The 71,385-nt window shown below is 36.5% G+C and overlaps 8 protein-coding genes across 11 annotated transcripts in view; 5 read left to right on the forward strand and 3 right to left on the reverse strand.

Annotated features, from left to right (window-relative positions):
* Positions 1 to 3,687: 3,687 nt before the first annotated feature.
* LOC110113054 lies at positions 3,688 to 10,895 on the reverse strand. 2 transcript variants are annotated; one of them, XM_020845474.2, is made up of 6 exons: positions 10,788 to 10,895; positions 10,410 to 10,590; positions 10,076 to 10,300; positions 9,883 to 9,973; positions 9,479 to 9,659; positions 3,688 to 4,517 (listed from the first exon to the last, which is right to left on the reverse strand). In XM_020845474.2, exons 2-6 carry the CDS (start codon positions 10,428 to 10,430, stop codon positions 4,436 to 4,438), a joined length of 600 nt encoding a protein of 199 aa, XP_020701133.1. In that variant the 5' UTR covers positions 10,431 to 10,590; positions 10,788 to 10,895; the 3' UTR covers positions 3,688 to 4,435. The 2 variants fall into 2 exon arrangements, with proteins under 2 accessions (XP_020701133.1, XP_028549598.1); XM_028693765.1 differs by having other exon boundaries at positions 10,410 to 10,863.
* A 10,843-nt stretch (positions 10,896 to 21,738) lies between these two features.
* Positions 21,739 to 23,911, forward strand: LOC110113062 (peroxidase 1-like). The gene is made up of 4 exons (XM_020845482.2): positions 21,739 to 21,945; positions 22,281 to 22,469; positions 23,154 to 23,319; positions 23,505 to 23,911. Exons 1-4 carry the CDS (start codon positions 21,739 to 21,741, stop codon positions 23,909 to 23,911), a joined length of 969 nt encoding a protein of 322 aa, XP_020701141.1.
* Positions 23,912 to 29,795: 5,884 nt separating this feature from the next.
* LOC110113061 (peroxidase 57-like) lies at positions 29,796 to 33,819 on the reverse strand. Its single transcript, XM_028693771.1, has 4 exons — positions 33,663 to 33,819; positions 32,386 to 32,576; positions 31,954 to 32,302; positions 29,796 to 30,256 (listed from the first exon to the last, which is right to left on the reverse strand). The coding sequence occupies exons 1-4, from the start codon at positions 33,817 to 33,819 to the stop codon at positions 29,796 to 29,798; spliced, it is 1,158 nt and encodes a 385-aa protein (XP_028549604.1).
* Positions 33,820 to 39,575: 5,756 nt separating this feature from the next.
* Positions 39,576 to 42,685, forward strand: LOC110113063 (aspartic proteinase nepenthesin-1-like). Its single transcript, XM_020845484.2, has 2 exons — positions 39,576 to 40,029; positions 41,886 to 42,685. Exons 1-2 carry the CDS (start codon positions 39,581 to 39,583, stop codon positions 42,676 to 42,678), a joined length of 1,242 nt encoding a protein of 413 aa, XP_020701143.1. The 5' UTR covers positions 39,576 to 39,580; the 3' UTR covers positions 42,679 to 42,685.
* Positions 42,686 to 47,470: 4,785 nt separating this feature from the next.
* LOC110113057 (cysteine-rich repeat secretory protein 38-like) lies at positions 47,471 to 48,068 on the forward strand. Its single transcript, XM_020845477.2, has one exon. It carries the CDS (start codon positions 47,498 to 47,500, stop codon positions 47,915 to 47,917), a length of 420 nt encoding a protein of 139 aa, XP_020701136.1. The 5' UTR covers positions 47,471 to 47,497; the 3' UTR covers positions 47,918 to 48,068.
* The window catches only part of LOC110113055 (pentatricopeptide repeat-containing protein At3g22670, mitochondrial-like), a 27,853-nt gene continuing 4,491 nt past the window's right edge, over positions 48,024 to 71,385 (reverse strand). Inside the window, exon 2 of one of the 2 annotated variants that reach the window (XR_003700326.1) lies at positions 48,024 to 48,152. The gene's annotated coding sequence lies outside the window, so the exon portion shown is untranslated. Of the gene's footprint in view, positions 48,153 to 70,368 lie in introns of those variants that run through there. The other variant, XM_020845475.2, reaches the window with a different exon arrangement.
* On the forward strand, positions 48,117 to 58,614 carry LOC114579386 (cysteine-rich receptor-like protein kinase 6). Its single transcript, XM_028693768.1, has 5 exons — positions 48,117 to 48,336; positions 57,132 to 57,248; positions 57,660 to 57,790; positions 57,917 to 58,127; positions 58,336 to 58,614. Exons 1-5 carry the CDS (start codon positions 48,117 to 48,119, stop codon positions 58,575 to 58,577), a joined length of 921 nt encoding a protein of 306 aa, XP_028549601.1. The 3' UTR covers positions 58,578 to 58,614.
* On the forward strand, positions 58,639 to 59,253 carry LOC114579385 (cysteine-rich receptor-like protein kinase 7). Of its 2 annotated transcripts, none has more exons than XM_028693766.1 (2): positions 58,639 to 58,806; positions 58,907 to 59,253. In XM_028693766.1, the coding sequence occupies exons 1-2, from the start codon at positions 58,663 to 58,665 to the stop codon at positions 59,231 to 59,233; spliced, it is 471 nt and encodes a 156-aa protein (XP_028549599.1). In that variant the 5' UTR covers positions 58,639 to 58,662; the 3' UTR covers positions 59,234 to 59,253. The 2 variants fall into 2 exon arrangements, with proteins under 2 accessions (XP_028549599.1, XP_028549600.1); XM_028693767.1 differs by having other exon boundaries at positions 58,662 to 58,801.

Here is a 71,385-nt window from a genome sequence, read left to right on the forward strand (position 1 = left end):
TCGCCCTCGAAAGCGAGGCAGCCCACCATAACCTACTTAAGTTTTAGTGGAATCATTTTGAACTAGTTCAGGCCCCATGATTTTCCCATTTTCAGGATTTTTCACATAAAAAATCTTGTGTTCTCTATGTGTGAGCTGGATATTCATACTACACTAAGATGTAAGACAACAACTATATTGCTGCGTATATTCTAGCCCATAATAAAAGTAATAAAAAATAGTGATAAAAGTTTTTCACTAAAAAGCTGAAATTTATTTTTTTGAGATTTAGGCTTCGTTTGGGACGGCTTTCTTACTACTTCTTAAAGCAGCTTCTTAGTATAAAAATTTTAATTTTTGTACTAAAAAGCTGCTTCAGGAAGCAAGAAGAAAGCCGTCCCAAACGAAGCCTTAGGCTTCATTTGGGACGGCTTTTTTATTGCTTTATCCGTTTTAGTACAAAAATAAAAAAAATTTGAACTAAAATTCCGTTTTAAAAGCAATAAAAAAGCCATCCCAAATAAAGCTTTAGAACGTTGATGTTTTATCAGCATGGTAAGTTAAACATTAACTGATGAGTTGGCTGGATAATTTGTAAGAGGACATCATAATCATTAACTGCTCTATACGTAGCATTTTCTTTCTTTTCTAAATCGATTTCTTAAGTTGAGAATTGTTGTATTTTGGTCTAGTTTTAGGACTAGTGTGTTTCGCAAGACACCACATTCATCTCTAGTCTATAAATAGTGTATATGTTGATGTACGGATACACTCATGGATGAGAATATAAATATCTAAAGATCTCCCTCAATTTCCCTGCCTCTTTATCTTCCAAGAAGCTCAAGAAGTTCTCTTCCTCTTCCAAGAATTTCAAATAAGTGATATTATAGTCTGGTGGAGGTGATCTCAAGGAATATCAAGAAGGTGAGGAGGCAGTCGAGAGGTCTCACGCACAGTGGGGCTAGGCACTGGAAAGGGTTCTCAGGCGGGAGAACCTTCAAATCACAGGCGGCGTGCAGAGTATTATGGCCGCTTTTAGGAATGTTGGCGGGCTGACGTCCATGCGGACAGTTCGCATTCGGGGTGTGGATGGTGTGAGGAATGGCGAAGGGTGTGGATGGTGTGAGGAATGGCGAAGGGCAGACACGTGCGAGGCACTATGAGAGCGATAGGCACGCTAGCGTTGGTTTCCATGTGGGCGGGCCAAAGCATGTATGGCGTGGGAGAAGGATCGAGCAGGTCTCATTGAAGTCGAGGGAGGAAGAAATGCGCTGAAGTTCATGCGGGATCGAATCATAGTCGAAAGTTGTGTCCGCATGCAGAGGGTTTGGTGGAAGGCTCATGCAGATGGATTTGGCTGAACACAATGGGTCTCACTGGAGGCACTGGTCAGGTCACTCAGGGAGGCGTCGACGAGTTGGTCACAGAAGATACACGGGCGCAAGTGAAACGTGCAAGAATAAGCATACGAGCTCATGAGCAAAGGCCATAGTGGAGTGCTCGGTGTGGGCGCAAAATCGGAGCTGCAAGTCTACTATCGGGCATAGGGCACAAATTAAGCATCAATATCGGGCATGGGACCGGTTGGAATGGGGATTTGTCTGTTATTGTTTTAAGACCTGTTTAGATCTTTTGAGTGGAGCCTCTGGGCCGGAACGCGGGCAAATCAACAAGCACATTCATCGGATTTTATATCATGGGGTAGTGGATTAAGAACCTTGGGGAAGCAGGATCAAGAACCTCAAAGTAGATCCGTGGGAGGCAGCCATGCATGAGTCCACAAGAAGCTGGAACTGGACTCGGGATTGGACATGTGTCTAAAGCGAAGTTGCAGGTTGGAGAACACATGGGTACATAGGGAAGATGGGCGAGCCAGAGAGCGTGGGCATGCCGCACAAGAGTTAAAGCTGCACACGCCACGAGCATGCAGATCACAAGAGGAATAGCGACGACAAAAGGTGCGCGTGAGTTAGAACGCGCGTAAGGCGCAAGCTGGAGTTGTCGATTTTAATGCACAATGGAGGTCAAACTCGAGCGGGCTTGGGCTCAGCTCAACTGTAATATCAAAAATCTGCTCCAGGATCGTCCAGGACGATTTGGATCGTCCTGGGACGATCAGTGGAAAGTTTGCGGGTCGTGACATCAACTCATTTGCTCATGGAGTTAGCGCAGGGAGCATGTCATATTGCATTAGGTGCGGGTTCTTCTGAATAAGTGGTTCTTTGATATTCATTGCAAAATATTGTCTAAGGTAGACTGGTAGAGATTATTGTATTTTGGTCCAATTTTAAAATTAGTGTTGTTGCGCAAGACACCACATTTATCTCTATTATATAAATAGTGTATAGGTTGATGTTGGATACACCCCTAGATGAAAATATGAATCAATAAAGCTCTCCCACCCTTTCCCTGCCTCTCTCTCTTCCATGAAGCTCAAGAAGCTCTCTTCCTCTTGTAAGAATTTCTAACAAGAATATAACATACTGACTAAATTAAATAACAAACATTAATGGGAAGCATGCTGCATTTAAAGAAGAGATCTATCAAACCTTATATTTCACTTTCATAAGTTTGATTAAATATTTTTATGAAGAAATCAATAAAATAGTCTCTACTGATATGTTTAAGACCTTTATTCTATCTGATATATTTTTGGTCTATTTGTCCAATTTATCGTTCACATGGAAGACTGAAAATAGACAAATAGGTGACGATTCCTATCAGAGATCTTCTTTCAGCTGTGTAATTATGCAATTGTGGTGTTTGGTTTCTCACTGCGTCTTACAGTGGAGCTTTTATTATTTCACTTCAGTCTTCAGTTGATACAGCAAGTATCAACAGAATGGACTTTAAAGTTCTCTGTCACAGTTTTCCTGATTCTAGTTAGCTTCTATGCTGTTTACTTTTTGTCAGTAGTGTATTTCTGCTTGCATTCTTGCAACTTACTGGTGCACAACTGAGCGTTTGAGGTTTTTTTTTTCCCTCACTTCAGTAATCTTTTTGTTCCCTTCTCCATATATTAGGCCGAGCTCTCACCAGATTTAGAGCTAGCACAAGAACAGAGCAAGATAGATGATTTTGCTTAGCAATTGATGATTCTTTTCTAGAGCAGAACCATCCCCACTTCCATCACTGCAGTTGGAATTCTTTTCATGTTTAAAGGCAGCGAACTATCTAAGATCAAGCAAAGAATTTTCCACTTATCAAATGTGCAATTGATGCTGCAAAGTTAGACGCACGAATCTACTTACAAATTTCAGAGTTGGAGGAGGCTCAAATTTAGTTTGATGGCTTGCTGAACTTGATTCGAGTCTTTTATCAAATAGAACAAACATCAACAATGGCTGAGCTAAAGCATCTCCAACCGAAAATCCCATTTTTCACTCCAAAATGCAGAGAAACTCAAAATTGCCGTGATTCATCTCCAATCGAACTCCATTTTGGGCGCTTCTGTGAAGGTAACCTTCTTTCACCTCTTTCGCGCGTTTCTTCGACAAATCGGGTTGAGACAGAAAAATCGCATAGGTAAATAGTGCAACATCAATATTGGCGTCGCACTATTCACCCGCAAGCAAAAAGCGAAAAATTTGGCGTTTGGCAGGAGCGACTGAACGACGCCATATGCATGTTAGGCGTTCGGTTGGAGATGCTATAAGGATTTAAGTGAAAAGGGGGAGAAATAGTAAAGCTTAAATAATATACATAATCTCCATATAATTTTATGGTTAAAATTTCATAATATACATAAGTGTATGAGATTTATCTCAAATTTAAAGGGGCCGAGAACCATCCACAACTCTTCCTTGATTCCACCACTAAACATCACCTTGAGTAAGTTACAGTTCAGTTCCTTAGATTAGATAGGGCTTGCGAAAAGCTGGAATCTTTTACTAAAAAATCAGCAATGTTCATTTAGACATCTAGTAACTCATGACCATAAAATGCCCTCGAAGCCCATATCTTCACTAATAATCTGGTTCTCACCTAAGTTACAGAGAAAAAAAGAAAAAAACAGTGGGCTTTCTTGAGTTTCCCCACAATGCAGAGGCTCGGCCCTTATCATCTCAAAGCAAAATACTTGCTATGTGGTTGGATGAATTATTCTATGCGGACATCGAATGTCATTCAAAGTCCAATAAAAATGTACCACGTCACTCCTATTCGATAAATTGTGTCCGGTATCTGCACAGAATAATCTCTCATGTAGTTGACAAAAGGAAAAAAAAGGGCCTGGCAGGCCGGGCCCCTCCTCTGCATTGCAAAAGAAAGCTCTCTTCACATACTACTCACGCTAGAAGATAAATAAAGGCAAGAACTAAAGCCTTCAAAAACTGAAGGTGGGAAAGGCATTGGAATTCATGAGGATCGGTTGGAGATTAAAGTAACTGTCACTACCACAAGGTAAATACGCCAACACTGAGATGCTTCTTTTTCCCTTGTGCTATATATACATAGATCATCGAGCATTGGTGTTGCTGCCTGGCATTTTCCCAAGCGAGAGTGTAAAATATAGTAGAATTAGGGTTCCCATGCTGGACCTGCACCAAATATAAAAAAAAAATGAGCACATTTGCTAACAAAAGAAATTCAAACTTGAAAACATTTTAGTCGTGTTTGGATCAAATGAACTGAAGAGAATGAAAAAGAAAGCAATTGTTTATACTCTGCAATCAAACTTTCAATGAGTTTTTCTTTTCATTTCACAGAAGCCTTACCTTCAAATTACAGAATTTGTTATCATAATTTACAATTGTTAATAATTTTCTTTTCATTTTTCATTTTATTTATCATAATTTACAATGTATCACCTAAAAAATAATGTTAGCTCTAAAAAAAATAGATAGACCTCCATGATTCTTCTATAGAAGATTGAAGTATAATGTTTTACGTTGATGGTCAAATGCTATAAAATTATGGAAGAATTCATATTATTTTGTAGTAATTAGTTCAGAAATAGATCTAGAAAATGGGAGTATGCATCCAATAAATTTTAATGTTCTTTACAATGTCTTATATGAGGTAGTGTTAAAAAAATATATTAATCTTAAAATAAATTCAAAATTTTCAAATTTTTAATCAAATGTTCTTTAGCATATTCTATACTAGTTTTTTTTATTTTAATTTTATTATCACTAACAGTTTTAAATGAATAAAAATAACTTATATTGCATCCTCTCTCTGTCTCTCTCTCTCCCTCTCACCTTCCCCCTCTCCTCACATTTGGTCATACTATTTAGGATTAGAGACTCCTGGTCATTTCTTGATCAAAACTAAAATTCCTAGCCAACCAAAGATCTAACCACTCTACTACAACATAGACCTAGCTCATTACACACCATAGACTCTCTCATCCTTGATGCCGGTACTCACACGGACTTTAACTTGCTAACCAAAGCCCCATAATCTACATCTCCCTAGTCAAATTGTCGAGCTTTTGTTGGGAACATGTGAAATTTAGCTCTATATCTTAATTTGATCCATTGACTTTGACATTATCATTCTCACCTAATTTTATCTTTGAACATTTTTTCATTCTTTTTCTCTTGAGACACCTATACCTTTGTAAATTTACATATTATTAATATAATATTGCTATATGAATATGCAGAACAAACTCTCTCAAATGGCAAGGTACTAACAACAACACTTCTAGAGAATCAAGTACTCGTAGTATTCCTAATGTTTCTATTATTTGGTAGCCTACTAGCTTTACCAAAGATAATCCTCCATTTTATCTTTAAGAAAACTATTGTTGTTATACCATTTTGTCAACTTCAAATGAGTCTTATACCAATCATGAGGCTTTTTTGGATCCCTATTGACAATAAGCTAAGCAGAAAGAATTTTATGCCTAGGATTTAGTTAATTTATCTATAAAGATAGAATTATTGTTAATAACAAATAAATATATAAAATTAAAACTTTCTCATTTGAGTTTGTTGAGCATCATAAAGCCCACCTTATTACCAAAGGGTACAAACATCAGTATCATTTTGATTTTAGCAAGACATTCACTCATGATGCTTATCTTATGCGTTAGGAATTGGTTTAGATTTTAGTTAATTTTTTTTCGTTATACTATCTTTATGTTTTTGTGTAGCTTTGTTTTGTCATTGATGCTATAAATAGTTGCAATAGGATGTATAGGGATTCTCTAAGCCAAGGGAATAATTTTTTTTTTTTTTTGATTTGCTCTCTCCCTCCCTCCACCCCCCTCTCCCTCATCCAAAAAAGCTTTCTTCCTCTCAAGAAATTCCAACAAATTGGTATCAGAGTATCGTGGAGATGATTGAGGGGAAGGAGGAGGAAGTTGCTTCTTGTATTCACGAAAGAAAGAGGGGAGGTTTCACGACGGGCTCAGTGAGATCACGAGCGATGGAATCGGGCAAGGGCATCGAGCTGGTGTCATGCTTGCCAGTGGATCAAGAATCTCAAGGAGGCAGCCAGCACGGGAGGTCAGGCCGAAGCGGTTTGGTCTCGCACATAGCGCAGGCGGGTGAGAGATCGGGATTGAGCAGGTGAAGCGCTTGGAACAGGCGATTGGACGCACGAATGCTCGTGGTAACCATGCGTGTGGAATGGAGGAGGGCTTGGGCATGCAGGCATTAGGCTAGCAGACTACGAAAATATGCTAGAATGCACGGGAAGCAACTGGTTGCAGAAGCACGAAGGCAGTCACTGAGCTCGAGCTCGAGAAAATGACAGATCGAGTATGAAAGCTGTGCGAGCAGGCGAGCGAAACTAGCGTTGTGTGGACGCTAGCCTTGGGCACAGTCATATGCACGCAGGGTGTAGGGTGGACTCAGGGCATAGTTGAAGCCTGGGCGCATAATAACGGAGAAAGGAAGACAAGACTACAGTTGGGTTTCCTTCATGCAAGATTCAGTGGAATAGGAGCCGGATGAGAGGTGGTTGATTCGGATGTGTTGGCCTTGGGTTTTTATCGTTGGATTCGAGCAATCGGTCTGACGGAGACTCGCGCTTGGACAGGCACGCGGGCAACTACCTGAGTCGTAAGAGCAGACTACGGGGCCATGGTTCAGAACTCACATTAGAGCCTGTTAGATTGCATCAAACAGGGGTTCTTACAAGTAGGTGGAAGAGAGCAAACAGGTGGAGGAGATCCAATTGATCATGGACTGTTCTTGTGAATAGTAGATTGTAAAATTTGGACTAAGGCAGAGATGGTTAGAAATTGGTCAAGATTTTAGTTAGTTTTTTTTCATTGTACTTTCTTTAGGTTCTTGTGTAGCTTTATTTTGCTATTGATGTATTTTTTTTAATAAATAAGGAATAAAATTTCTTTTGTTCTAATTTTCTCTCTCCCCCTCTCCCTCATCCAAGAAAGCTTCCTTACTATCAAGAAATCCCAACATGATGTCTATACACTCACTCATAGCTATTGCTACTCTTTGTTGCTAGTCTTATTTTATATGCCCACCACCTAGTCTTGATGTCTATTGGGCAAGATTTATTGACTCTATCAAGCCTTTTATGGACTCAAGCAAGCTCTTCTTTCATGGTTTGAAAAGTTGAAAAAAAAAAATGCATGGTTTTAAAAGTTTAGCCACACTATGTATGACCTAAGGCACTCTTCCAAGTTCCAACCGGCCTCATGGCTTACTCTATGCATCCACACACACAAAAAGCATGATATTACTGATTTATATCAACATGAGTATCACTAATAATGAAAATGATGGTATATATGCTCTTAAAAGGTAATTCCAACAATTCTTTGAAATGAAAGATCTAAGTTACCTACATTATTTTCTAGGTCTTAAAATCTCTTCAAATTGGAGGATTGTTTTATCTCATTATTACTCACTACATTGTAAGTGTTATATACTATTTTTTTACAACACAACTCACATTAGTCTGTTGGTTGGGAGCTTAGACTACCAACAAAGAGATCTTGGGTTCAAGTCTTGTGTATGTAATGTGTGTGTAAGTTTGTCCTTAATTGTCCTAAATGTCAAAAAAAAAAACTATTGGTTGAATAAAAAATTTAAAAGGGTTGCTCTTTCCAATGCAAAAGCTAAATATTGAGCCATTACATATGATGGGGGGTAGGCTTTGATGAGTTCTCACCAATAAGTATATTATTATCGATGGTCCCTCTAAAAATGTAATTTTCAGTGCTTAAAATATTATTTATCATAAGCTCACCAAGCTTAGACAATAATTTTAAATTCTTGATTCAATTTGACTTAACCTGATTGCTTAATGTCTAAGTCTAATCAGTTGGCCACAAAAACCTTCCAAGTACATTAAAATAATCAAAGGGAGGCAATCAGGCAACCTTATTAATGCTTCGGCACAGCAATCTCGCACAGAAAAGTCTACCTTTCAGTTTCATTATTTTTTTATTTAACCAATTAAAATCCCAATCGGGTCCAGCTCAATAGAAGATGTGCCAAACTATAGAAATTATTATGGGCGGAATTCTGAGGAATTATTACGGGCAGAGTCCAGATGTAGAATTATGTACGAACTCTAATGAAATTGTGATACGTGAGTTTGTATATATTGTGTACAAATTTGTACATACTGTACATCAAATTTGTATAGTGTATACAAGTTTGTACAATGTGTACAAATCCACATGTTTCATTTTCTTTAGAGTTCGAACGTAGAACTACGTTTATACTCTGCAAGTAATAATTTCTCATCAAACACAAACAGAGTGAGATGTGACAGTGATGACGGTCGACGGAAAAGCACAAGCTTTAAGTACAATCCTTTATTATTTTACATGAATAATTAAAATCTTTAAAACTTTATATATATATTTAACAATATTTGGCTTAACTTCACGCAAGTTTAAAGTAGGACCGGGTGAGGTTGGCCAATTGGCTTCCACGCTGTTTTTGAAATGTTCTGATGTCTATTAGGAAGCAAACCAACTTAACCCGTACCTGCAGTCCAATAGGACCACTATCATATTTTTATACTATGGACCTGTCATCATGGTCCCACACTCCCACCTTTTTTTTTTTTTTTGGAATTTCCCACCCAAATATGACTAACCTAAAAAAATGTGCCTCCTAAATTTTTTAATAAATATATATTAATATGTCAATAATATTTAATATCTCTTCTTAAATGAACTCGTAAATAATATTTAATATCACTTCTTAAATGAATTTGTATAGTGATATAAATAAAACAAAAATAAAATATCTCATACAATTCATCTTAATTTGTTGATTGAGAATTTTGACTAATAACAAATAAATTTTTTATTAAAATTTTACATATATAATATTTTTGTGAATTTATATTTAATTAAAATGCCCGCTACACTCCCTCACACTTGCCAATAAAATTTTAAAAGTAAAATTTTAATTTTTTTTAAACTTTAGTTGAGTAAGCATTACTCTAATTCAAGTAACCGTCTTATATAAAATTTTCCTCAATTCTCAAACGGCGTGAAATGCCCGCTACAGACTATCATAAACATTCAATTCATAAACAAGTATTTGAGCAGCAGACTTACAAGGTGGCGAACAGCACGACGACTCGTCGGGGATCGAGCCGCGGGACCTGCCGCCGACCGGCGATGCGCCTACTGCGGCCGCCAGCTCCGACGAATGCTAATGTCGGGGTCTTTGCAGGAGGCAGCGCAGCGGCTTCTCCATCGGTTGCCACGTGTATAAGAATCGACAAACTTTCCCTATCTGACCATCAAAAGTTCAAAACCATCGCAGCAGTTAAAACAACGAATAATTGACCAAAGAAAAACAACCCCAAACGACAAAATTCCACTTCAGAATTTTTATCGGAAGGGTTGCCCCTAATAAAAACAAATTACTTCTCACTTTCCAGCGATCAAAATTCGAACTTTTATAACGTGAGATTCGCTATTGACTTTCCAACATAACTAATAGGCCAGAAACTAACCGGTAGCGGCGGCAGAGGCGGCGGCGACGCAATCCGCCGTCCTTCTCTCTCCACCGCGCTGCGAGCCTTTTTTAGATAAAGTCTTCTTGAGCTAAAACACAAGAAATATATGGATAAAAAGAATTGGTTAGTGGTTAACTAATTATGGTAAGATAGATTAATGGAAACAAAAGAGGGAACGTAAAGAGGTTACTGGAGTTTGGTTTCCGGCGATCGAATCTTTTTCGCAAGTTTCGAGTATCGGAGATGAGGCCGAGGCCGCGGCGAGGAGCGCGAGACTCTCGATGTCGAGTACGACGAAGCCATCAGATGGCTCCGGCTTTCCCTTCACTTCTTCGAAAGCCACGCCGATTCCGCCGGATTTTGCTTCTCCGGCGAAACCTTTATTTTCAGGGATGCTCCTAGAAGGTTCAAAATCCTAGAAACGAACGAGAACGAGAACAACATATATGAATATAGAATGAAACAGTTAAGGAAGTTAGATAAGAAGAAAAAAAATTTAAATTGGCAGTGAAAGCAGACAAAACCCGGTTTCCGATTTCCATCATCGATTCGCCGGATTCTTGAATCTTCGCCAGTTTGATACGAAGCAAATCAGAGGAAGTTTACGACTACGAGTTCCCCCTACCAGCGTCAAAAGATAACAAGGTGTATCTAACAGTCGTCGGAAGAAGAAGCCATTGAGAAGCTTAATTCAGTTTTCGTTTTCTGGAGCAAGCAAGGAATTTTATCAAACAGCAGCTGGGAAAAAAAAAATGAGAAGACGGGAATATAGGGGCAATTTCTTCGGCGTGAAGAGTAAGAAATTCCGAAGAATTGTTCCAGGGGATAGAATGGAAATTGGATGATTCTTTGGCAATGTTGTGAATGGACTTTGAATTGGTAAATAAATTTGTTCTCGTAACTTCCAATTTGAAATGGACACGCCCTTCGAACTCCCAGCCTGTTGTCTAATTTTCGGGTTTTCTCGCTGCAATAAATTCATTTCTTCCTACAGTGGGATATCAAAACTAGGAATGATCTTTCAATCGATGCTTTGAAAATCGGATCAAACAATAAATCGGAAGAAGGAGAAGTTAACAGTTCGATGGTTCAACGAGGTTCGAACTAGATGACATAATAAATACTTTTTATACTTAAACATTATAATAATGACATAATTATTTATAAATAAAATATATAATAAAAATCAAACATAATTATAATATAAAGCATAAAAACTTAATATTATATAAAGTAAATATGAAAAACATAATACGGAAATGACTGTCGGAGATAAGACTCCAAATTAGAAGGAAAAGGCCATAAACGGGATGCCGAAGAACAAACACGACTATGCGAGGCAATTCGTCCGAATGAAATAAGGGTTTTTTTTGGCTTCTTATAGGCTTAACCAATTCGCCTTCGCATAATACGATTTGCGCGCCTCGCCTTCGCATCTCATCTCATCCATCAGATATGCACTGTAGCTGAATCGGTCGGTTATAGGAAATCAAAATTGGTTTGGCGCCGGTTTGACCTATTAATTACTGGTTTTCGAGACGGGTGAGTAGACTTGGATCCTATGTCAGTTCTTTAATGATACTGAAAGAGAATAAATTTGACAACTCAATTAAGTTCAACTTGACCAGAAAGTTCAACTAACCTTCTGGTCAATTTGAACTTGAACTCGGCCTATTGAGGTGGGCTGAGTTGCATTCAAATTAGCATATTTGAGGGGGATATTTAATTCTCTAATTATATTGTATCTTCAAGGAAGTTTGTAAGAGAATAAGAATATACCCTATTGTGATGGGTTATGTAAATTTAATGACTTTTGTACAAGCCAACATCAAGATGAATTTTAAGTATCCTAACTTTTTTCGGAAGACTTATTTTGTACTCTATCATGCAATTTTTTAAAATGCTGCAGGAAAAAAACAGTGAGTGAGAGAGACACATGAGTATGGATGAGTACCTTTCAGCTCCTTAATTTAAAAAAAAAATAAAAATTTTTTGAGGGAGCAAAAGAGAGAAACAAGAGTGAAATCATTATCGAGATGCCCTCTCTGAGAAACTTTTATTTTATCCAGTGAACGTACGCAGAGGAAGGTTCGGTTTTAGGCAAAAAAGCGCCTGTTTCAAAAAACTCGGTACAGGTGCGAAAAACTCAGTACATGTACTTTTTTGCCTAAAACCGAACCTTCCTCTGCGTATGTTCACTGGATAGAATAAAAGTTCCTCTCTGAGTGATATTCTTCAAATAAATCTCCTGACAAAAAATATTAGTTATGATTATACTTCAGTGAGCTCATCTTGAATGAAAATAATAAATAAACTTTTATGGAAGGGGTGTTGTGCAAACACAACGAAAACAATACAAATTACATAATCAACATAAAGAACGTGACAATTTACGTGGTTCGGTATATATGTCTATGTCTATGAGAATGGGATAATGATTTCACTATATTGAAGAAGAATAAGATTACAATTATTCTCTAGCTCTCTCTTACACACAACAATCCTCAAACCCTCAATTTATAAATTTGAGGCAAAACAAATAAGGAAAAAATTCATAATTAAATCCTCAATCAAATCACCTATCTAGGAAAATAATTAGCTCCATGATCAATTACAATAATGAGCCATTAAAACTTTCCAAAATAAAACTTTTTTTAGATTTGAAAATAATTTCAAATCAATAATTTCAAATCAATAATTTCTACCTCATCTTTCACCTTAGAAAGTAGAATATGACAAGCCAAGCTCCAATATTAGAATGACTGCACCAAGATGACTGCCTACATACCCCCCTCCCAAGGATTCAAGCCAAGTGTAGTTCTTAGTTATGAGTTCTGCACCACTCTCATGGTGACTGCCTCTCAAATATCAAGCTTTTATCAGTTGTACCATTAAGGATACTCTTCACAGCTTGCAAATGACTCTTTTATAGATCATGTGTGAACCTACTCACTACGACAACCTCTTGTGCAATGTCTCGATCGAGCTGCTCCAAAATCAGACTATAGTGTGCTACAAGTGCCAAGTGATTACAGGTCGAGGGATGCTTAATCAATGGGGAGAACACCTCATCATAAGCAATCCCTTCCCATTGCACAAAGCCTTTCTTCACCCTCCTAGCCTTGTATCGAACATTAGCTCCATGATATCCATCCTTCTTTACACACACCCATTTGCACCAAATTAAATGACTTTCCTTCCTTGAGGAAGCTTCACCAACCTCTAAGTAATATTTTCTTAAAAAATTTATATATATAATATATTCATTCATAGCCCTCTTCTATAAATCACTACCAAGATTGTCCACTGCTTCCTTATATTTGATTAAGAACTAAAACCTTTGTGGCTGAAAGTGCAAGTGTAATATGATCCCTCGACTAAATTAGTTTTGGGACATTCTAATGCTTGGACTTATTCCTTGCAATATATTTCTGAGCTAGAATCTCATTCTCAACATCATTTTCTACCTCTTGATCTGCAGCTAAATCTGATACCTGGGTAGAAGTGATCTGTCTCTGTGGAACAAATGAAGTTGCATCAAACTCCAACTTATGCAGTATATTTGTGGTTATAATAGAACTCTCTACCTACTTAGAGTCTCGAGGTTTCAACATGCTCACCTCGTCAAATACAACATATCTGCTAATGACAATCTTTTTTTCTATTAGATTAAAGATTTTGAAGCCCTTGACTCAACGCTTAAAGCCAATAAAGATCATCCTTTTGCCCATCGTTCAAATTTATCATTTTGAACATGCTTGTAAGTTGGACATCCAAATACTCTCAAGTGCTTATAATCTATAGTAGAATCCCCGAACAACATTTTCTTTGAGGTCTTCTTCCCAGTAACTACAAAAAGGCAGATGGTTCACTAAGCGACAGGCATAGTCTATCGCCTCAGTCTAACTCTCTATCCAACCTAGTATTGGATAAGATAAACCTAACTTTCTCAACTAAAGTTTGATTCTTTCTCTTTGTCACCTCGTTCTTTTGTGATGTCTCTCTAACAGTGAAGTGGCGCTCTATCCCAAATAACTTAAAGTAGTGATATATAATAACTTAAAATTTTATGAGTAAATAATAGTCGATGTGTAGAATGGTTGAAATGCTATTTGTATAGGAATATGAACATATAAAGAATATTTTAATCTGAATTGTCATTCTTAATAAAATAAATAAGAGATATATTTCTCTTATTATAGTTATTATACATAATATAAAATCAAAATTTTATATTCATATATATATTATTTTTCTTAAATCCCTAAAAAATTCGTTCGTGATAAATACCAACAAAATTTCAGCAATAATACACATTCCAATAGCCCTTTTGTGTCCAAAACATAATTTTCAATTAAAATAAGTTTTTAAAAGAAATTATGACATAAATAACCCATCACCTAATCCAAATAAAATCCAATTAATTTCCTTGTTCCTACTCACACGATTCTTTTTAAAGAATTTCTTGCGTGGGCAACTGGACAACGCCACTTGGAAGGTAGCTTATTATTGTTTTTCTCGCCTTATCTACTTGAATTGGTTTTTTTTTTATAAATAATTCTGTGAAAAATACTGTCATTTGAAACCGTTATACGTTGATCAGACGGTGAAAAGAGTGGGATCCATGTTAAGCAACAATTGATCGCTGGGAACAACACTCAACTAATACATATATGACGTTAGGAGGCAAATCATAACGTGTCACTTCACCTATTTGTTGTGTATAGCGGCTAGGTAATGCTGTGTACCGGGTGAAGTGGCTTGTTCTAATTTACCTCCTGACAGCCCCGGTGTCTGCACAGAATAATTTCTCCAGTTTATGCGTTTCATATTCGACTTAAGGAGGCCAATGAAAGCGTGACCAAATAGGCTTGTTTTCTAAGATGAAAAATTTCTGCTGATCAAGATTATAAAGAAGCTTCGCTTTGCATTGGTTTGATAATTTCGAGTTAATTCTTAGATGGCGCAAATTTTTTTTTTCCTTAATAAAACTCATGGTAAGGTGTGGGTAGTCTGATAGGACTTGTTTATTTATGGACCTTTTATGTTAATAGCTTGGTTCTTCGTGATAGGAATGCATAGAACAAGCAAAAAGTCATATGTGGGGTTAGTAGATCATATCTATACATTTTTTTGGGCTTTCGGCCGAGCTGTGACCTCAACTTCATCCTTATGTATTCTCCAAGTGTATCTCTTGCACTTTACTCATTATCCTTTGTTTCCATTGACCAAGAGATCGACCTTTGACCTCTTTTTCATCATTCTTTCTCCATAAATTGTTTACTTGCCCATCTTGTTTTGACGATTGCCAAACGTAGGATTGCAACTCATTCTGGTAAGACTCACAAATTGGGCGAGTCTTATCTTGTTGATTTGCAACAGATGAACTCCGAGATCTAAGTTTTCAAAATTACTGAAAATTTTCATCTTATTTTAACTTTAAACAAACAATAATTATAGAGCTATTAAGAACATCTAGTGTACTGAGAATTAGGGTGTCAATTTTTGACACGACCCAAAACACGACCCGAATCCGACATGGAAAAATCTAGATTAGGGTCAACCCGGACTCGAAACGGGTCGGGTTCGGGATCAACAAATCAACCCGTTTTAAAAATCGGGCCGGGTTCAGGTTGACCCAGCAACCCGAAAATGTCTCGAAACTAACACGAAAACGCCTATTTGACCCGGAAACCCGAGATTGACCCGTTTTTCACCCGAAAATCAAAGATTGACCAGATTTTTGACCCAAAACTAGCAATTTTAGGTCAACTTAGAGTCATTCGTGTCGGGTCGGGTTGACCCTGACCCGTATTGGGTCGGGTTTGGGTCCATAAACCTGACCCGTTTTTAAAAACGGATCGAGTTCCGGTTGACCCGAATAGTGCCGGGTCAGTTCCAGATTCGACCCGAACCCGACCCGTTGACCCGAATTGACAACCCTATTGAGAATAAGCTTATCCATAAAATTCTATTTTCATTTATCATCAAAATATATATACAAGTACAATGCATTATTACATACTGAGCTATTGAATAGAACAATAAAATTAATTAGCCATGATCAGAGGCAGAACCAACCTTTCATTTTAGGGGGGGGGGCAAAATTTTCATATAAATAGACTAATATTTTAAAAAAATAAAATAAAGATATAATTCAAAGCAAAATCTTATATTTCATTTCGAAGCTTATCTTAATCATTTACTAATAGCAAACTGCACAATGTGCAAACAAAATAAAATCTTAAATAATTTTAATTAAGTGTTACACTTCATTTTTAGCCAAGCTTCAGCCTTCAGTATCACAGCAGAATTGCATATACATGGATAAACTAACCCAATATATATGAATATAAATTATTCGACGGTGAATCGATAGGTTTGCTCTTCGTGGAAATGCTATCGGACCCCATGGTGTCCAAATGCAAGTTCTGCAAGGTCGATTCGGCTTCCCAGGATGAGATTGTCTCTAAGGATTTTTAGGGGAGGTATGACAGAGCCTATCTCTTTGAAAAATGGGCAAATTTTAACATGTTGGATGGACAATTTACTAAATGGTCCTAGCTCTAAGGTTGGGACTGTGTTGATGCCGCAAGATATTTCTTCTATATCATTGAGGTATCATCAAAATTTACATTATCATGACTTGAGGAATGAGCAACTTCACATAATGTTGATACAGAAAATTGAAACTTTCTTTGAATCTTCGTTGATACATTAGCAGACACACTCATTATAGTGGTCCATTCCCTAAACTACACTCAAAACCTACACAAACATTAATGGAGTGTTGTCTACAAGATAATAGTGGTGGGATATTGATAGTTATGTTCAACTTCCTTTTATTCTATTTTTCTTCTTTTATTTTGTTTCATCTCATTCTTCTCTTCTACCTCATTGGGCCATCCGGATATCTCCATTATACAAGAGCATGATGACATAACAGAAGCTGCTTTGGAATAGGTTTCGTGCACTTACCTAAAATTTTGTTCAAATAAGTTTTATGGTAGCTAGTGATTTAGGCTTTATTTGGACGACTTTCTTATTGTTTCTACAAGTAGCTTTTTAGTACACAAATTTTCTTTTTATTTTTTACAAGAAAGCTGATTTAAAAAACAACAAAAAAGTTGTCCCAAACGGAACCTTAATCTTCATTGTTCCTATGCACAATCTGACTGCAAATTCGTGCTTGAAAATAGCTAATCGATTTTCTTTTGAATGTTAGAAAACAAATTATTTTAAGCGTACAACCATATTTCGTTTCATAGTTAAAATAAAATATTAGTAGGACTTATACAAAGCAAAGCGTCATTATATTTGAACAATTTCATTAAAAGATTAAAGTTTCATTTGTAACAGTTTTCTCATTATTTTTTAAAATAATTTTTTAGTACAAAATCTTTTGAATTAAATTTTTTTGTACTAAAAAGCTGCTTTAGAAAACAATCAAAAAGTTTGTTCCAAACTGAGCCTATGACTTTGGCTTCGTTTGGGACAGCTTTCTTAATTACTGCTTTTCAATTCAATTTTTTAATACAAAAAATTGTTAAACTAAAAATTTTTGTACTAAAAAATAGCTTTAGAAAGAAATAAGAAAGTTGTCCCAAAAAGAGCCTTTGTTTGAGACATTTTTCTTCCTATTTTGCAAAATAGCTCTGGAGAGTAATTTTTTAAAATTATTGTACAAAGTAATTTTCTAGTACATATTAATTTTTTTAAAAGCAACGGAACAAAGATGGTCAAATAGAAATTACAATTGTAATATTAAAAGTAAAGCAGAAAAAAACTATCCTAAACAAAACCTAAAATTATATAATCAATAGAGTTATGTTAAAAAGCATTGCACCAACTACCTTAGACTTATTTCTTTGATGACAAATGGAGCCAATGGTTTTGCTCTTACAATTTCGCATGCTTCTTTATTCCAAAAGTCAAGCTCATTTAAAATATTTGCTACCAATCCGAATATAGCTTTGAAACATTCCTAAATTTCTACTGATCCATAACATATAATTTTGTTATATCATCATGATAATTATCATCATTTAATAATGAATAAATATATACAAATCTAATTCTATGTGATATATTTATCATAATTAAAAATAGACTCTAAATGGCCAGCTTTTAAATATGAATAAATTTAAAAATATATTTTAATTTTGTATTTAAAATAAAAAATTTGTCTTGAAATATATTCTGAAAAATAAATAGGAGTGTTGTTTGCATATGGATCTATAAAATATATTTCTTTATTTTATATTTTTATTGATCTCTTCATGATCAAATCCATAATTTAAACATTATTTTATTTCCATTAATCAACTTGCATATAAATAAGTATGTGCAAATAGTTCTATTTATTTTGTAGTTCATTGTTCTTATGATATTTTATTTACATTAAACACAAAAATTAAGTAAAATTTATTTAATATTTTTTAATTTTAATTACGTCTACAAATTAACATATTTTTAAGAATTTAATAATTTAATAACTAAATTTATTTAATAATTTGTTTGTAATAACTTAGCATGAAATTACCATAATTACAACTAGTAAGATTAAATTATTGATTTACGCAAAGTAAAATAAGAAATTTATGTAAAATTCATATAAATTTAATATTTTCTTGATTACAAATCTATAATATTCTTTTATGCTAATAGTCTATGCATTTCATATTAATAAAAAAAATCTATTAGGTTATTCTTTAGAATTTTAAGTCAAGATGTTGTCAATATTATTACATGTGTGCATTTTTTTTTTCTTTTTGCATTTTTCGGGACTTTTGAGCAAGTTAAATCAAACTCACATGCACATCAGATACTCAAGCAGTAAAGCTATGAACTCAAAACCTCTTGTTATGTAGCTAAAGCTATGAACCAACAGATTAATATTAGCGGCATGTGTTCTAGTTATGCATTTAAACTATTTGATTAAATAGTTAAGATCTTACCAAACTGTTAGATATTACCATAGGGCAAAACTCTGCTTTAATCCAATGGTTACAAACGACAATCTCAAAGAATGTAATCGTTATGAACTTCTTCATAATTTCAAATAAAATATAATGCTACATGTATCTCTTCCTCTGATTGATCACACATGTAATGCTACATACTGCTGTAGACATGTGTCACTCTCACTGATTGACTAAGGAGAGATGAGACTGATCATTTGTCTATGGGCTAGTTCGATGGTGCCGAGTGTGTATTGGACGAGTTAAGCTTGGAGCGAGTTCGTTGCCCCGAGGGAGTTTCGCATGCTAGTGCAGAGCATGGGTAACTTGGTTTTTTTTTTTTTTTGACCCGACCCGCATATCCTTTTTTGTAGTTGAGGTGTTGAGCTACGAGCGAACTGTTAGAGAGAAATTATTCCAAATGAGTGGAAGAGGATAAAACAAGAGGAACTTCTATTATTAAATTTTCTCTCTTACATCCATATGACAAGACTCAATGCATATTTATACTAGTACAATGACATTTCTAGAAACATATTCTAGATATTTCTATAATAAAGACTCAACAACCAACCACCAAGAGTTATTGCATTTTCTAGATTTTGCTTCCATACAATTTACTAGATACACAAAAAACTTAAACATTAATTTTGGTTTATATTTCCAACAACTTGGTCATTAATTTTGGTTTATATTTCCAACAACTTGGTCATTAATTTTGGTTTATATTTCCAACACGAACTTACGGCGAGCTCCCTTTGGTCGTCGTTGTCGTTACTTCCAATCCAACTGCAAAATGGATGGCGAACTCCATCCTGTCGTCGTCGTTGCTTCCGATCCAACTACAAAAGCAAAACGGAGAGCTCCTTGCCGTCGGTTCATTGGCGTCATTGCTTATGATCTACAGATGAACGGCAAGGTCGTCCCGTCGTTGTCATTGCTTCCGATCCAACTGCAGATGAACGACGGCCACTTGTCGGCCAACTGAAAGGCTGCCATATATTTTGGCGACTGAAACTAACGGCCAATTCTCATTTCTTTTTTGTTATTTGCACTTCTACCATTGTAATGTTATTTTTACAAATTTCTTGTGATTCTCCTTGACCATGCTCTTCTCCTATCCTTCTGGCTACAAACCTAATCTCCTATCCAATTCATAATTCTCATTAAGCCAAATGAAGAATAACATGCAACAATAGGAGGGAGAAATTCCAATGAGTCATATAATTTTCAAATTTAGAGCTGAATTATGCACAAACATCTAAAATTTTCTTCACCAAAAAATACAAGCTACACACATCCTAATCATATATCCTTAAGGATTTAAATTAATTGTGAGACACATTATAATTAATAACCCCTAGAGCTCAAAGTGATTCTACATTGAATTCCTTGAGGATCCCTTTTGGTATCTCCAATCTCCATGGTCTAATTAATCATTTACATCAAGATCTATGCAAACTCTAAAGCCTAAATCACCTAGTCTATATATTAGAATTTCAAACATCTATTTATTAATATCGAAATTGAGCTTGCAAACTCCATGAACCCATCAAGCTCACAACCACAATCATATTATGTGGGCACTTGGTCTGTATTTCTTTGATGTTTAATAATCATAATAGATCATAGCTTATATAATAATATTCATCTATGTATATTGAATTTCCAAGTTATGATACTTTCACTATGTTCAACATTATAGTTCACTAGTGTTTTTCTTTTGTAAGTTAAGTTAGAGATCTAATGTGCTTGTGCTAATCAAGTGAAACATTTATCAAATTTCTTAGTGAATATTTTCTTAAATTATCATAACCATCCCTCTCCACTCACTTACATTATGTGTTCAAATGATTATACTTGTAAATTTCATGATTACAAGCCAAGCGACAATATATATTTTATGCTTATAATTTACTCTACCTTCTCTTATCTTATACAGTTCTTATACACCTACACTTTTTATATTTCATGCGAGATTAAGGTTTCATTTGGGACAGCTTTCTTACTGTTTTATGAAGCAATTTTTTAGTATAAAAATTATTTGAATATGAAATTTTTGTACTAGAAAACTGCTTCAAAGATCAATAGAAAAGCTGTCCCAAACGAAGCCTATAAGGACTCTCATGTGCATTATCGAGCTTTACACGCTATTTTATCAATGTAAGGAATGCTTTTGGTTTTGATGTAACTTTTTTTTCTTATTTTCTTCTTTTGACTTCTTTTGCAATATAGAGAAAAATTCAAGTGGTTAAACCTAATAATGCACTTACAATTATTTTATCAACTACATTATCATTTTTATTTTTGGATGAGTGGATTAGTTAACAAATTACAATATCTTTAGGCAAATTTCTGCAAGTGAATTGAATAGTGTCCCTTCTTGGCTTCATAACTTTAATTAGATGAAGTTAATTAAATTTTACAATAATTTAACTCCAGACTTTACTGATTGAGATGCCAATATTATTTCATTTAATTCATTGGAAGATGTCCAATTTGCTGATTCTAACATGTACCAACTACCATACTTATTTCCGAATAGTTACATCAAGCATTTCATTACTTCCAAGGCAAAATTTCCGCTGTGTTATACACATCTCTATAAATTTAGAAGAAGTAATTCCCTCCATGCGGTGCTTAGCAAGGGTCCAGCTAGCAAACAAGCTAAATAAATATTCTCAAGTCAACTTTTAAAGATCAGTTCGTTATGACTGCATCTCCTTGCTTATGAATATATAAACGATCCATGCGACATAACAATCATAAAGAATCCTATCAATCCAAGTTTATTAATTCCACTTTCGAAGCAGTCTCCCATGGACGCCTTCAAAGGCTAGCTAGCATTAATTATAAATATAGGAGCTATGACAGAACTAAGTAGTTATGTAAAATGGCTTCCTTAACACTACTGCTCTCGTTTGCTCTTGCAGCCCTTCTGTTTGGCTTCAGCAATGCACAAGTGATGTTTGGCTTTTACAATTTTGTGTGCCCTAATGCTGAAGCTATTGTTAATGAGGAAATGAAGCATATCATGGCAGTGGCTCCAAGCCTTGCCGGGCCTTTGCTGCGTATGCATTATCATGATTGTTTCGTTAAGGTAATTAACTATAATGCTCCATCAGAGGTTTTGTTTGGGATGGCTTTCTTATTGCTTCTTAAAGCTGCTTTCTAGTTAAAATATTTTTTAATTTTTTAACTAGAAAGTTGCTTTAAGAAGTAATAAAAAAGCCGTCCCTAATGAAGCCTATTTTTGCGTAAGGAAATTGCTTTGTACAGTGCTTTAAAAATGATCATGAATTATAGTTGTTTATTCTTGCATCCCGAGGGGATTAGTCCTTATGAAGAAGCTATTGTTATGAAGTGCAAAAAATTTAGCTCTCTCTCTCTCTAACAAATATTAAAACATTATTAATCAAATAATTATGCGCCCAGGGATGTGATGCTTCAATCCTTGTGAATCCTTCTGCAAAAAAAGCTACAGAGAAAGTTGCGCCACCAAATCTAAGCATTAGAGGCTTCGAAGTGATTGATCGAATTAAGGAGAAATTAGAAGCAGCTTGCCCTGGGATTGTCTCCTGTGCAGATATCATAGCTCTGGTCGCAAGGGATGCAGTGGCCCTGGTACGTGTAATTATGTTTAAATGTATAGATTTACTTCGAATGGATCAGTAAATTCTTGAATGTTCTTATTAAGTTTGCAAAATTTTTTGCACTACGCGCAATTTTTTGTTCCTTTTTTTTTTTCTTACAAGTATTTTAATCCCACGTAACGAAATAAAAGAGGTTGTGAGACAGTTGGACTTGTATGATAAGACAAATTATGCGATAACCCGATCTAATGGGGGATACATACCTCCAGTGCTTACCTTAGATTTGCCCACTGAAAATAGCTTAGATTTCTTAGGCAGGAATGCTCTTAAGTAAGAAGAATTATTCTATGCGGATGTCGAACGCCGTCCAGAGGCCAATACAAATACGCCACATCACCCCCTACTCAGTACCGAGCTCGGTACTGCTTGGTACCAAGCTCAGTATTGCTCGGCACCAAGCTCCGTACTGTTCGATACTGAACTCGATAATGCTCGGTATTAGATGACATGGGGCTGCACCTGATTCACCTCTGGACGGTAAACTGTGTCAGTGTCCGCACAGATTAATCTCTCCTTACGTACATAAAACAATTTCTTATAAGAACGCTCTTACTACTTTGGCAGGCTTTGTTGCCAAGTGGCACAATGTTACTATTAAAACTTTTGGTTTTTTAAGATATTACAAAATAACATATAATTATAATCTTATTTTCAGACCCATGGACCGTGCTACCAGGTAGAAACCGGCAGAAGAGATGGGACCAGATCAGTAGCCCAAGACGTGATCGGTAACCTCGTCCCACCAACTTCCAACATAACTGCTCTCAAAGCCGTCTTCCTTCAAAAAGGCCTTACCTTGAAGGATCTTGTTGTTCTGTCAGGTCATATACACATCAAATATAAATAAATAAATAAATAAAACTTCTATACATATATATAATTTCATGAACTTTATTAATTTTAAAATAAATTTAAAGACTCTTAAGTTCATTTTGACTCTTAGTTTTATCTTTTACATAGAAAATTAACTTCTATTTTCATTTTCTTTGCATGCTAATTGATATAGGAGCTCACACTATTGGAACTTCTCATTGCTCATCATTCTCAAGTAGACTGTACAATGCGACTGGTAAGGGCGACACAGATCCGACGCTAGATAAGAACTATGTGCCCAGGCTGAAGAGCAAATGCAAGCCCAACGATCAAAAAACTCTGGTGGAAATGGACCCTGGCAGTTTTAAGACATTTGATGTTGGCTACTTCAAACAAGTTTCGAAGAGAAGATCCCTTTTCCTCTCAGATGAAGCTCTCTTGCACGACAGTGAGACGAGGAGCTATGTGGAGCGCCAGGCCATGGCAAGCCCTGATGAGTTCTTCAGAGATTTTGCTGCGTCTATGGTCAAAATGGGAAGGCTAGAGGTTCTCACAAATGAGAAAGGTGAAATCAGGAAGAGGTGTGGGTTTGTTAATTAATTAATATGAATGGTTGAAATAATATTGTGTTGTCATCACTTGTTATTGTTTGTGAGAAGATAGAGAACGAGAATGATTTTTCTAATGATTATTTAAGCTGTTATGAGTAAGATTATGAATGTCTTACTGATAATTTATGCATTGAAGAAAAGTGGGATTTTGAATAATATTTGATTACTGATTATTTATACCAAGCACGAGCATGCTTGATAGCATATGCCTAGCTGGGTGAATACGATCGATGGAGATTGGGCTGTGCAAATTGGTTCATACGAGTGTTTGTTTGAAGTCGCCGTGCTCGCGCTAGCGTATCAGAGGTTCATTGCAAATATTATATGAAAAAGAAATTGATTTCTTACAATTTTTAAATTAATTGACACCCTTGTTGAGTCAAAATTACTTATTTATGATATTTAGAAAAAAAAAAAACTATTGAATGAAAATCAGTTTTGGAAAGAGGATGTTGAATTAAGGTGAACTTTGAAGTGTGTGTTGTTTGGATATTCAGCAGACAAACAGAAAAGATATAAAACATAAGGTTTTTTACGTGAAAAGCTCTGGAAAGGGAAAAATTATGGGGCCATATCCAGTTGAAAGAATTTCACTAATATTTTCTTGAGTTTTAAGAGGTTGACTCATCCTTAAAATTTAGGACGATTAAATTACAATAATCAACTACCAAGTTGAAATTCAGTTGCACACGGATATCAAAATGATGGTATCAAAAAATTGGTGTTCGTTGTTTGTCGGAGAGAGTTCTAATGTTGCTTGGAGGTCAGACGGAACTTCGGTATCACTTGAAAGTCGGGCGAAATTCCGGCGTCACTTAAAAGTCGAGAGAAACTTCAGTTTCACTTGGTCGGACGGAACTCCAGCGACATTTGGAAGTCGGGTGGAACTCCGACATCACTTGAAAGTCAGGTGAAACTCTGACGGTGGTCGAGGAGGAGCTTCTTCCCTCCTCTTCTTCTCTTTTCTTCTTCTTACTTGGATCCTCTCTTAAGAGAAATGATGAGCTATTTATAGTTTTCAGAGAGTGGCATGAACCGTAAATAGGAGGATTAAGGGCAAATTAGGAGTGATTTGGATGGACGATCGTGGACCGTTCGTCAAACATTTAAAGGTCTTAATAATTTTGGAATTCATCGAACATAGGCTCGTTGGATTCGTCTCGTCGATCCGTTCGATTCGACTATAAGCATGTCATGTTTGGAAATCATTTAGTAATCCAAATTGTTGGTTGAACCTTCCAACAGCGCTTTATGTCTTCTATTTAGACTCATTTGGGCTCGGATTGAGTTGAATTTGGTGTCGTTCAGTTTGTATTTTCGAGACTCATAGTTCGACTGTAAGTTTGCTGAAATCGGAGTTCAGATAGTCCCAGATTTAATTTTTGAATCTTCCAACCTGATTTTGCTCAGGATTTGTGCCTTATCAAGATAATTTTTTGATGATAAGGTAGAAGGTCCTTAAAGAGACATCCAACCCTCTACTGCTCAAAAAAGCTAAAAAAAAGTCCAAAAAAAAAACATTTGAGAGGCACGGAGAGGCCGGGGAGCACAATCAATGAAATTTTCGGAGCCCACAGGATTGCATACTAAATTGACACTTTTAAAACTCTTATATATGCGTGGTGGAAATTTTATTTTTAAAAAGATTTCGTGCAACATTGAAAAAATTACGAAGCAAGAGTTTTGTTTTATGAAATTTTAACGACACATGTAATTACTCAGAGGTTGAAGGAAAATAAAGCCAAATTCAGCCTGCTTGCAGTCGGTTTGGTCGCGTCTGGCGGGCTGGGGCCTGTGGTGGAGCGCGCATTAAGGAGGCAGCTGCAGCTGTTGTGCAATTGATTTTTTTTTTTTGCATAAAATTTCCGGCGTATAAAAATTTCGACGAAAATATTTTTCCAGTGGAAATTTCATCGGAAATGCGTCGGAAATATTTCCGACGCATTATTTTGCGCCGGAAGTCCTTTTACGACGCGCGTGAAACCGGCGCAAAAATTTTCGCCGGAAATCCGCCGGAAATGCTATTTTCTGACGGATTTTGGCCATTTTTCCTACGAAAATGTTCGTCGGAAAATGACGTTTTTCCTGTAGTGTTACATTATTCTATTTTGTGATTATCAGTTCAGTGAATTATTTAAACTACAAGTAACTGTTTTTAACTCTTCAGTAAAATATTTGATATAAAATAATATTTGGAAATTTAGATTGGTTTGTGTGACTTGCTGAGCTGTTATAGCTCACGTGGTTTTATTCATGGTTTTCAGGATCTGGAAAAGGGAAAGAGGTTGTGGACTAGCTAAGGATCTGATTTGAAGTTATAGGTATATTGCTATTTTGATTTTAGTACAGTCATGACTAGTTTATTTTCAGTTCTGTAACCCCTGATTGTAGCTATGGACTATAGTGTATATGATTATTTTGATGAATGTAAGAAACTTTATGGATGAGTTTTTCAGTATTTGAATATTTTAGTAGCTCTGTGGATCACCATTATTTTAATGAATATCGACAAAAAATCTGAAACAATTCCAAAATTAGATCATAGGGTTAGCCTATCACGGCTCAACATGATAGGCCTATCCAGATCGGGTTGGGTTATGACATGCATGACCCGTAAATAGGAGGATCAAGGGCAAATTGGGAGTGATTTGGATGGACGGCCAATATTGAATCCCTTGATCGTGGACCGTTCGTCAAACATTTGAAGGTCTTAATGATATTGGAATTCATCAAACATAGGCTCGTTGGATTTGTCTCGTTGATCCGTTCGATTCGACTATAAGCGTGTCATGTTTGGAAATCATTTGGTAATCCAAATTGTGGTTTGAACCTTCCAACAGTGCTTTATGTCTTTGATTTAGACTCATTTGGGCTCAGATTGAGTTGAATTTGGTGTCGTTGGGTTTGTACTTCCGAGACGCTCAATTCGACTGTAAGTTTGCTGAAATCGGAGTTCAAATAGTCCCATATTTAATTTTTGAAGCTTTAACCTGATTTTGCCTCAGGATTCGTGCGTGATCAAGATAATTTTTTGATGATATATCAGCGCTAATATTCAAAAACAGTACAAGGTTCTTAAAGAGACATCCAACCCTTTACTGCTCAAAAGAGCTACAAAAAAAGTGCAAGAAAAACATTTGAGAGTCACGGAGAGGCCGGGGAGCACAATCAATGGAATTTTCAGAGCCCACGGGATTGTATACTAAATTGACACTTTTAAAACTCTTATATGGTGGAAATTTTATTTTTAAAAGGATTTCGTGCAACATTGAAAAATTACGAAGCAAGAGTTTTGTTTTATGAAATTTTAACGAGACACGTAATTACTCAGAGGTTGAAGGAAAATAAAGCCAAATTCAGCCTGACCTACACTCATAAAGAATGAACTCCACTATAGTGAGTTCAATCATTCGTGAGTATCAGCTAACCAGATTTTTTCCAAAGAAAAATGGTCAATACTCTTTCAAGGATATAGACTATAACCATCTTTAGTCTTTTGTTACTCATTGACTTTGTTTTTTATTCATGATAAAGAAGTTCTTACACTAGATACAAACCATTCCAAATTGGCTCTTATGTCCATGCATGAATGCATAGGGAAATAAACGCACACTATAACATGAAAATATTTAGCTCACTTCTCTCTCTCTCTCTCTCTCTCCAAGCTTTAGCATGGTTCCTCCACCGACGATGCTCATCTAAGATAAAGTAGTTGACCTCTTGATGGGGACTATCCTAACCTTCAGAAGCACCAGCACTGTTACATTCTCAACCTCAGTCGTTTTCCTTTCTATTATGCTCGTTTCATGTATTTTCGCCTTTTCCTTTTACTCATTTGAAATAGCAAGTTAGTTAGTAAAGGGAATATATATACCTCAAAGAGATTGAGCTATATGATGATATATGAAAATTACTATTCCATTACTGTTCTATCAGTTTTTTGTGTTTTAAGTTCACTTACAGGCATTTTTATAAACTTTTTGCCTTTTAAAATTTTGAAATAGCTCTTTTTATTTCATATTCGAATAACAAACATTAATTTTTATGTCTATAAAGCATACAACCATGAATATAAATAAAATAAATAAAATAAAAAATACAAGTAGTTCTAACAACGTAATTAATTAAAAAAAAAAAAAAAGATTATTCTTTATTTGTTAAAAATTTTTATTATACTTTGCTACGGCCATCCATGGTAAGATCTTTTTAAATCAAATTATTATTATTATTATTGTTGTGTCCAGGAGTATTCGTGGCGGTAGAGAAATATAAAGTTTAACGTCTTAGCATTGTACAAAAATCCGGCATACAATTAAATAAAAAGAGAGGGTGCATCATCCATTAGAGACACCAAGATTTTTACGTAGAAAACCCCTAAAAAAGGTGGAAAAATCACTGGGCCTAGCCCAGTATGAATGAATCCGCAAGTGTTGTAGTTGATTATAAATGAGGTCCTTCCTCAGAGGAAGGCCTTAGCTTGAGGTACATCTTATAGAGTATATTTCATGGTGAGAATGCAATGCATCACTGTTGAAGTGTTTGCTTGCTCTGAAGGGCTGTAGTCGGCGGGTGACGAATGTAAGAATGATGGTGTCAGGTAGACATCCAGTAATGAACATAAATCTCGCATCAGATAGATGTCCGATGAAAGTCCGACAACAGGCAGAAATCCGACGTGGGGTAGATACTTGGTGACGAGCGAAGGTCCAACGTCAGGTAGAAGTTGAACGTCAGTTGGAGGCTGAGGAGAACTCCAACGTTAGATGGTATTCGGGCAGAACTCCGGCGTCACTTGCAGTTCGGGTGAAACTCCAGTGTCACTTGGAGGTCAGGCGGAATTCCGACGTCACTTGGAGGTAGGGCGGAATTTCGGCGTGGTCGAGGAGGAGTTTCTTCCCTCATATCATTATCTTCTTCTTCTCTTGCTTCTTGCTTGGGGCCCCCTCTCATGAGAAATGAGGAGTCTATTTATAAATTTTCTGGAGTGGCATGGCCCGTAAATAGATGAGAGATCAGGAGGATATATGAAGTGGTTCAGATGAATGACCGATATTGAATCCTTCGATCGTGAACCGTTTATCAGACATTTAAAGGTTTCAATGATGTCGGAATTCGGCGATCTTGGGCTCGTTGGATTCGTCTCGTCGAGCCGCTCGATTTGACTATAAGAATGTCATATTTGAAAACCGTTTGGTAACTCAAATTATGGTTTGAACTTTCCAACAACGCTTCGAGTGCTTGATTTTGACTCATTTGGGCTCGGACTGAGTCAAATTTGATGTCGTTGGGTCGTATTTCCGACATGCTCAGTTTGACTGTAAGTTTGTTGAAATCGGAGTTCAAGTAATCCCGGATTAAATTTTTGAAGCTTCCAGCTTGATTTTGCCTCGAGATTCGTGCCCGATCAAGAGAATTTTTTGAGGATATATCAATTATTATAATAGTTTTTAATTTATTAATTTATATGCAAATGTAACAATCTCAAGACATTTGTACTATGGATTCTATGGTAGAAAAAAAAACTATGGACTCTATAGAATTAAATTTTGCATCTCAATGATCATGCATTGAAGAGTAGACACCATATCAGTTTTTCAATCTTAGAGAAAATTGAATTTTTGTATTTTTCATAATGCAACAACCATTATTTATTCACTGGATATATCAATTATTATAATACTTTTTAATTTATATGCAAATGTAACAATCTCAAGACATTTGTACTATGGATTCTATGGTAGAAAAAAAAACTATGGACTCTATAGAATTAAATTTTGCATCTCAATGATCATGCATTGAAGAGTAGACACCATATCAGTTTTTTAAATCTTAGAGAAAATTAAGATTTTGTGTTTTTCATAATGCGACAACCATTATTTATTCACTCTCCTGCAATTATGCCGGATCTCTCCTTCTTTCCCCGTTAGCACATTTACCTCACCCAATTTTATCATGGACTGTGAAAACTGTTTCCTAAACAACTTTGGTCTGTCGACATATCGGCTTACTATTTTATTTGTAACATTGGTGAATGCTAATTGCTGGTCTAGCTGGAGAATAGCCTTTGCATCGAGCACATTTTTGAAGAATGATTGATCCAGCTTGAAAGGAGTTGAAGTGCCTTCGTTCATGAAAATATTCGGATCTATACTAATATTTTGGAGTGTTGAAGCAGGGCATTTCTGTCTTAACCTGTTGAGCAAGTTACTGTCCATCTCATGATCAGGTAGGCCAGTGCCTTTGAAGTTGTAGAGCCTGTCAATGAAGAAACCACAATGGCAGAAGCCGATGCTATGAGCACCTGAAAGAGAGGCAAATGTAGTACCATGGTATCAATGATTGTAAGTATATAATGTGGTTATGATATCTTTTGTAATGCTTTATTTTAAATATTTAATTAAAATATGATAGGCTATTATCATAAAGAAGAAGCTGGAAGTGATGGTAGGTTAATTTGAGCAACAAAGGATTAGCAGCATATTCAAGTTCTATTTCTATTGAAACATGAATATGTTTATAGTGACATTAATCAATAAATAAATTTTCATATCTTCAACTCATGATTTTTATTAGGCATGTTAATATTTAACACAACCCGAAAATCCGACTCGAACCTGATCCGAAAATTCCGGTTTAGGCTCAACCTAGACATGAAACGGGTCGGGTTCGGGTTCAGCAAATCGACCGGTTTCAAAAACCGGGTCCGGTTTGGGTTGACCCAGAAACCTGAAATTGACCCGCTTTTGACCCGAAAATCCTATTTTGAGCCGGAAACATGAGATTGACCAATTTTTTACCTGCTTTTGACCCAAAAATTGAAATTTGACCCATTTTTTGACCCGAAAATTAGAAATTTTTGGTCCATCCGAGATCATTCGGGTCATGTCGGGTTGACCTAGACCTGAAGCGGGTTGGGTTTGAGTCCCAAAAAAAGATCCGCTTGCAAGAACGGGTTGGGTTCGGGTTGACCCGAATTGTGTTGGGTCAGTTTCGGGTTCAACCCGAACCCAACCCGTGACCCGAAATTAACACCCCTAATTTTTGTGTGTTCCTTCTTATTGTAATAAGGAGATGGATTAATGTGCCTTTGTAGCTACTTTTGATGATTTTCATTAGGATGTTGCTTCCTTTTTTGATCTTCCGTCATCTTTTACAAAGATGGCCATGGAGGATTGTGATAGACTTGCTATGACCTGGTTTTTGTATTTCTTTACTATCCTCAACTAATGATTTTTAACAATCACAAAACATCAAATTTGATTATTTGAGCAAAATGCTAGTGCTCGATCAGAAGCCAAGAAACAATTCATTTTTTTAATGGTTATCTATCAAGTGTGAATTCATAAAGAGTAATGCATCGGCATTTTTTGATCTCCAAGGAGATTAAATTGTAGGCCCGTTCATTATTTAGATATTCTTTTATCAGGCTTATCAAATTTTGTATGGAACTTTTGGCTATTTTGGCTTTGGTAGTTTTGTTTTCATTCATAATTTCATATTTGTCCTATCCTGTTACTGACCTTCACTCAAAATGCCTAATCAATTGAATTTATTTTTCAATATCCCCTCTTAAATAGGTATTTTTCAGATATCCTCCTTAGTTTAAGTATTCTTTACTTTTAACAGTATCTGACTTCTCTTATTTTTACTGAATTTTGTTGATTGATGAATTCTCTGCCGCTTCAATTGCAGCCCACATTTCCATTGGATTTGGATACTCTGCAATCCACGTTGAATTATTGGGGAAGTTTCTAACAGTTTTTTTTTTTTTTTGGGTCAACCTCACCCGATTTTTAAAGAATTAATCCAAATCCCTGCTGTTAACAAATATTTAATATCCATAAAAACAGCATAGTTACGAAATTGAATTTTGCAAGCCTAGTATGAAATAATGTCACCAATGAATGTTTCTTAAGTGAGTTCTAATTTATATATGCACGCAGCCATGGCAATTTAAAAAGCTATGAAGCATTGAAACACTGAATTCCTGCATCAAAAGCTCATACCCTCAAATAAGTATAAGAACTTTACCTAACAACGTAGTGAGATCCACCAAATCAAGCTTGATGCTCTGGAAATCAGCCAAGGCTTGGGAAACGGTGATGGAAGGACTTGGTATGTGAAAATCAGCCATCCTGGAGACGGTCCCATCCCTCCTTCCAGTCCGCAGAGCATAGGAAAAGCCTCCAGAAAAAGCTACACTGTCCCTTGTTGCCAATGCCAGTATGTCAGCACAGGAGACTATTCCCGGGCATACTTTCTCAAGTTCAGTCTTTATATCATCGATCACTTCGAACCCTCTAAGTGAAAAGTTTGGGGGAGCCTCCTTTTCTGCTATGTTATCATCAGTGCTGTCGATGAGTATTGAACCATCACAACCCTGTACGACAGACAACATAGCTCTTTCATTTGCTTTGGATGGAAGAATGATGAAATGTGAAAACAAAGGAGATTGGAGGTTACTGTGGTGAAACAATCATGGAAGTGAAGGCGTAGAAGTCTAGCAGGAATTGATGGGTCTTGTTGAATATGCCTGTGCAGCACAGCTCTGACGATGATCTCAGCTTTGGGGCATGTTTTTCTGTAGAAGTGAAGCTCTAAAGAGAAGGAAAAGGAAACAGAATTGGCTAGAAGGAGAAGAACTATGGTGAGAGCTGCCATTAAAGAGTAGATCTAGTCTCTGTCAATACAGAAGAAGTTGACACTTAAAGAATTGGGTGGCTTCTATGGGAGGAATGCAGTTTATAAATGCCATGAGATTCTTTAGAAGCTGTTAAAGTTGCTAGTATGCGTTCTCCTTACCTTTCCGCTTTCTTAGGATTCAATCTTTCGCTCTGCGACGAGAGTGGTAAGCACATGGAATCTCAGGACTGCTCTATTTTTTTTACTTATTTTGCTGAATTCGGCATGAGCTGAAGCCCACCCAGTTACCATTACTATGTAATATCAATATATTTGACTTAAATTCGACATCATTTTTCAAAATATTTTTGTAAATGGGACTGCTGAGCTATTGTTTATAAGCTTTCGTCGTGCCTTATTCATTAATTTAGGTATTTTTTTTTTGGGACATTTAGGTCATTTAAGGCAAACTCACACACACAACGCATACACATAGACTCGAATCCTGAACCTCTTAGTTGGAAGTCTAAGCTCTCAACCAATAGGCCAATGAGAGTTGTGTTAATTTAGGTATTTGGAATGGCTAAGCTAAGCTAACTATATTGGTGTCAGTGCACATGACATGTGGTTTAATTATCGTGGCGCATTTATGCGTTCAAGAGGGAGAAGGGGAATTGTCAGACGGCTATATATCAAGACTGCTGATTAACATCCGACATATATATTGTGGTATTTTGTTCATGATGGCGTCATGAACCTAAATTCCATCGATTAAATCATGGTTGTTGCAATGTGCTCGCGGATCTAAGATGCCTAGGCAGTTGATAGATTTTAGTTTAGCCTTCTCAATTATAATTTCTATTTCATTAATTTTAGTTAAGGGGCTATTTAATTACCTGCGAAGGGAGTATAAATTTCAAATGCAGGGATTTTTAAAAATATTAGTATTTGATTTGAAGTAAAATAAATACAACATAAAATTTTGATGTATTTGAAATTCATTATTTAATTCAATTTTTGTGTATTTGAAATTACTCCAATTTGGACGAGTTCCAAATACATTGAAAAATCATTGCAATTAGCATCGTTTTCCTCCTCTATGCTTCGTCACCAATCACCGGCCGCCACAGGCAATCGCCGCCACCGATAGTCGCCGACTACAATTGCCGCCACCCGCCATTGCCGACCACCGCTGCCATGCATTGGCCACCCGCCACAAGCTTTCCACCTCCGACCACCACCTTCCATCACAATCGGCTGTCCACAGTCAGCCATCGACCACTACTTCTATGCACTTTACATCACATTTATTTACTTTTAAAAAAAATATCATGCATTCCTTTTACAGCGCTTTACTTTTTCAAGCAACCAAACAACCCCTAAGCCTAGACAGAAACTTGTGAATCATGAGTGTTATTATTTTTTGTTCCTCTTTCATCTGTTATTATTTCTAATTCATTCATGTACTCTAATTATGATTTATGGTAATGAAATAAAATTTTAGTTTATTTTCCTTTATATATATATATATATATATATTCATGTTAACTATGATCAGATTGTCATAGTAGCTTATGACATTAAAATTTTTATTATTATTGGTTTTGAATTATGGCTTTATTTACAATAGCCTATATAATTACACTTCCTCTAAAATTTCAAAGATTATAAAATAAAAAACTCTCTCTCATTTTTATATCTTAGATTGAGGTTATTTTTTAGTTTGGGTGTTAAAGGGATATAGTGAATACATATATTCATGTTTCTTAGAATAGTCCTTACATACTGCAAATTCTATTTGGCTCTTATTGCATCCTTAGAAATGGTTGCTCATGATATCTTAAAGCGCCAACTAAAAAATAGAATTTATTTTAAAGGAACTTTATCGAAGAGGACTCCACAACCTTTTAGTTCGCATATTTTAAATTTTGGCAAAAGGACTTCTGTAACCGTTTTAATTATATCAACACGTAGGCCTCTACTGGAGTTTTAACTAAAAAAATGCAATATATTCATTGATGTGAGGTAAACTTCGGTGTTCATTTTATTTCTTTATTTACGTATAATATTTCGGCATTCTTTCTAAAGAGAAGAATATGATGCTTGGAGAAGTTCTTTGTGTTGGTTAATTTTCTATTATTAAATTTATTTTATTTTATTTCAAGCTATTTCTTGATTCTAACTTTTTATTCACAAATAAAAATAATTTAGATTTTAAACCTTTGTGTTATTTTACCTAACGACACCGACATGATACATGAACTGCTACATTGAGTTCGAACCTTTACCTATAACGACTATGTTGAGCCACACAAGAAGACAACATAGAAATTCACTATGTTGATTTTAAGACAACGTTAAATCTTGTTATATTCCTAATAGAATATTTCTCTACACTGAGGATTTAGATGAAACGCCAAAAGATAAAAAATGGAAGAATTTCATTTTTTTTAAGATTTTTTTTTTCAATTATATTTTTCAATTCCTTTAAAAAATTAGATTATTGATAACCAGAACTAACTAATTGCATTCAAGAAGAAAATATAAACAACAATGACAACATCAACAACATCAAGCCTTTATCCCACTATATGGTGTCGGTAACATGAATCCTTGTTAAAAGTTAAATTCTCATTTAAACCTAATAAAGAAATATCATTTATAATATTTTCTATTCAAGTCTTTTTAGGTCTACCAATACCTTAACATAAGTCAAATCTAATCCATCAATTTACCTAACCGAGACATCAGAAGGTTGTAATTTTATGTGACCAAACCATACATCTAAGGCGACTCTCTCTAATATTATTTTCCACTAGACCTACTCCAACCTTTTTATGTATATTATCTTTTCGTATCTTGTGTCTAAGAGTAAATCCACTCATCCACTTGAGCATCCTCATCTCTACAACATTTAACTTAATATTATGCTATGGTCAACATTTTGCACCATAAAGCAATGTAGGTCTAAGCACCATCTTATAGAATTTTCCCTTTAAGTTTGAGGGGGACTTTTTTATCACACAACAAGCCCGATGCACTCCTCCACTTCAACCATCGAAGTTGAATTATACTAATAACATCCCCATATATTTCACCATCTCTCTGAACAACAGACCCAATATATCTAAAATATATACTCTTATTTATGATTTGATCAACCAAAGTCAGAATCACCCCATACAAGAACTATTATTACAAAAAAATAATTATATTTTCATAGTCAATATTTACATCTTAATTTAAAGGCCAATGTCCAAAAGCATATACATATTAGCCATCACATGCTATAAAAGAATACACATAAAACAAAAAAGAAACCAAAAATTGAAAGGAAAACTACATTATCTTTTGAATTGGGATAGCGGAGGTTCTTTTGGTAAATCGATGCATGAGCTGAGGCTCACATGTCCCGCCGAACCTCCAAAAAAGTAAGGTCATTAAATGGCTCATAGGGAGTCAGAAGCAAGTAGAGTCGTAAATACATTACAGACTTCAAAGATTCACGCATGCTTAGGTACCGCCGATCATACCGCAAACACAGACACCAGTACATGAGGATGGCATATCAACAGGTCTGATTTCAATTGTTCATTTAGACTTAACTAATTATTTCTCCAATTCAACTGGAAATAGTGACAAATTGAAGCTCTGCTCCGACACTAAAAAAGGAACTTCCTAAGAAATATATATCAAACCATCATCAATGCTTAACCTTACTCTACAAGTGTCTTACATTTACCTGAAATCATATAAAACTACATAATGACCATAAAAGTCTAGAAAGTAACTAAAACTTGACACTACATTTAATACAAGATAAAAAGATAAACATTCCTGCTCTAGTCAATGTCAATATCAATCAATAAGCTATTAAAATGAACATTTTGTAATCTACGAAGTCAATATCAATCAATGATAAATCCAATATGATTAATTAGTAAAGTTGAAAGAAGTATATAACATCATAATACAAACTGGTATAAGACTCCATCAATATGTAATGTCATTATGTTATGCTATGTTCTATCATTATTAATGCTACTCCGATAAATTTTATATCAATTGCATAAATGAAAGTAGCTCAATGTATTATCATATTAATACAATGATGAATGTGATAATGAAGAGCAAGACAGCACATCCAACTTTAATATAGTGTTTTCATTTTCCCACCATATTTATAGACCAGTTAGTCATAATTCCTTAATTTAACCCCTAACTGTTAACCAGTTGGTCATCAGTCTTTATCTTAGGTATCGCCGATCATACCGCAAACACAGACACCAGTACATGAGGACGATACATCAACAGGCCTGATTTCAATTGTTATTTTAGACTTAACTAATTATTCTACCAGTTCCACTAGAAATAGTGACAAATTGAAGTTCTGTTCTGACACTAAAAAAGGAACTTCCTAATAAATCTATATCAAACCATCATCACTGCTTAAACTTACTCTACAAGCTCCTTACATTTATCCAAAATCATATAAAACTACATAATGATCATAAAAGTCTAGAAAGTAACTAAAACTTGGCACTACATTTAATATAAGGTAAAAAGATAAACATGTCTGCTCCAGTCAATGTCAAAATCAATCAATAAGCTATTGATATGAACATTTTGTAATCTACGAAGTCAATATCAATCAACGATAAATCCAATATGATTAATTAGTAAAGTTGAAAGAGGTATATGATATCATAATACAAACTGGTCGGTATAAGACTCCATCAATATGTAATGTCAGTATGTTATGCTATGTTCTATCATTATTAATGCTACTCTGATAAATTTTATATCAATTGTATATATGAAAGTAGCTCAATGTATTATCATATTAATACAATGATGAATGTGATAATGAAGAGCAAGACAGCACATCCAACTTTAATATGGTGTTTTCATTTTCCCACCATATCTATTGACCAATTAGTCATAATTCCTTAATTTAACCCCTAACTATCAACTAGTTGGTCATAAGTCTTTATCTTATCATATGTTCCCCCCACCCCCCCCCACCTTCTTCTTTTCCTTGTCTTCCTGGCCAAGTCGTCTCAAGCTCGACTCATTAATGAGCTCATGAGTCAAGCTTATCGAGCCAAGGGTTCTAGCTTGAGCTCAGCCTAGCTTTGCACGTAATTTTGTTGAGCCACTCGATTAATTTAATTACTTAAAATATATTTAGAAATTAATTTGAATTAGTATTATATGATATATTTTAACATTTACAAATTAATTTTATATTAAAAAAATCTAAGAAAAAAATAAATTTCTTAAATTTAAACTAAGAAATCAAGTCAAGCTCTAGCTTTTCGAAAGAGCTGGAGCAATCGAGCTAAGCACAAGACTATAAATTTTAGGGACAAGCCTATAAATTTTTTAACGAACTGAGCTCAAGCTTAATAAATGAGCTAGAGACAAGTTGGAGCTCACTATGAGCTAAACAAGCTTAGCTTTATTAGGTCAACAAATACTCCACTTGACTGGACTCAACTTAACTTATTCACACCGCTAGATTATGAATTTATGATACGAGAATTTATGAATTTAATTAATATATTATATATAATTACAGAAATATTCTTACAAAATTTAGGGTCGCTAATTCTGCAACTATCTAAAAAAAGCATTAATGTGATAATTGTCATACAAATACTCTAAAGTAATTATATGACGATCGATGTGCACTAACGGACCATGCGTCTTTAAAAATATGAAATAAAATTGTTATTTTATAAGGACTCAGTCAAAAAACATATTTTAAATAATTGTTAAATTTGTTATTTAATTAGATATAACCAGAAATCAGCATTAACTTAAAAAAAAAATCTTCTTCATTATAATAAATTTAATTCAAGCATATAAAAAATATATGTACAAGAAAAAAATACTATACCTACCCATTGATAATTAGCTTGGTTGGTGGTTGTATGGGTGAGTACGATTGGGAACCCCTAGCTCATGCTCGATTCCCCTCGACCTGCAACGCCTCTTAAATGAAGCTCAATCAAGTGTGGGTCAGATTTCTGGGGAGAGTGCCTCTTCTAGATCAGCCGATGATTAATTAGGCCACCAAGCATTCTTTCCGAAATGGCAACGGGTGGATCCTCAGTTTCCAAAAAATATATTATACCTAAATTTCAAGTCTTTAATCAACAAGTAAATATAACACAACTCTCCTTGGCCTATTGGTTGAGAGCTTAGGCTTCCAACTAAAAGGTTTAGGGTTCGAGTCTATGTGTATGCGTTGTGTGTGTGAGTTTGCCTTAAATGGCCTAAATGTCCTTAAAAAAAAAAAAAAAACCAGTAAACAGATGGGTCCCATGGAAAAGCAAATTCTCTGAATTGCTTGGTTGATTTCAGGCGGTATGGACTTGTATGAATGCCTAGCAACAATAGCAATAGTCTGCAGTCTACACTACAAGTCTTTTGCGTGAAGGACGCGAGCTCCTATAAAAACCAGAGTTTAAGACTCCGAGTCCTGTGTTCAGACGGCCCAAGTCAAAACGTTATATCATTAGCCGTTTCGTAAACTATGATTAATGCTGTGGCTATAGAAGGTCGACCAGGCAAGATTATGTGTCCCTCAGCTTTAATTAAACAAGTTCTATTAATTGAAATTTTTGCAAGACGAAATTTCTAGGCGAATGGTTTTTGTTTCCACGGTGTTACGCACCAATTAATAATTAGTCCAGTTAAACAAGTTGCGGCGACCATGACCAAATCAGAACTACTCAACTTAAACTAAATCCTAATTAATTTTCTAAAGATTAAAATTTTAGGACTACTTAGATTTCATTTGGGATAATTTTTTTACTGTTTTTAAAATATCTTCTTAGAGTTAAAATTAAAACTTTTATGTTAAAAACTATTTTAAGAAGCAATAAAAAAATCGTTCCAAACGAAACCTTGGTCACACCATTACACCATCTTCTTCCCTCTATAAATATCCACCTTGTGTACCTCTGCTCTCAGCATAGTTAAAATCATCCCAATACCATTCGATCCCCCAATCTTCCCAGCTGCAGCCATGTCACGTTTTCTTCCATTACTTGTCCTACTCTCCCCCGCAGCACTTCTCTTCCTCCTACCTCGTTGCACCTCCCTACCTCTCCGAATCAACCTCACCCATATAGATTCCAAATCTCCCAACCTCTCCATGGACGATCGCAACCTGCGAGCAGTTAAGCGCAGCAAGATCCGCATGGAATTCATTTCCTCTACGCTATCAACGTCCTCAGTCGACGTCAGCACCACCGTCCACTTTGCCAACGACGAGTACACGGCGGACTTCGCCATCGGCACCCCTCCCGTTTCCGTCACCGCCATCCTCGACACAGGCAGCGACCTCATATGGACTAAGTGCGAGACAGGTTCCTCTTACAATCCCTCCGCTTCTTCCACATACTCCTCTCTCCCTTGTGGCTCCAACTTTTGCCAGGACTCCATTACGTCCTGCTCCGATGGTAGCACATGCAGGTATTATTTTATTTATGTTTTTTTGTTTTAATTGAAAATTGCTTTGTTGGGAAGAAAATATCGCTAAATGAGGCCCAGCTAGTGGACTCATTTGTGGAAATTAGGAACTAAAATTTATTCAGGTTAAAAAAGTCTTCTTAAATCATTTTTACGAAATTTAAAGATTTCTTTTTTCGTTTTTTACGAGGCAAGAATAAAGATTTAGTCACACAGAATTAGCATTTTTTTGGGCATAAATTATTAATTTTAAAAGTATTTTTTATTTTTTTCATCAAAATTTGGGACTGGTAATTTAGTTTTTATTTATTTAGAGTTGTTTAAGATATTTTATATAATAAAATATTTACTTTACTTTAATATAATGTTATCTTTAAAAAATAGAAACATTAATTTACTAAGAGCCGTTTGATTTAGTCATATCTAAATATAGCCTTACAAACAGAAAATTATTAGATCCGGACACCATATGTAGAGATACGTCTTGTGTCCAATAAAATATTGACATGTGGAATGTACACATGTCCGTGAAATTTTAATTCAAGTGCGCCAAAAGCATAGGAAAAGTGCAGGTAAAGCGTATGTAAATTGCAAGTAAAGCACAATCTAAGTGCGGCCAAAAAGCACATTCAAAATACAGTCCACGTGACAAATTTTAATGAATATCCGGACCTATTTATTAGGTGTCCGGACATAATAATTTTCCCTTACAAACACACTTCCCTGTAATATCATGGGTGATTTTTTCTCCTAAGTCATAAAATATAGTGCAAATATAAGAAAGCCTGGCATGACTGATGATCAGTACGTCAAAACGTAAATTTTCGTTTGTTAATTCTCTGGGATTCAAAAATACATATTGATGCGTCATGCAAAAATTAGCTTAATCGGGCACGAATCTCGAGGCAAATGGCTAGTTGGAAACTTCAAAATTTAATTTCGGGAGCATCCGAACTCCGATTTCAGCGAGCTTACAGTCAAACTGAGCGTCTCGGAAATACGAACCCAACGAAACCAAGATCAACCCAATCCGAGCCCAAATGAGTCCGAATCAAGAGCTCAAAGTGCTGTCAGAAGGTTCAAACAGCAATTTGAGTTACCAAAATGGTCTTCGATTTTGAAGAGCCTATACTCGAATCGAACGGCTCGACGAGACGAATCCAACGAGCCCAAGATCGCTGAATTCAGACATCATTAAGGCCTCCAAATATCTAACGAACAGTGTATGATCGAAGGGTTCACTATCGGCCGTCCATTCAAACCACTCCCTATTCGCCCTAGATCTCACACCTATTTACGGGTCATGCCACTCCAGAAAATCTATAAATAAAGCTCTCATTTCTCATAAGAGGGAGGCCGAAGCAAGAGAGAGAAGAAGAGAAGAGAAGAGAAGGAAGAAGCTCCTCCTCGACGGCTGCCGGACCACCGCCGGACCACCGCAGAAGTCCCGTAGATTTGCTACATCAATCCAATGCCTTCTCCCAAGGAAGGGCCTCATTTGTAATCGACTGCAAATACTAGTGGATTCATTCAAACTGGGCCAGGCCCCGTGGTTTTTCCCCCTTTTTAGGGGTTTTCCACGTAAAAACTTTGGTGTCTCTTATGAATGCTACACCCTCTCACTTATCTGTTTGTGTGCTGAATCTTCGTACAATGCTAAGACGTTAAACTAAATATTTCTCTACCGTCGCGAATACTCCAGGACGCAACACATATAATGGATCACAGAAATGTTCCCTAATCATTGATGAATCAAAGCAGGTCCAATTAAGAATACAAATAATTTGATCATTTAAGCAAATGTTTTATTTAATTGAAGGAAAATTAACAAAAGGAAATCCATGTTAATTTCGCAACAGTTTTCACGTCCCTTACGGCAGCGCCACCGTCGACGGAACCATGGCCACCGAAACCTTCTCCTTCGGCGGTACAGATGTACCAGGCTTAGCTTTCGGATGCAGCAACTCGGAAATGGGATCTGCGACGATGTTCTCCAGCCTTTTGGGTATGGGTGGAGGACAGCTCTCCCTCATCTCTCAGCTCGGCTCGGGGAAGTTTTCCTACTGCCTCACTACTCACGACCAATCGGCCATTACCAGCCCTCTTCTCCTCGGATCCCTAGCAACTCCAGATCCTTCTGCTCAGTCCTCGCCTTTAGTCCAAAACCCTAATATTCCAACTTACTACTACCTATCTCTCCAAGGAATAACTGTGGGTTCTACTCTGCTCTCCATCCCGAGCTCCGCCTTCGCAATTTCATCAGATGGCAGAGGCGGGCTTATCATCGACTCGGGCACAAGCTTCACCATTTTGGTCGCTTCTGCCTATGATGTTTTGTCGCAGGAGTTTCAGTCGCAGATGGGATTGCCGGTGGTGACGGGGCAAAACTTTGATCTCTGCTTCTCGACTCCTTCGGATGGGTCTTTTCAGCCGCCGAAGCTTATATTTCATTTTGAAGGCGCTGATATTGATTTGCCGGAGAATAACTATTTGGTTCGTGATGGGGGAGGCAGCGTAGTGTGTCTGGCTATATTGCAAGGCAGCGAAGATCTCTCCCTGTTTGGCAACTTTCAGCAGCAGAACATGCATATTGTTTATGATGTCCAAGAAGGGAAGATTTCCTTCGCGCCTGCTCAATGCGAAAACTTGTAGACACCTGCAAAGCAAAGCGTTGGAGGTTGGATGTGGCCTGTGGGAAATTAAAAGCGTTAATTATCTGGCAGTTTAATGTTGATGTGGCTCTATTCATTGGTAAAGTAATAAATTATTATTATTGTATTTGTATGCGTCAGGTATGTTGCGTCTGTTTTACTATGGGATATTATAGTAATTTTCTTGATTATCTCGTACCAACTGGAAAGCAGAAAAGCAAAAAAAAAAAAAAACGTTAAAAAAGATCCAACATTAATAATCGGATGAGAATACTTTTTAATTGAGAGCATTTATAAATTGATTCCATGCTATTTAGGTTGTTTGTTCAGTGTAAAATTTAATTGTGTTGATCAACCAAATTCTGCTGACTCAAAACTCAATTCCGTCAGCCCAGCACGTCGGGGCTTGTAGGGGGGCTCCTATGCCTGGGTTCAAGGGATTTATCCCTTCCCAAAAACAAATTCATATAGCATTAGAGCACTATATATACGTAAGCACTGGGTGACGTAGTCTATAATTGGACATAAAAGGGTAGTGTTGTGGCACTATAGGTCAAATAAGAAACAGAGACTAAAGTGCTGGGACATTCCAAAGACTCGCGCCGTGAAATGTTGTATAATTTTCTTTTTCATTTTTTTATGTTTAACTTGAAGGATTGCGTCTCTTACTTTTAGTATTTTTTAAGTCCAATAGGGCCTTTAGAGTTAATCACAAGTTATTTAGAATTGAAAAAAAATTAAGGTGATTATTTAAGTAAATTTTGCTTCACATAGGTTTTGTTTGGAATAATTTTTATATTGCTTTTTAAAACTATTTCCTCGTACAAAATTCTTTTTGAAATAGAAAATTTATTACCATAAAGATGATTTAAAAAGCAATAAAAAAATCATCCGAAATGAAGCCTTAGGTTTCGTTTGGAATATATTTCTTACTGTTTCTTACAATAGTTTTTCTAATGCAAAAAATTTTAATTTTTTTACTAAAAAAATTATTTTAAGTAGTAAAATAAAACTTTAATGATCTAATTGTAAGAAAACTAAAATTATGATTAAGGACGTTATATTTAGGGTGCGGTTGTAAATTTTATGCCATGAAAATTTCAAGAATCACGCTCAAACTCAGATCATAGTAGTTGGTTGAAGACTCAAGATCACACCCTGCCAAAAAATAATAATAATAAGAAATATCATACATAGATACGTTCTATAAGGTTGACCTGCAAATAGCTTTGCATAGCGTGTCTGTTCGGATGACAAAAAATATATATTACATCATAAAAAACTGGCTTGATTGAGCATGAATTTTGTTATAAAGTCAAGACCATTAAATTTCTATTTTAGCTAACTTATACTTGAATCAAAAGTCTTGATGAGAGGAACCCACTAAGGATTTGATTGGAACGGTTTTTTACTGTTTTTTAAAGTAGCTTTTTAGCACAAATATTATAATTTTTTAACTAAAAAGCTGCTTTAAAAAAAGTAAGAAAGCCATCCCAAACGAAGCCTAAAAATGATCTGATCTAAGTCCAAATAAGCTCAAATAAAACACATGAAGTGCAATTAGAAACTTTAAAACATTGATTGAATGATCATATGATCTTCAAAATTTATATGCTTAATTATAGCCAATATGAAGAATTCATTGAGCCCATTATCATTTAATTATAGCACTATTAAGACACTTAAATATAGAAAGAATGACCTTATCATGGTAATAAATTTGGGTTTGATGGAGTGTTCATGATTTTTTGTTTTATTTGCACTCTAAAAAATCTATAAATAAACACCAACTATCTATATAAGGACCCTTATTTGAGTTTCAAGGGAGTTCAGAGACTTGTTTAATCATGATCAAAGCTCCAACTAAGTTCCCCCATCAAACCATCACTATCAGACAATCAATTGATTGTCACTGTCAAACCACAACCTAATTAACCACTGCCATCAGGTCATCACACCCAGACCATTGTTGTCAAGTGTTAATGTTCGACTGCCATTGGCTGATCAGTATTATCATATTACATTCACATGTTTACCATAGTCGAACTACTGCAACCTGACTATTTTCATCAATCAACCGCAATCACCGAACCACTTTCGACACACAATTGTCAAAATATTGTGATCAACCATCACTGTAGGATCGTCTACCTCTAATCGTCTTTGCAAACATTATTAGATTGTTGTCATTAAAAAGCCACCATCATACCACTAATACCCAATCTCCATCATGATCATCACTGTCTAATCATCATCATCATCAAATTGTTGTCACTCGGCCACAATTGTTCAAATGCCCCACACCCTTTGCCGACAAAGTGACATTTTTAGCTGGCTACTCATATTTTGTACTCTTGTTTTCTTTAATTTTTGGTTGAGCAAATGTTTTTAATAAACTCTTTGTTGAAAACCAAATGAGGAAGATCTTCTTGAGAGATCTTCTTGCAAGATCTAGAGAGGGAGAGAGGAGGGAGAGGGGAGAAGAACCGTGTGCCAAAAATACGATAGTTCTTTATTCCCTTGGCGGCCTATTACAAGCCTAAAGACCTCCTATATATAGGCACAAAAGCCATACAAAGAGCAACACTATTGGCCATAGATGCCAAACAAGACACCTACACAAAAGCAAACCTAAATCTAGGAACAAATATCTAACAATCTCCACCTTGGTCCTAGATTTTACAAAAATAAAAGATAACCACTGTTCTTTAAAGAACAGCCAAAGAATGATCCTGTCGGTCTCCTCCGCCAAAAGCGTCCACCGACATTCTAGCTCCACCTCCCGACAGATCTCCTGTCGCATTGCGTCCAACACAGCCAATCTCGAGCACCCCTAGCCCGGCTTCCGCACCCTGTGCATCCACTTGCACCCTGCGCCTCAGTGCCCGCGCCCTGCTCATCCAGCCCACGTCATACTCCTCAAGCCCGCGCCCGCGCCTTGCACCCATGTGGTCTGTCACCGACCACATCTTGCACGTATCCACCCGTGTAGCGAGCCTTGCGCCTTCACCTGCGATCCCCTCGTCACCAGTGCCCCGCGCTCCTATGCGGCCTCCTCGTGCACTGCACAACCTCGCATCTCCAAGCACCCCGCACTTTCAACCATGCTCTCCAAGAACAGCCGACACTACCTCAGTGTCTCCCAGACTCCACCTGAAGTCCAAAACTCCATCTCCAAAGAAGCTCTGATCTCTTCTTTAAAGATCTGAACCGATCTTTAATCAAAGAACAAAGAAAATATGCTTCCAACCAGTTCAAGAACGACACCCGAAAGCCTCTGTGCTCGGCCCGATTGGAGCAGCCTCCAATCTTCTCCGATTTCTTACACACGGACCAGCCATTTGCTGATCCCGAGATCCAGAAAGTCTCTGCTTCAAACGTCGCGCCCAGCCTTCAGCTCCTTACGGAACTTCTTGCTGAAGTCGCCTCCCATTCTTCTAGGATCACACGAGCTAGTCCTCTTCCCATCCGGCTTCAAGATCCGTTTATGACTCAAGAAGCCGCACCATACGCTTCTGACATCCCAGCCAGAGAATCCCAGCCGGTCTCCTATGCTGAGTCTGGCTTCACCGCCTGCCACGCGTGTTCGCGAGCGCCAGGCACCTTCGGCCTCTCGGACTGCACATACCCAGCTCCGATTCCGACGAGACAGCCCTCTTTCGCCTCGACCACCTTCGTCAGTCACTCCCTTCGCCGAGCCGAAGTCGCCTCCGATCGCGGCACCGGCAGCCACCACCTCCTCTCTCTGACATAACACCTTCCTCCTTGATCGCCACCAGAGCTCTGACACCAGATTGTTGAAAACCAAAGGAGGAAGATCTTCTTGCAAGATCTAGAGAGGGAGAGAGGAGGGAGAGGGGAGAAGAACCATGAGCCAAAAATCTGTAGTTCTTTATTCCCTTGGCTGTCTATTAAAAGCCTAAAGACCTCCTATATATAGGCACAAAAGCCATACAAAGAGCAACACTATTGGCCATACATGCCAAACAAGTCACCTACACAAAAGCAAACCTAAACCTAGGAACAAATATCTAACGCTCTTATACAATAAAATTATATTAGCAGTGTCATTATTTTTGCTATTATAAGCCTTTAATCTAAAAATTGTACCATCTCTAAAGATCTTTCATTTATTTATTTATGTATTGGAAATTGATGCAGAACTATGATAAATTTTTTTCAGCATGTGAAACATTTCATACGAATTATTTCAGCATTGAATTCACGATAGAAATCATTAATGGAGGCACCAATCAATATCTCATTTACTATTTATTTTTCTATACTTCTGATCGCCAATTATGTTTAGCACTCCAAAAATATGTCATTTTTTAATTTTTGTTTGGAACAATTTTATTATTATGTTCAATTTTTTTTATTAAAATATTAGTAAAAAAAATTTGTCCCAAACGAATCCTTTGTGCACGCCGAAGAAAGTTCAACAAAGCAGTATGGAGCCCATCTGGACGAAGACTCCGTCTGCTATTCTTTTCCACTTTTTGAACTATCAGAATTTTTTTGTGACGAGAAAGCATTGTCCTTAGGCCAGTGTAAACCCCGGTCGACCTAGCATGCAACCCACACCAATTTACGTGGGGAACTATCAGAATTGTTGATGACTGTAATGACCCCTATTCATTTTATTTTTTTTTATAATTCTGGTTGCTTGAAATGTTAAGCACCATCAAAATAATAAGCATTAATTAATGAATGCCGAAGAAATTTCAGCAATGAATTATTGATTCCATCTTGACGAAGACTCCGCGCAGTAGCCTTTGCCACATTTAGAACTGAAGGTCCTCTTAGAATTGTTGATCCTTATGATCTGTATCACATCTATGGCCCTTCTTCTCCCCATCCTCCTATCCTTGTTCGCCTCCCCTTCCGCTGCAAACCCACTCTACTCTATCTGCGCTTCAGGAAACTTCACCAGGAATGGCACCTACAGCTCAAACCTCAACCACCTCATGTCTACTCTCTCTTCTAACGCCTTCGCCACCGGCTTCGCCACCTCCACGACCGGCATAGTCCCTGACTGTGTCTATGGACTTGCCCTCTGCCGCGGCGACACCGACATCGCCAACTGTCGCTCCTGCATCTCTACGGCCATTTCCGACATCCAACAGCTCTGCTCAAACAACATGGAAGCCACCATATGGTACGACTACTGCCAACTCCGCTACTCCAATCAGGACTCCTCTACGGCCCCGACGTCATTACTAGTGCCCAAAGCTTGTTAGTTAATGGCCAGAATGTCTCGGCAGACCGACTTCCGAGGTTTGAAATCCTGAAAACCGAACTTATGGGAAACCTGTCAGATCTGGCCATTAGAAACACATCTCAGCTCTTTGCCACCGGCGAGGCAGCGTTCACGGCTGCAGATAATATATACGGTCTGGTGCAGTGCACGCTGGACCTGACCGTAGGCGGCTGCCGGACATGCTTGCAGCGACGGTGGAGTTCAGCAAGACTAACCTGCAAGGGGAGAGGGGAGGAAGAGTGTTGGGGATGTGGTGTAATATAAGGTATGAATTGTACAAATTCTACGACGGGACGGCCATGCTTCAGCTTTCTTCTGATCAGTCGCCATCGTCACCATTGCCCACAAATGCCTTAATGTCAAATGTTACCCATCCACCGGCTGATTTATCTCATGGAGGTATGTTCTTTTAGCTCCGTGTTGGATGCCATTTTGCAAAAGAAACAAGATGGCTCCACTATGAAAACACGTATTAATAACTACAAGAAACGTAAGACTTCCATCTAAACTACGAATTCAGCAAACATATAGTCGAATTGACTGTCTCTGGGAGAGGAATCCAACGACAACCCAACTATACTAAAATCCATCAAATATGAACCCAAATGGGTCCAAATCAATGGCCTGAAGCCTATTTAGAATATTCAAAATATTAATTGGATGATCAAATTATATTCAAATATGACATGCTTCTAGTCAAATTGAGTGGCTCGACGAGACAAATCTAAACGGCCCAATAGCACCAAATTATGACATCATTAAGATATTTAAATACCCAATAAATAGTCTATGATCAATAGAGTCAATATCATCCGTCCAATTCGAAACACATCCATTATGTTCTTGATCTTCTCCCTATTTACTAGTCATGTCACTATAAAAAAATTATAAATAGACATCTCCTTCTTAACAGGAAAAAGAAAGAGATAAAGAACGAAGGATCTCTATTACTTTCTAAAGCTTGCACTATCCGGCCGCCTACCACCGCCAAACTTCCACCTAGCCGCCGACCTCCGCCAGAATTCCACCTAGCTGACGAACGTCGTCAAACTTCCTTCGAATCACTATATCTCACCGACCATGTCGCTCGGCGACTATGATATTTTTGACCACCGTCGCACGACTACAATCCTTCCGACAATCATCGCCCACAGATTACGATCTTTTCGTCCACCATCGCCCAATTACGATCCTTTCGACCATTATCATCAACCGACTACGATCCTTCTAACTACAGTCGCATGACTACGGTCCTTCCGACCACCATCGCAAGCTGACTACGGTCCTTCAGACCACCATCGCTCACCAATTATGTCAGCAGTCATGTCCTTTGCCAACAACGGTTCTTCGGACCAACGTTTCTCGGCGACCATGTTGCCTGCTGACTATGTTTCTTCAAACCACCATCACCCGTTGTCCATGTCACCCGCCACCTACGATCCTTTTGACCACCGTTGCCCGCCAATCATGGTCCTTCCTTCCACCATCGCACTCCGGCAACAGTCCTACTAACCAAACAAACATTCCAACACTCTCTTAAGAACAAAGGTCATATTATTCTCGAACTATGTACTATGCTCTATATAATGTATAAATCGAGCCAAGGCCTTTTCCTCAAGGAAGGTCCCATTTGTAATCAACTATCAATATTAGTGAATTCATTTAAATTGAATAAGTCCCAGTGGTTATCTCCCTTTTCAGGGGTTTCTACATAAAAGTTATGTTATTTCATATAAACATTGTATATCACAATCTTTTGTATGTTTGTTTGTTATATCTTCATATAAAGCTAAGACATTAAACTTTATATTTCTCTACCGCTGTGAATATTTTAGAACACAACAATTTAGTGTCATCTGTAGGAAAATGATTTTTGGCTGGGAGGGCAACTTTTACTCCAACCTCAAAAAGTCATTTACATCAATGTCCTGGACATGGTTGAAGTAACATATTCTCTTTGCCAAAATTTATTATCAGATTTGAAAGAAGCCTTGCATTATTAAGGATAACCTTATGCATTGTTTCATCGCCTCTCCAGCATCAATCATTGTTGCATCTATTTCATGGGAATCAAATGTGGACTGGGGGCAATCTTGACTACAATTGTGGCTAAAAAAATTTATTTAATATTTTTAACATCCAATATAATATCTTTGGAACTCCCAGCAAATGTCATAATGCTTATGATAAATTTCAAGCTCTTTATAATTCCTGACTGGACTTCTAAACCTTATGCAAGGTCATAGTCTCGATCTCAAAAAGATAGTAATAGTCTAAAGATAGACAATTCTACACTGTTGATTCAGGATAGACGTGTCATTCACCCCCTCCCAATCAATACATAATTAATCACATGGAGATTCAATTCAACCTCTTGTACACGAGTTGACGTCATCAAGCAAGACTTTGACAAATAACCTCAGATAAGTCAAACATCCTTGGTAGATTCCCACAACCTCTTCTATAAAGGTTAATGTTACCGAGCAATGCTCTGAAACACAACTTCGAATAGGTTACACATTTTTAGCTGCTTCCCTTGACCTCTTTTATGTAAGTTAAAATTATTGAGCAATGCTCTGACAAATAATCTCAAATAGGTCAAACTTTCATAGTAGCTTCCCTTAACCTCTTCTATACAGGCTAACGTCATCGAGTAATACTCTAACAAACAATCTCAAATAGGTCAAACAACATTAATAGATTCCTTTGACATCTTCCATATAAGTTAACGTAGTCTAGTAATGCTCTGACAAATAACTTTGGATAGGTCAAAAATTCTTGATGGATTCCCTCGGCCTCTTCCATAGATGTTAATGTGATGAGGACATCGTCAGCATTTTCGATGCCGGAGATCGATGGCCACGAGCATGAGTTGTATTTTCATTATTTTATGTAGTAGTTTATTTTTATTTTATGTTTTTCCATTTTTGCCCTTATGGGTATTTGGTCGCTATTGTAGCCCAAGGGGCATTTTAGTCTTTTGCATTCTTTGTCATTTTGAGACCTATTTATATGGCCCTCTTCTTATGTAATAGGAGTTTTTTTTTTTTTGATGAAATGAAAATTCGCTCTTTGTTCTCTTTGTGAGTTCATGAAACCTCTAAAGATCTCTTTGTGAGTTCTTGAAGATGAGACCATCGGAGATCTCTTTGTGAGTTCTACCGGTGGATTGGTGTTCAAGGTTTGTCATTTGAAATTTCTTTGTTCTTCTACCCAATCTTTTCTCCCCCACTTAGCCGAAATCCCCTTCTTTTTCTCAATTCCCCACCACCACCCAAGCTCCACCGCCGGCCTCCCTTGGCCGGCCTAGCCACCGGCGGTCTTCCCTGCGACCAAGCAGCCGGCCTTCCCACAGCCACTCCACGTCTGACCACCAGCAACCCGTTTCAAAATTTGAACTTCAATGCAAAACCTTAATTCCTTTCCTATTCTACAGCCCCTTCTATTAGGAAAGTTAGCCTATTTTATTTCTTCTCATTTAACGAAAGAATTCCAACATCTCTAAAGGCAAGCTAATGAGGAAATCTTCCTGTGATAGCAAACCTGATAATTAAATGTCAGATTTAATAATTCCCTGATTTTCTCAGGAGAGGCCACGTCATTAATCTGATGGCTCTCTCAACTCCTCATGGGGCTGGCCGCCTCCTCCTCTTTTCTCTCTCCAATCCCCACTTAATTACTACTTAAATGCCTCTTTAATTCCCCTCCCTCTCTTTCTCTTATTTTAAATTTCAAATCTGAAATGGAAACTAAAGCCGCAGTTTTATTTGGAATCTGAAGTAAACTTCAGATTTGGAAATTAAAGCCTGCTGTCCTGCACCATTGGAGACCTAGAATTGCTGTCCAAACACTTCCAGCACCCGATAACAGCTGTCCAAGACTTGTATAGGCATTATATGCTGCCGTCCAGACCACCTTAAGGACCAAACTGCTGTCCAGGCTTTCATAGTGGCGGATCAGACAATCCTAGCTGCTGCACAGTGAGACCACAACAGGAATATTGCTGTGATTGTTGTCCAGCAGGCCTCTGACCACCATTCAGAATGTTTCTAGACTACATCGACTGTATCCAGTACGTCTTAGTTGACGTGATCGACGAGTAAAGGTCAAAGGGACATCGGATCATCATTGGACGACAATCATCCTCCACCACTCCGGCCACCTATCCAAGAACGACGATCCTAGGTTCCTTCTTCCTCGGAGCGACCTCGATTCTAATGTAGAGACTCTTCTTCCGCTAAAGCCTAAACTATTTGAGCGTATGGGCTCCAAAGGTGAAAGCTCTCTTTATTAAATCATGGATTCTTGTTTACTGTCGTAGCATGCAATTATTTTTGGTGTTTTCTTAAATTGTTTGGTTAATCGATGTCACTATTCGTTGCCTAAACGAGTTAAAAACTAAGAGTTCTAAGGATCACTCTTATTATAAATGATAATTTTATTTTGGGTTATTAAGTTACAATTGTTCTCTTTAATTTCTTAAAGTAACTCCTCCATCGCATTTTGTTTCACATCATAACGTCATCAGGAAATGCTTTGAAAAACAACCTCAAATATGTCAAACATCCTTAGTGGATTCCCCCGACCTCTTCCATACATGTTAATATCATCGAGCAATATTCTAACAAATAACCTATAAAATGTCAAACATTCATAGTGATTCCTCAACCTCTTCCATGCAAGTTAACATCATTGAACAACGCTCTGAAAAATAATCTCATATAGGTCAAACATCCATAATGTATCCCTTTGACCTCTTTTATACATGTTAACGTCATCGAGCAATGCTCTGACAAATAATATCGGATAGGTTAAACATCCTTCATGGATTCTCTGAGCTCTTTTATATAGGTTAACGACATCGAGTAATACTCTAACAAATAATCTCGAATAGATCAAACATTCTTAGTTGCTTCCCTCAATCACTTCCATACAGGTTAACATCATCGAGCAACGCTTTAACAAACAACCTTGGATATGTCAAACATCATTGATGGATTCCCTCGATTTCTTCCACAAATGTTAACATTTTCGAGCAACGCTCTGATAAATAATCTCAAATATGTTAAACATCTTTGATGAATTCCCTCGACCTCTTCCACATCAATTAACGTCATCGAGCAATGCACTGACAAATAACCTCGGATATGTTAAATAAATATGATGGATTCCCTCGACCTCTTCTACACATGTTAACAATATCAAGCAATACTCTGACAAACAATCTCGAATATATCAAAATCCTTTATAGATTTCTATCAGTCTCTTTCACATAAGTTAACGCAATCAAGTAATACTTTGGTAAACAATTCAGACATGCCAAACATTTCCTTTGGATTTCTCTCAACCTCTTCCACATAAATTAACGTCGTTGAGCAACGCTCTGATGAACAACCTCAATAAGATTAAACATTCTTAGCCGATTCAATCGACCTCTTCTCAACTGCATTTTGAAGCATTTCTTTAATCTTATCATTCAAGGAATGATTGAAGCCTTGATAAGCCTCCACTCAATTGACAATATTATTGTGTAAGCAGGCTACTAACATGACACACTACTTCAACCCCTTCCAATGGGCTATCCGATGTCTACCTTCGTCAATATGGATGCATACTACATTCAGTAAAGCACAAGTTGACCATCACCATCATCGATCATTCGCCTAATGACCATTATGGGTCCTTTGCCTTTCGACCACCATCATTACCCCTTCACCTCTTGTCAGCCACCATTGGCCCCTCGCTCGACACCATTAGAAACATACCCTTTAGTCATCCCCATTAAAATGTCGAATAATTGCCTCTATTAGACTGTCATCATTTGACATGTAACAAAGTAGTAGAAAGCCACTGATATGTAAAGGAGCTTGAGGGAGAAGATTCCTTATACACAATAATGAAAAGCCTCTAACATGTGAAAGAATTTGAGGGAGAAGGTTCCTTCTACAAAAAGAGGCACTGTAATTGATAGGGGATGCCGCCTATTCAAGATAGTGGGGGTCTTTGTTGTAAGAAGGTTGGAGGAAGAAATGAGAAGAAAGAAGGAACAAATTTCCATTATCCCCAGGGGGTATTTATACTTGAAGAAGGGGGAGAAAAGAATATACTGGAAATTAAAAAAAAAATCTAAAACAACTAGCTAAACCACCCAAATACTAGTGGTTTTATGCGCCAGACAGCGTGGGTAAACTAAACGACGGCATGGGCAGCGGAGTAGGGACTGCGCTGGTAGCTAGGCAAGAACTGACAAATAACCTCGGATATGTTAAATAAATATGATGGATTCCCTCGACCTCTTCTACACATGTTAACAATATCAAGCAATGCTCTGACAAACAATCTCGAATATATCAAAATCCTTTATAGATTTCTATCAGTCTCTTTCACATAAGTTAACGCAATCAAGTAATACTTTGGTAAACAATTCAGACATGCCAAACATTTCCTTTGGATTTCTCTCAACCTCTTCCACATAAATTAACGTCGTTGAGCAACGCTCTGATGAACAACCTCAATAAGATTAAACATTCTTAGCCGATTCAATCGACCTCTTCTCAACTGCATTTTGAAGCATTTCTTTAATCTTATCATTCAAGGAATGATTGAAACCTTGATAAGCCTCCACTCAATTGACAATATTATTGTGTAAGCAGGCTACTAACATGACACACTACTTCAGCCCCTTCCAATGGGCTATCCGATGTCTACCTTCGTCAATATGGATGCATACTACATTCAGTAAAGCACAAGTTGACCATCACCATCATCGATCCTTCGCCTAATGACCATTATGGGTCCTTTGCCTTTCGACCACCATCATTACCCCTTCACCTCTTGTCAGCTACCATTGGCCCCTCGCTCGACACCATTAGAAACATACCCTTTAGTCATCCCCATTAAAATGTCGAATAATTGCCTCTATTAGACTGTCATCATTTGACATGTAACAAAGTAGTAGAAAGCCACTGATATGTAAAGGAGCTTGAGGGAGAAGATTCCTTATACACAATAATGAAAAGCCTCTAACATGTGAAAGAGTTTGAGGGAGAAGGTTCCTTCTACAAAAAGAGGCACTATAATTGATAGGGGATGCCGCCTATTCAAGATAGTGGGGGTCTTTGTTGTAAGAAGGTTGGAGGAAGAAATGAGAAGAAAGAAGGAACAAATTTCCATTATCCCCAGGGGGTATTTATACTTGAAGAAGGGGGAGAAAAGAATATACTGGAAATTAAAAAAAAAAATCTAAAACAACTAGCTAAACCACCCAAATACTAGTGGTTTTATGCGCCAGACAGCGTGGGCAAACTAAACGACGGCATGGGCAGTGGAGTAGGGACTGCGCTGGTAGCTAGGCAAGAACTGCGCGGGCAGTAGACAGGGACTGCACAAGGAGCATGCGGGGACAGCGCAGGTGGCTGAATAGCTGCGAGCGAGTAGCAGCAGGCGCGTCGCTCGCACAGGCCCGCCGAAGGTGGGCAAGCAGTCGGCCAATTCGGCCGCCAAGTTGGGTCCGGGCTCAATTTCGGCCCAGACAGTCATATTAAGATTTTGTTTAGTCTTCGAAACCATTTTTTGATGTTTTGGTTACAATTTCAATACTTTTAGAGCCCAACAGAGTCTATACAGTCAATTTCGAGCAATTTCAAAAGCTTTAAAATAAAAAAATTTTATACTTTTCTGCCCAATCGATACACCAACTTCAGGACATGCTAAATTTATGAATAGAGGTATTTTACTTGGTTCACGACCACGATTGGATATCCACGTTGACGTTCCGAAATTGGACGCACATCATAATTACTCAAAATTATAATTTTTCATTGGAATAATTTGAAGAGCTTTGACACATATTTTTAGACTGCATATTTTGTTGTCCAAAAATATGAGGCAATTAATATATCATTAAAAATTTATCTTAATGGAGCACAAATCTCAAGAAAAATTTTAATTGGAAACTTTCAAAATTAAATTTGGAGCCATTCAAACTCCGATTTCAACAATTGTATAGTCGAACTGAATGTCTTGAAAGGATGAACCCAACAACATCAAATTTTAAGGGGAAGAGGAAGAGATGAAAAATTAAGGATCTATATTATTTTCTCAAGCTTTTATCGCTCGCCGCGTATCGCCATCAGACTTCCAACAGACCGCCAACTATCGCCAGACTTCCACTTGGCCGCCGACCACCGTCGAACTTCCTTCCAACCACTGTCGCTCACAGACCATGTCACCGCCGACTAGGGTCTTTCTGACGGCCATCGTCTGACTACAGTCCTTTCGACCATCGTCGCCACTAATTATGGTCCTTCTGACCACCATCGCCTAACTATGTTCTTTCAGACCACCATCACCCGATCACGGTCCTTCCAACCACCGTCGCCCGACTACGATCTTTCGACCACCCTCTCCTGACTACGGTTTTTTCGACCACCATTGCACAACTACGATCCTTTATACCACTGTCGCTTGTCGACTAAGATCTTGCTGACCACCGTTGCTCACCGACTATGTTGCCCGCCGACTACGATCCTTCAGACCAATGTTTACCACAGTTGCTCACCGACTATGTTGCTCGTCGACTACGATCCTTCCAACTGCCGTCACTTGCCAACTACGATCCTTCCCACCATCGTTGCCCACCGACCATCGTCCTTCCGTCAATGGTTGCCCACCAACAACGGTCTAGTTACAACCAAGCAAACAGGCCAACGCTTTCTTAAGAATGATTGTCATATTATTCTCCAACTATGTATTGTGCTCTATACAATGTATACATCGAGCCAAAGCCTTCTCCCCAACGAAGGGACTTATTTGTAATAAACTATAAATATTAGTGGATTCATTTAAACTAGGCAAATCCTTGTAGTTTTTTTTCCTTTTTCGGGATTTTCACGTAAAAATATGGTCTCATATGAAATCTTTTATTTGTGTGTACTGGATCTTTGTACAAAACTAAGATGTTAAACTTTATATTTCTCTACCACTGTGAATATTCCAAGATGCAACAAAAATATATTATATTTTTTTAATAATTACAAGATGCATATCTTTATTACAAATGCACTGAATTTTATTTTATTTTTTTGTCTTTAAGATAAAAAAGCACTATCCCTAAACCCTTGCACAGTAACTAGTTTACAATTTTTTGTATTTTTGAATCTATTTCTACCAATATGTTCCACCCATAAATGCAGGAAGCAATACAGTGCGCACTATTATGTCAATCACTCTTTCTCTACTAGTTGTGCTTGTTCTCCTTACAGTTGCTTGTTTGTACTTCAGGAGAAGAAGGTCAAAGATGAAAATACCTCGTAAGATTTTTCTATCGTCCAACTTTATTTATATTTGTTTATAGGATTGGTATTTTTTTACATTTAAGTGAAGCTAGCATAATATATACCAATCGCATATATTCACGATGTTGCAGCCATCCCTTATGCTTGTTCTAATAATTGTAGGAATCCTGTGTATTCCAACATAATAATAATATACAACAAAAATTTATCAACTAAGAAATAAATAAAGCAGCACAGATCTTATAGATCTCATGAATCTTGTAGAAAGGAGCATTCTGACTTTTTGAAGTGTGGTTGGGAAGCAGTACTAAATTTTTTTATGGATTGTATAGGCTTCACTATTTTAACAGTTAGGGTTTGGATGTGAAATGAAAATTTTAGATTGGAAAAAATTATAATAATTGGTTACTATGTATATCTTTGTAGGTGAGGATATCCCTGAGCAGCTTATAAATGTGGAATCTTTATTTTTTGATCTATCTACACTTGAATTAGCAACATCAAATTTCTCAGAACACAACAAGCTTGGTGAAGGTGGCTTTGGATCAGTCTACTTGGTAAAATGTTAACTTGCTAATTGGTCATTATCTATATTATTAGAAAGGATAAGAAACCAAGAGTAATACTGGTATTAAGTCTCAAAATTAGCATTTACCCATCTTTAACTTTTGATTTCTTCATAGGGATTACTACCTGATGGACGAGAAATAGCAGTGAAGAGACTATCAACGAGATCGAGGCAAGGGATTAATGATTTAAGAAATGAAATGATTCTAATTGCTAAACTCCAACACAAAAATCTTGTGAGACTACATGGTGTTTGTCTGGAAGATCAAGAGAAGTTGCTCGTTTACGAATATGTGCCCAACAAAAGCTTAGATACCATTTTATTTGGTAATAATTTATTACTTTGTGTCTTTTTTAAATACTTATTGAATATCTAGTAAGTTTTCAAACAGTGTAGCTCATCTCACTTCAATTGGTTCATTCTTACTTTAATAAAGATATATTTTTTATCTTTTTTATCATTAACGTCAAACTGACTTACCAATATTATTTTTGCATGCAATAATAAATAGTGGTATATTTGTGTGTGGAATAGATCCAATAAAAAGTAAGCTTCTAGACTGGGAAAAGAGATACGAGATAATAGAAGGAATTGTTCGTAAGCTTCTACTTTACCTACATGAAGACTCCCAACTCAAGATCATTCACAGAGATCTTAAAGCTAGCAATATATTGTTAGATGCAGACATGAACTCAAAAATTTCAGACTTTGGATTGGCTAGGCTTTTTGGAGTAGATGAGACTCACGAGATGACAAGTTGTGTTGTTGGAACATAGTAAGTTGAATAAATCTCAAACTTTTAAATTTCAGTAGTTTTACTATAACAATGTCAAAAAATCATGAATTTCTCGCAGTGGGTATATGGCACCAGAATATTTAGAGCATGGATATTTCTCAGTCAAGTTTGATGTCTTTAGTTTTGGAGTATTAATGTTACAGATTATAACAGGAAGGAGTAGAAATGGTTTCTTCGATGATGAGTTTTCTAAAAACCTATCAAGTTATGTATGTATCTCCTTTCAATGTTCTGAAACATATTACAAAAAAAAAAAAAAAATACATATTTCTATTCTAAACAATATACATATTGATTCATTTTGAACAGGTGTGGGAGAATTGGAACATGGGAACAATCTTAGAGATTGTGGACCCAGCTTTAGGCAAACATTTTCAAAATAGTGAAGTCATAAGATGCATTCAAATTGGACTTCTATGTGTGCAAGATGATCCAGCTAAAAGGCCTAGCATGACAGAAGTGCTTGTGATGCTTAATAGCTATTCTATGTCTCTTAAAGCTCCTTCATCCCCAGCTTTTTTTGTGGGAGGAAGTAGCACCAATAATAGTTCATGGGATGGCACTTGCAAATCTTCAAGGAAATTTATTCCAATGTCACCCAATCAAGTATCAGTTTCAGAGCTAGATCCTAGATAAGTTAGATTAAAAAGAAGGACAAATTATAAGTTAAGGTTGCTTATTTTCTAAGAGTATTGTGAGAAATTTTAATAAGAGCTCATTTGATGCATTTTGATGTTATGAGTGAAAGATAAATCATTAAAATTGAAGGACATTTGTTAGCAAATGTAAGTTAAATTTCATCCTAGAATAAATAATGAGTTTGAATATAATGATGCTGTGCAAAATAATTTTCTTACTATTTTTATTAAGTATTTCAATTATGATGGCAAAATGCACTAGAAGATCCTCACATCATTTTTTTTCAATCCTTATTGCTTTATGAAATACGTAAGCATGAATGTAAATTACATTTTCTAAGTGCTTTCAATCATTTAAAACACTTAATAATTTATGTATCTAAATCTACTTATTGGCATCACACTTTTTTAATCATGGTTATGCATTGTGTTTAAAGTGCAACATCATATAGTGCTTTGTATGTTCATGAAATAAAGATGATGAGAAGAGGAAAATTTTAGAATTTTGTAACATGTTATTGTAGAATGATATAATAAGAGCAAGCTTATATTACTAGATTATATGAAAATCATTTACATGTATAATTGTAATGAATTTAATAATAGATCACAAAATACATAAAACAAAATAACACATGAAAAGAAAAAATGGAATGAAATTTACAAGCACATGAGCTTTTGAGCACAATTTTTTAGTCAAATAACACATAAGTAGACTTAAATATAATAAGCTTATACTAAAGCACCACAGAAGTGTTATATGATTCATTGATTTAAAGGAAGCTAAGTATAAAACCTTGAAGCAATGTTAAGTGTTGACCTAACTTATAATTATCAAAGAGTAATAACTTGATAAAAGTCATTATAGAAAATCATAACCTTAGTATTTGTTCCCAAAATGGATTTATCATTTGCTCTGAACCAGGGCTCTCCCTTTACGTGTATTTGATCAATAAGCTCAACTTCTCTATTTCATTCTCAAGCTATCTCAACCTTTTTAATGATCACCCTCCACCACCTCTGCACTTATAATGAACAACCTCCACATCCTTTCCCTTTTTAACCTACCTCTCCAATGTGACTATACAAGGAAGGCATTGCTCCCTTTTTGAAGTTGTGAAATCACTTTTTAGGATTGTTTATGATAATGTGATTTAGAGTATCATAGTTCCTATGTAAGGAGAAAATACTAAAAGAATTTGAGCTTATCTAAAAATAGGGTAGCACTCCCCTCATTTGTAAAACAACAGCTTAAATGTTTATGAAGTATTGACAAAGTTCTTTTTTTTTAGTTTATTTATTTTTCCATTCTCATTTTTAAGTGCCTTACTCTTCAAATTCCTTTGTCTTCTTGTATAGTAACTTTACCATTGTTAATTGTGGCATCGAAGCCTCATTTTCATACCAAGTGTTTTTTTATATGAATATCATGGGTAATGTTACCTCTCTTTTTGTGGCCAATTTTGTCTTCATAAACACATTTATGGCTAAATTTGTCACATCAACTTTAGTTGTTTGCTCTACTGTATCCATGTGTTAATATGAAACCTACTTATATTATGCTAATATATTATCTTAAGGGAATAATGATGGTTTTTAAAGAATTAAAAAGCAAGTCATGCTCCAATCTCACAATTTATGGTTATTTATGATGAAAGATATCAAGAGTCAAAAAATTGATGCCAAGTATGGATAGAAAAAAAAGTAAGAAACTCAATGCTAGCATAGTGATGGATAAAAGACCAATAAGTGGGAATCATCAAACAAACGCAAGAAGTATATTTCCCAAGTATATGATAACTATAAAGTTCAAGGATGCATATAAATTTTTAAAAAGAGAATTTGAGGGGAATCCCAAGGTAAGGATTATCAAACTTCAACTCTCTTCATAGAGAGTGAAATTTTTAAAATTATATAATGATAGAATTTGAAAGAATGTTTCTCAAAATAATTATGATATGTTAAATAAATTAAAGCTTAGGATGTAAATATTATATATTAATGAGTGAAATAGAAGCTTTAATTCTATATATATAAAAAAAAATCTGATAACATATAGTTGAAATAACAAAAAGTTCAAAGATTTGACAAATCAGATCAATAATTACTGGACTATCTACTACCTCTAATGCCATTTAATATTTACTTTCATCATAAGAGTACTAAATATATATTAACATTACATGAATTTTTGTAGTGGTCTAATTTGAGAATGATATTGTATATTTGTTGCCAAATATTTTACTGGTCATATTATTAGGCTCACATTAAGAACATGATGGACATTTATAATTTCATCATATTCCAAAGTATAAGTGAGACGACATTATAATGGATTTCACGGTTTATTTTCGTAGATCCAAATAAAATCATGATAAAATTTGGTTACTAATATTATTTGTCGAATTCATAATTACCGTTGGATAACACCTGACTTTACTAGAAGATCTACCCGAAGAGCTGAAAAACTTGTGAGTCATAATAGATAGTGCAGAGGGAGAGTAGAGGAGAATTCGAGATCTCAAACAACTAGATTTTTTCTTACTAGTCAAAGAGATATTTATTTTAATATTTATTATGGGGTCTCCAATAATTGTTCCTATCATCGCTTATTTTTAAGATTTTGGGTGCTACATAAAAGGATAGATACAAAAAATAATAGATATAATAATGCTACACATATTACATGCACAATGCTACACAATACTTTATGCACCTATCATCCCCTAATTAGTGGAAGAGCTCGAATGGAGGATTTATCGCCAGGCAAGTGAGGAAATGACCAGTATACACTGGGTGAATGAGGTAGAGGGCAAGCTCCATGATAAATGGTGAGTCTATGAGTCGGTACGGAGTTGGATGGACTTTATAATGCGATGTTGATTAGCACCTACCACCCCCTAATTAGTGGAAGAACTCAGATGAATGATTTCATTGTTGGGAAAGTGAGGAAATGCCTAGTATGCATTGGGCGGACGAGGTAGAGGGCAAGCTAGCTCCATGATAATTGGTGAGTCTGTGAGCTTGTGCGAAGTTGGATGGGCTTTATAGTTGTGAATAATATGTGTTGAGTCTAGGGTCATCATGAGAGAATGGATGAGTGAACTAAGGTATCCGAGATCATATACAACGGTCATGTTGGTAGGGCGAGTTAGGAGCCCTGTGTAAGAGCCTTCGTGTAGGAAGGAGGTGACCAAGTTGAGGGAGGTCTGCCTAATTAGATGTCAACACAATATGCATAGGGTGTTAATTGGTTCAGCCAATGGTGCGATGAGGACAGTCATGGAGTATACAAAGTCATCCAACTTGTACTTAGGTAGAAACTTCATGCTTGATTACTCGGATAATTTAAAGCTGCTGACACTGAGAAACGTGAAAGACCCTCTATGCAAAATGATTTCTAATGGCGAGTATACTCATCCTACTTTTGTCGTAACATTTTCTATTTCTATTTTTTCACCTGTAAATTTTTTATGCAATAATAAAATATGTTTTATGACTACTGCTTTTTTTTGTAAGTTAATTAGTGATGTGTGAGTTTATTCATTCTCATGTTGGTGTTTTTGATATCCCTGATTTTTCATTATAAGACAAGTTTTGTGTTGTGAGATGAGTGAGTATATCATGCGAGTGCTAGGAGTAAGGTTGCTAAGATGAGTGGCAACTGACCATCATTTGAGAGTCGAATGAGTGACTTAGAGAATTTTTTAGAAAATTTTTGTACTATGTATATTCATCACTAGAGAGTTTGAATTAAATAGATTATGTAGTTCACATGCCTAATAGGCAGCGATTGGCCTAAAGGCAAGCGAGTGAGAGAATGGCTTAAGAGAAAGGAAGTTATCATGATGAGTTGAAGGAATGATTGACAAAGCTTTTTTGTGATGAGGGAGAGAAAAAAAAAAAGAAATCTTTATATTTAATATAATTTGAACATTGTCTTGAGTCCCGTGTTCAATATTTTTTTATATTTAGGCAGGGTATGGCCCCTATGGATGCGATCATCATTCAAAATTTCTTACTCTGCTACAAGCCCCTTTTTTCATTGCCTCAGCAAGTGCCTCAGGAAAGTTTGTTCATGGATGCCCTTTACAAGTACATTATAGTGTTCATAAATTTGCACGAGTTGCCCGAGTTGAGGTCACATGACAAGGCTGCTGACTTCGCATGCTACACATACTACTTTGACCAAAGGAATTTCATTGTGTGGTTGGAGTGCATCATCAAACTCTTTATTTGATGATGCACTAGTCGTCCCCTACAACCACTTTTTGCTAGGCCTCCATTTTATGCTTTGTGCTGAGCTGGAGGAGGTTTTGAACTATTATGCAGTATTCCTTACCCGGTGATTCCAAACTTCATGGATATTGTAATTTCTTTTCTCTTATACGTATGTGAGTGCGAGGCGGACACCCACTCTATTCTACCATGTCTCCACTACCAAGGAAACTAAGGACAACAATATGCAATTTTTGTCAGGCGTGATGAAGGAGACAGGCCCGGTGAATAAGTTCCATGACCTGAAATCCAAGTTAATGGTGATTCAAAATGTGTTCTCTTGGACCGTGCAGACTTACCCCATTGCTTTTACTATGAAAAAGGAGACCATATTTCCCTCTCAGTGAGAGACGAGCAAGTGCTCTTCTACACCAGGGAGAGCTACTGATAGGGGTGTCAAATATTGATCCGACCCAAAAAATTTTCAAGTTCGGGTTAAATCATTTGCCTGATGGTTCAGGTTTAACTTTCATTTTTGACCTGTTTATAAACTGGGTCAGTTTGGGCTGACCCAGAAACTAAAAATCAACATGGGTTTGACCCCCGAGCCACTGATCCGCGCACACCAGTAAGTCATGAGTTCTTTCTAGCTTCCCGCACCCATCTCGTGTTGTGTCAGGCGTCCCGCTCCCACACCCACTATGAAAATCCATAAATTTTTTATAAGATTTTTTACCTAGAATAGTCAATATTGCTATAATGTGATGATATATATGCATATGTTATTAAAATATATCGGTTGTGAGTCATAAGGGGCCATGTTATTAAATTATATCGGTTGTGAGTCATAAGGGGCCACGTATGAGATTATGTTTGTGTCAGGGAATTGCTAGGAGTTATAATGGGCCATAATCTTATAAGATTCTGTCTGAGATAGGGATATGTGATATGCTCTAGTGCTATAACACAAATAAAAGGAGTCATAAGGGGTTAGAATCATTTAAGGTTCTGTTTGAGTCCGGGAAATGTGATATGAACTGCTATGTTATATGAAATTCAATTTATTTACTTGTTAAGTATTGTTATTTAAGTCAAGGAATAATTGTTATGCATTTTTTACATCTTTCAGTATAGTGATTTAATTAAATTGTATTTAACTATTTTTAAAGATTTCATAAGATATTTGATAAAAGAATATTAAAATTTTAGATTGGTTTGTATGTTTGCTGAGCTATTGTAGCTCACTGTGATTTTACTTTTGATTTTTAGGATCTGGGAAGGGGAAGGAGATTGTGGACTAGCATTTCAAGACCAGATCTGAGGTCATAGGTATTTGCCTATTTGGATTTTTGTACAGTCATTACTAGTTAAATTTACAGTCTTATAACTCTTGCATGTATCCATGTACTGTAGTGTAATTATTCATTTTGATGAAATAAAAGAAACTTGGTGGATGAGTTTATTTTCAGTATTTTGATGTTTTAGTAGCTCTGTAGTCTGTAGTTTATTTCAATGAATATTGACAGAAAATCTAAAATAATTTCAAAATTAAATATTGAGATTTGCCTATCACTGCTCAACACGATAGGACCTGTTCTGGTCGGGTTGGGTTGTGGCACCCACGAGCTCGACCCCACATGCCTCAGCCTTGCGACTTGCACCCGCCACATTACGCTCACTCATAGCAGTGCAACACGCTCTTGCGGCTAGACCAATTGACCCCGCAGTCTGCATAGCAGCATGTCCAGACTTAGTCGCCCAGCCCTCCGGCATCGGGCTCTTACATCATGACTCAACGCTCGCCTGCATCAGGCGTTCGTGTCTAGGTTCGCGAGTTAGGTCGTGTTAACTCGGTGACCTGCACAGGTGGATCTAAGTTGTAATTCCTAACTCATTTGCAAAATTGGGTTCGGTTAAGGTCAACCCGTTTAGAGTCGAGTCAATTTGGGTTGGACCTGAACCCGACAATTATGCCGTTTTGACACCTCTAGCTACTAATCACCCTCTACCGTATTAATGAATTCCACATTTTTTGCAATTTTTATAATAAGTTGTGAGTTTTTGTTTACAATTTTTAATCGCCTTATGCTAACTCGCTTGATGTTTCTGTAGATAAAACAAAAGCTACAATCACTAATAGGACCTAGAAGTCCTGAAGGGAGTCATCATTTTGATTGAGAGGAAAAGGGGGGGGGGGATCCACTAAGGGGCCCACTAAGTTTATTCGGAAGGATGCACCTCCTAAGAAGGCAAGGTTGGATTAAGGGTAGGGAGTTTGCCCAAAGATGTTGACTGTGAAGAAAATAAAAGCACCAAAGGAAGTGTTTCCTCCCCCCATTGAAGGAAATGGGTCGACGATAGATGCCACCATAAAGAGGAGTGGTGAGTAGTGGGGCTAAGAAGAGGAAGCAGCCTATGCTGAGGAGAGACTGGACAAAGGGAAGGGACTTGCCGAGAGAAGCGGTTAGTCGTTGGGCAGAAACTCATTTGACAGCGACTCGTCAAGTAGCAACTTAGTGAGTTAAAGTGAAGAGAGTACATCCCTTGGCCAGACCTCCAAACCAATGTCTCAGAGCTCATGAAAATACTTTGAGTAGCATGTCATCGCCCACTCTCAGGTATATAGGACAACATCAAAAGGATTCTTGCCAAGGGGCTTTATTACTTTATGATGAAGGTAATTGGGAAAGTATGGCAGACAATATTTTTCCTATTTTACTACCACCTAGAGTAGTTAGATAAAATTCAATGTCTAAAAAGAGTTTATAGTGAAGTCCAAAAGCACCTGGAGGATGAGAAAAATGATAGCTCATTACAACTAACAGGATGTTGAATATAAAATTGTCCGTGGATAACACCAGACTTTATTATTAGACCCACTCAAAGATGTAAAAAACTTGTGAGTGGGAATAGTGAGTATAGAGGGAGAACCCGGGATTAAGTAGATTTTTTCCAATTAGTCAAAGATATTTTTTTTTCTAGGGTCCCCTAAAACAATTCCCATTATCCCTTATTTCTAGAATTATAGGGGCTATAGAAAGGCTATATACAGAAAAATAGTAAAAATACAATGTTACACCACACATTATACACGTGTCGCATCCTAATTGGCAAGAGGGATGGAATGGAGGAATCATCTCTGGCTGAGTGAGACATTGCTGAGTATGCAATGGGCGAATGAGGTAGAAGGTGAGCTCCCTGGTGAGTATGCTAACTTGTGCACACTTGGATGAACTTTGTAGTGTAAGTTTGATTGGGAGTTGTGGTAAATTGTGCTGAGTCTTGGGTCGTTGTGGTAGAATAAGTGAGTGAATTGAGGTAGTTGAGATAATATATTATGTTCAGGATTGGTAGGGTGATTAGGGAGTCCTACATAATAATCTTCCTATATTTGAGCTTGGATGGGGGAATAATAGCTCTAAGGAAAGAGCTAATGATTGAGTTAATAGTGATCTGTTTGTCCAAAAAATAATCTCTAATTCACCTCATATAGGGAGAGTCATTGGTATGCTCAGGCGAGTGTTCAAAAGGAACTCTTCTTGAGGGTGATTATCCTCGCTATGACCCAGAAACTACATACTAAAGCCCCTGTGAAGGCATTTATGTATTCACATTACTAAAATCTTAAAAGATTTGTTGAGAGCTTATAATGTTGAGTTTAGAGGTACATGGGAAGATTACATTTCCTTGTGAAATTTACTTATAGTAATGGTTTCTAAGATATTATCCAATATGGCGCCATATGTGAGCCTCTTTATGGTAGAAAATGCATCTCTCTTTTGTATTGGTTAGAAAAAACTCTTAGGACCTCAACTATTTGATTAAACTATTTTGAAGATCCACTTGATTCAAGAATGGCATTGTTCAAGTTAGTGGCATTAGAAAAAATATTTTGACCCTAAGAATAATGAGTTTGAGTTTGAGATTGGAGATCGTGAGTTTCTCAAGGTTTCAGCTATGCATGAAGCTGTAAGATTTGACAAGTGCGTAAAGTTTTCCACTTTGTTGATCCTTTTGAGGTGATTTGGAGAATTGTTAGAGGTTCATATCAATTGGTTCTTTCTCTAATGCTTGTAGGAATGCATAATTTTTTTCATCTCTTTATAACAGTGCTACATGTATGATGATTCTTATATAATCCAATTCGAGCCACTATTAATTCAAAAAGATTTGATCTATGAAATTATGTCATAGCATTTTTTTTTTTTAATTGTAAGATGTGACAGCTTCCTCATCAATCTATTTCATTTGTTATGATACTTTAAAGCAATGTGGGAGATTATAGAAATGATCACCAATTGCCCACTATTCACCCTACAAGCTCAATGTGCTCTAGAAATTTTTGATCAAGTATTGCACTTAAAAATTTGGTCAGATGGTTTCAATTAAGTCTATGCAAAAAATAGACACACAATCAGGATGAATCAAATATTTGAAGATAAACCTATTTGGTTAGAAACTTGTAATGTACCAATCATATAAAAGAACTATTCAAAATAAAATATCAAAGTCATATAAGGCAAGCAATAAAGTGAGGTCAAAATAATCCAAAGAAGCCAAAATTGTTTTCAGCTATACATATATTTGAGCCACTTATTTTCTAGGTCAAAATATTTATAAAATATGATTGAAGGGCTTGTTAATAATTAACTAAATTAATTTTAAAAATTAGACACTAATATTGTATGAAAAATTAAAATACTATATTAATTGCATTTACGAGCATCTACGAGGCTTTGTAGACCTTCACAAATATCACGGGTTAGTGGTAAGTCTGCGCTTACGCTATAAACATACAATTATTTTGGAACTGAAAAAAATAAATACTATGGGCCTCCACAAATGTGATTCATGAAAGATTTAAATGACATATTCTAGTCATTTTGAGCCTGATCACTTAACAAAATTAAGGGATTTTTAAATGTTGGTTGCTGGTATAAAAGTGGGAAATATTTTTTGTTATTAATTTTAATGATTTAATTAAATTTATACACTATTGGAATAAATACCTAATTATATTTGTGCATTGGGATTGAAGATTACACAAAAAAATCAAAAGATCATTTTTTTTAAAATCAGCCACTATATTTCTTCCTCATGCAAAACTTAGTTATGATTTTAAATGTAGTGGAGAGAAACAATAAGCTTTCTTTGTCTCAATAAAATGCTTTGATACTTTGGTGATTGATGCACTCAGCTTCTCCATGTAACAAGTAAATTCACATAATAAATCACTTGTGTAAATTTACTTTTAGATGATTTGATTAGTATTTTAATAATTATTTTGGAGGAAAACACCAATAGAAGGTACTCCTATCGAGGAAGGGAGGTTGTCCCAAAAGTGAGAGAAATTATTCTGTGCGGAGACCGGATGCAGAAAATTATCCGAAGACCAATCAAAATACGTCACTCAGCAGTATCGAGCCGCGGTACCGAGCGACGAGGTGATGTGGCGCATTCTGATTGGTCTCCATACGGCATTCGACGTCCGCATAGAATAATTAATCAAAAAGTGGATATTGGGGTAAATGCTTCTTTGGCTATTGAAGGAGCAACTATTTTATGAAACATATATCTTGCACAATCAACAGCGTAAGGAACTGAAATCTTTAACCTTATGAACAACTAACTAGATCAAGGAAAAATGAGGAATAAAACAAGGAAATGAAGAAAAAAGATGTTGCTCTTAACTGCCATCATTTGAGCAATAGTGATGATGATGAGATGGCATACAAACTATGCAAAAAAAATAAAAAAAAAAATTGTTAAAATTTTAAATTAAATTAAAAAATAAAGGTATAGGTGAAAAGAAATAGTCCACAATATACATAAATTTAACAAGTTCGATCATTTCAAGTTTGAATGCCTTTTGAATAAAAGTAAAAGAAAAGAAAAAAAAAAACTTACAACCAAAAAGAACAAGAAGAAATAAAAAGTTACTAGGATGGACTGAGATAGTGAAGGAACAATCACAAAATCATTTCATCAAGAGGAAACTAAGATATGCTTATTGGCCATGGATGATACCTTCGATGAGATAATTGAAAACATGTCTTATGATGAGTTACACACGGGCGTAAGTGAACCGAGCTAGTTCCGAACTCAACTCGATAACGAGCTCGAGCTCTCAACTCGATAACGAGCTCGAGCTCTCAACTCGATAACGAGCTCGAGCTCTCAACTCGATAACGAGCTCGTCTATTAAACGAGCTCGAGTTAGAGTGAAGAGGCTTGACTCGAGAGCAAGCTCGAGTGCGAAAGGTAGAACCATGAAGGCATGGAAGGCGAAGGGAAAAACCATGGGATCGGAAGCAGGAGTAGGATGAATCGCAAGCACATAAGTAGAAGCAGGAGCGCAAAAGCGGAAGCTTGGACGCGAAATCGCGTGGAACCACAGACGCGGAAGTTGGAATTGAAATCTAACAAATGTTGTTAGATCTCCTCCTTCAAAGCCTGTTCATTCCATTCATTCCACCAGTGAACCTAAATTTGAGTTCCCAAGCTAATGGAATATTGAATTTTTGTGTTAGTACCCATTTACTTTAGGATCAATGAAGGCAAAAGATACTTGGACAGCAATTTTTCGTAACTTATAACAGGAAACTGCACACACTATTTGCTTCAATGGAAACTTTTTTTTTTTCAATGGAAACAAGAAATGGAAGCTACATATCATTAGGAAAATTATTACAAGAAAGAGAATTGGAGTTTGCACACCATTATTTATGGCTCCTCTATGATTGAGAAGCTCTTAATGGTTAATGGATTAAACGATAACCTAATCAGCATCAACCAAAAAGGTGATATAGGGTATGATGTTCAGTTTTCTTCAACATAAGTTTTGATTAAGCTAAATAATGAAATATACTTTATGGGTCATAGGTACAATAAACTTTATTTGCTTCAATTGAATAGTTTTTTTTTTCTAATATTCTAAAATGTTTAAATGGAATTTATGATGACCCCTGGTTATGTCATATACAATTTTGCCATGCTAGCATGCATATCTTATCCAATTTGTTTAGAAATTAGTTGGTAGTTGGATAATGTCAGTTGCATTACTCTAACGATCAATTATGAGATGACAATCAACTAAGAAAGCATACTTATAGGAAGTACTTGAGTTCGCAAGTAACCCCAAGGGTAATACTTGAGTTCGCAAGCAAACCTAGCAACATTGGATAGAAAACAGTGAAAAAAATTGCTGTTTACAGCAGTCAGACAGCAACTACAGCAGTTTTCCTTAGGAAAAATAGAGAAATCTGAGGAAACAGTGGAGAAATTCACTAATAGATGCAAGAAAAACAGCAAAGATACATGTTTCTTCTATTCGAGAGGAAGAAACAACTCTCCAATTCTCTAGCCAAGCCTAGAGCCCAAGAACACAAACCCTAGATCTCAAATCTTTTCTCAAATTCAAGATGAAATCCTAATTCTAACATTAACCAATAATTAAAGACAAAAGAAAATTACAAATTCCCTAAATAGCCCCTAATTCATATTTTTGCCTCCAAACAATTATTTTTCAAGGTGTGGGGCCCAAGGGAGTGGCCGGCCCCCCTCTCTCTCCTAGCTTGGGCTGGCAGTGGTAAACCCAAACCAGTCCACTAGGGACCGATTCAGGAAAGGCAGCCGGCCCCTCCTGGGCCGGCGTAATACATACTTGTACATCTTTTAAGTGTATATTATAGTTGATGATTATTCAAGCTTTACTTAGTATTTTTAGTCAACAAAAGTGATGCAATAATAGAATTCATGAAATTTGTTAATGGATTTAGAAAGAAAAGAAATCATCTCTGTTATATATTATGAGTGATTAATGAGAAGAATTTGAAACTGATAAGTTTGAGACTTTTTGTGATGAAATTGGGATTAGACAACTTTTCTGTATCTAGAACATCACAGCTGAATGGTATAGAAATGTGGAAGAGA

Source organism: Dendrobium catenatum, unplaced genomic scaffold (assembly GCF_001605985.2).
Source record: "Dendrobium catenatum unplaced genomic scaffold, ASM160598v2 fragScaff_scaffold_362, whole genome shotgun sequence".
NCBI classification, from domain to species: Eukaryota; Viridiplantae; Streptophyta; class Magnoliopsida; order Asparagales; family Orchidaceae; genus Dendrobium; species Dendrobium catenatum.

Coding starts and splice junctions, on each gene's coding strand:
- LOC110113062 (XM_020845482.2), top strand. CDS start 21,739: ATGGCTTCCTTAACACTACTGCTCTCGTTTGCTCTTGCAGCCCTTCTG. Junction 21,946..22,280: donor ATCATGATTGTTTCGTTAAG/GTAATTAACTAT, acceptor TTATGCGCCCAG/GGATGTGATGCTTCAATCCT. Junction 23,320..23,504: donor GGATCTTGTTGTTCTGTCAG/GTCATATACACA, acceptor TAATTGATATAG/GAGCTCACACTATTGGAACT.
- LOC114579386 (XM_028693768.1), top strand. CDS start 48,117: ATGCTTGCAGCGACGGTGGAGTTCAGCAAGACTAACCTGCAAGGGGAG. Junction 57,249..57,659: donor GTCAAAGATGAAAATACCTC/GTAAGATTTTTC, acceptor ATATCTTTGTAG/GTGAGGATATCCCTGAGCAG. Junction 58,128..58,335: donor CTTAGATACCATTTTATTTG/GTAATAATTTAT, acceptor TGTGTGGAATAG/ATCCAATAAAAAGTAAGCTT.
- LOC114579385 (XM_028693766.1), top strand. CDS start 58,663: ATGGCACCAGAATATTTAGAGCATGGATATTTCTCAGTCAAGTTTGAT. Junction 58,807..58,906: donor CTAAAAACCTATCAAGTTAT/GTATGTATCTCC, acceptor CATTTTGAACAG/GTGTGGGAGAATTGGAACAT.
- LOC110113061 (XM_028693771.1), bottom strand. CDS start 33,819: ATGGCTGACTGTGGACAGCCGATTGTGATGGAAGGTGGTGGTCGGAGG. Junction 32,577..33,662: donor GCGATTGCCTGTGGCGGCCG/GTGATTGGTGAC, acceptor CTTTAATGGCAG/CTCTCACCATAGTTCTTCTC. Junction 32,303..32,385: donor TCCATGATTGTTTCACCACA/GTAACCTCCAAT, acceptor TCTGTCGTACAG/GGTTGTGATGGTTCAATACT.
- LOC110113054 (XM_020845474.2), bottom strand. CDS start 10,430: ATGATGGAAATCGGAAACCGG. Junction 10,301..10,409: donor TGATGGAAATCGGAAACCGG/GTTTTGTCTGCT, acceptor GTTCGTTTCTAG/GATTTTGAACCTTCTAGGAG. Junction 9,974..10,075: donor TCGCCGGAAACCAAACTCCA/GTAACCTCTTTA, acceptor CTTGTGTTTTAG/CTCAAGAAGACTTTATCTAA.
- LOC110113063 (XM_020845484.2), top strand. CDS start 39,581: ATGTCACGTTTTCTTCCATTACTTGTCCTACTCTCCCCCGCAGCACTT. Junction 40,030..41,885: donor TCCGATGGTAGCACATGCAG/GTATTATTTTAT, acceptor ATTTCGCAACAG/TTTTCACGTCCCTTACGGCA.
- LOC110113057 (XM_020845477.2), top strand. CDS start 47,498: ATGATCTGTATCACATCTATGGCCCTTCTTCTCCCCATCCTCCTATCC.